Here is a 70,247-nt window from a genome sequence, read left to right as displayed (position 1 = left end):
CTGAAGACGGAGTTCGATGCTGAGCGGAAGGTGTGGGCCGAAGAAAAGGCCGCGTTGGTGACCCGGGCTGAACAGGCGGAAAAGACTCTCTCCGAGAAGACCGCCGAGCTCTCCGGCCTAAAGCGCCAAGTGTCCCAAATGGTGGCCGCAATCTTCGGTAAGTCATCTCTCCGTCTTTCATCAAGCTTAGAATGTTTACATCTCATGATTTCATCCTTGTCGGCGGCTTATCTGACTTTGTTAAAACAGGTCCCAGAAGCGCCAATCTGAACCAGAGTGTGGTGACCAAGCTGAAGGCCGTATACACCCTGGTGGAGCAACTCTACACCGGGTCTCAACGTGCCTTGGCTGTGGTGGACCTCTCCAACGAGGTGCCGACTCACCTGGCAGAAGTCCTTCGCCGGCTCGCCGCTCTGCCTCAACGTATCCAAGAGCTGCGACGGGCCTCGGCGAGATCCGGAGCCATATCAGCCTTAAGCCGGGCCAAGGCCTTCCTGCCGGAGCTAGACCCGGCAGACATCGCCCTCGGCTACCCAAGTCTGAAGGAAGATGGCACGGATTTCGACCAAAAAGACTTCGCCGCCTGCGTGAAGATCGTGCGCCCGGTAGCAACTCTTATCGGCGACGACATGGATCTGACCAAGTACCAACCGGGTTACAACGCAGAAAATCAGAGGATTCCAACCCCTCGCTATGAAGCTCTGAGTTTGATTCCGCCGGCTCGTCAGCACACCTTTGCCCCAGAGATTGACCCGGCCGGGCTAATTGACGAGGAAGCCCAATTCGAGGCGCTGAGAGGCATCGACTGGAAGTCATCAACTTTCCAAGTCTTGGGATCAGCCGGAGGAGAGGATAGGAACGAGCCGGAGACTTCAACTCAACAGGCATCGTAAATCGGCTGGCGGTTCACCAAACAATGCTCCATCTTTTTAGACTTGATGAGCTTTGTAATAGAGTAGGTGCAACAGTTTATCTCTGCCGTGCCATCGTGCACGTAATGAATGCTGGAATCCTTTGAAGTTATCTCTTTGATGTTTCTCCGGGTCATAATCAATCCTTTATTTTTCTTAACCTCAAAAGAGGTGCCTTTAATTATTCTGCATAGAAAGGCAAATCACAAGTCTCGAGGCGGCTGACCGCCCTAAGAATCATAAGTTTTAGATAACCCGAAATATGAATCAACAAGGACTTGTCTTCAATGATATCCTGAATACAGCCGTAAGAACATACTTAACGGCCTGCAAGCATACTTCTGGTTTATATAACTCGGATAAAAAGGGTTGGTACCGCAACTCCGGTGTACCTGTCTTATAGCACCCATTGTGTTCAACAATACTGTCAACCCAAGTTAAGCCGGCAAAGTGAGACCCGCTGTACACACTTGAAAGAATCAGACAAAGCTGACTATAAACTGGGAGAACTTAGGGGCTTCCGGTTCGAATACGACCAGAGACCCGGCCCAAAGGGGTTATGCTAAGATTCGAATACGATCACGTAGCCCCCAGTGGGTGTGGCGATGCCAATCAAGAGGGTACCGACAGCTATGTTCTCTTTGGTTCGAATACGACCCATGTTTGAACAGGAAGCCCCCAAGTGATTTTAAGAATTGTTTAACGACGCTGATTCGAATACGATCCACGTCGGTTCTCAAAGGGGTTAAACTATGATTCAAATATGACCAAAGGTAACCTCCCAATGAGCTCGGCACTTTGCCAATCAAATGGGTATCGATAGCTATGTTCTCTTTGGTTTGAATACGACCTATGTTTGAACAGGAAGCCCCCAAGTGACCTTACTGCTTACGGCTAGATTCGAATACGATCATGAGCCGGATCCTCCTTCAAGTTATCATGTAATCTTGCAATGAAAACAACACGTGCACATTTGGAGGGGAAAAAAGGGACAGAGGCCCTGCTTTATTGCTTATCATAATATATACATGGCTGAGAGAAATATGTACATCACGAGAGCTAGCGGCTCAAGTGTAGTAAGGCCGAAGCTGAGCTATGTTCCACGGCCGACGGGTCTCCTCCTCCGACTTACGTGAATCTTTATGCTCCCGAATGTCAATGAGGTAATATGACCCGTTGTGCAAGTTCTTGCTGACCACAAAAGGTCCTTCCCAAGGCGGGGAGAGCTTGTGTGCATCTGTTTGATCCTGGATGAGCCGGAGCACGAGATCGCCTTCCTGGAAGACCCGGGTTTTAACCCGGCGACTATGATAACGGCGCAGGTCTTGTTGGTAAATCGCGGAGCGAGCTGCGGCCACGTCACGCTGTTCGTCCAACAAGTCAAGAGTATCTTGGCGCGCCTGTTCATTGTCCGCCTCAACATAAGCTGCCACTCGAGGTGAGTCGTGACGGATGTCGCTGGGGAGGACAGCCTCCGCCCCATAAACCATGAAGAAAGGCGTGAAGCCTGTAGACCTGTTAGGAGTAGTGTTGATGCTCCATAACACGGAGGGAAATTCCTCCACCCAACAACCCGGCGTCCGTTGCAAAGGGACCAAAAGCCGGGGCTTGATGCCCTTCAGAATCTCCTGATTAGCTCGCTCAGCTTGACCATTAGATTGAGGATGAGCCACTGAGGAAACATCAAGTCGGATATGCTCTCGTTGACAAAACTCTTCCATGGCGCCTTTGGAGAGATTGGTGCCATTGTCAGTTATAATGCTGTGTGGAAAACCAAAGCGAAAGATCACCTTTTTCATAAACTGAACCGCCGTGGCTGCATCACACTTGCTAACTGGCTCCGCTTCAACCCACTTGGTAAACTTGTCAACTGCCACCAAGAGGTGGGTCTTCTTATCCTTGGACCTTTTAAAAGGCCCAACCATATCAAGCCCCCAGACTGCAAAGGGCCAAGTAATTGGAATCATCCTCAGCTCCTGAGCCGGTACATGAGCCCGTCGCGAGAACCTTTGGCAACCATCACATTTATTGACCAAGCCCTCCACATCAGCATGAGCCGTCAGCCAATAGAAACCATGACGAAAAGCCTTGGCCACAAGAGATTTTGAGCCGGCGTGATGACCACAATCCCCTTCATGAATCTCACGCAAGATCTCTTGACCTTCCTCAGGGGAGACACAACGCTGAAACGCCCTTGTAACACTGCGGTGATGCAACTCTCCATCGATAACAATCATTGACTTAGCGCGCCGGGTTATCTGCCTAGCCAAAGTTTCATCCTCAGGCAACTGACCCCGGGTCATGTAAGCCAAATAGGGCATTGTCCAGTCCGGTATGATGTGGAGAGCCGCCACCAGCCGTGCCTCCGGGTCAGGGACAGCCAAGTCTTCCTCTGTAGGCAACCTAACAGAAGGGTTATACAGGACATCCAGGAAAGTATTGGGTGGCACCGGCTTTCGCTGAGAGCCTAGCCGGCTTAGAGCATCAGCCGCCTCGTTCCTCCTGCGATCGATGTGCTCTACTTGGAAACCCTGAAAGTGCCCAGCAATGGCCTCAACCTCACGGCGATAAGCCGCCATGAGAGGGTCTTTGGAGTCCCACCTTCCTGATACTTGTTGAGCCACCAAGTCTGAGTCGCCAAAGCACCCTACTCGACTCAAATTCATCTCCTTAGCCATCCGAAGACCATGGAGCAAAGCTTCATACTCCGCCACATTGTTAGTACAAGGAAACATCAGTTGTATCACATAATGGAACTTGTCACCTTTGGGGGAAGCCAACACAACTCCAGCCCCCGAGCCCTCCAACTGCCTGGACCCGTCAAAGTGGATAGTCCAATACGTGTTATCCGGCTTCTGCTCGGGTACTTGTGACTCTGTCCAATCATTGATGAAATCCACCAAGGCCTGAGATTTAACAGCAGTGTGTGGCACGTACTTGAGACCATGAGGTCCGAGCTCGATAGCCCACTTAGCCACTCTCCCTGTGGCTTCTCTGTTTTGAATGATATCACCAAGAGGGGCAGAGCTGACCACGGTTATGGGATGACCCTGGAAATAATGCTTAAGTTTCCGGCTTGCCATGAACACACCATAAACAAGCTTCTGCCAATGCGGATACCGCTGCTTGGAATCAATGAGCACTTCGCTGACATAATAAACCGGCCTCTGAACCGGATGCTCCTTACCCTCCTCCTTGCGCTCCACCACCATAGCCACACTGACGGCTAGTGCATTCGCCGCCACATATAATAATAAGGGCTCCTTATCAACCGGAGCAGCAAGGACTGGAGGCTCTGCCAGCTGCTTCTTCAAATCCTCAAAGGCAGTATTAGCTGCATCATTCCAGACAAAGTTATCAGTTTTCTTCATCAACTGGTATAATGGTATGGCCTTCTCACCCAAACGGCTTATAAACCAGCTCAAAGCAGCAATGCGACCCGCCAAGCGCTGAACGTCATTTATACACACCGGCTTAGCCAGGGAGGTGATGGCCTTGATCTTCTCCGGGTTAGCTTCAATGCCTCTGTCTGAAACCAAAAAACCCAAGAGTTTGCCTGCAGGAACACCAAAGACGCACTTGGCCGGGTTAAGCATCATCTTGTAGACCCGGAGATTATCAAAGGTTTCTCTCAAATCATCTATCAAAGTTTCCTCCTTTATGGATTTTACCACAATGTCGTCTACATAAGCATGAACATTGCGCCCAATCTGTTTATGAAGACAGTTCTGCACGCAATGCTGATAAGTCGCCTGTGCACACTTGAGTCCAAAGGGCATGGAGACATAGCAGAAGGCTCCAAAGGGAGTGATGAATGTTGTCTTCTCCTGGTCCTTAACTGCCATTTTAATCTGATGATATCCAGAATAGGCGTCCAAGAAACTTAAGCGCGCACAACCTGCCGTAGCATCAATAATTTGATCAATACGGGGAAGGGCAAAGGGATCAGCCGGACACGCCTTGTTTAAGTCCGTGTAGTCCACACACATCCGCCAAGTGCCGTTCTTCTTGAGTACGAGCACCAGGTTAGCTAACCACTCTGGGTGAAAGACTTCAACAATAAACCCGGCCGCCAAGAGCCGGGCCACTTCTTCACCAATAGCCTTCCGCCTCTCTTCATTAAACCCCCAAAGGAACTGCCTGACCGGATTAAATTTTGGATCAACATTGAGAGTGTGCTCAGCGAGTTCTCTAGGTACACCTGGCATGTCAGAAGGTTTCCATGCGAAGATGTCCCTATTCTCACGGATGAACTCGATGAGCGCGCTTTCCTATTTTGGGTCCAGATTGGCACTGATGCTGAACTATTGAGATGAATCTCCTGGGACGAAATCAACAAGTTTAGTCTCATCAGCCGACTTAAATTTCATCGCCGGCTCATGCTCCGTAGTTGGCTTTTTCAGAGAGGTCATATCTGTTGGGTCAACATTGTCTTTGTAAAACTTCAACTCCTCTGCCGCACAAACAGACTCTGCATAAGCTGCATCGCCTTCCTCGCATTCGAAGGCGACCTTCCGGCTGCCGTGAACCGTAATGGTCCCATTATGACCCGGCATCTTGAGCTGTAAATACACATAACACAGCCGCGCCATGAACTTGGCGTAAGCCGGCCGCCCAAATATAGCATGGTACGGGCTTCTTATCTTAACCACCTCAAAGGTCAATTTCTCCACCCTGTAGTTGTTCTCATCTCCAAAGGCCACTTCCAACTCGATCTTGCCGACCGGGTAAGCCGACTTACCAGGTACCACACCGTGGAAAACAGTGTTTGACTGGCGGAGGTCCTTATCAACTAGCCCCATACGGCGGAAAGTCTCATAATAGAGGATGTTAATACTGCTGCCTCCGTCCATAAGCACCTTAGTAAACTTATATCCTCCTACCTGAGGAGCCACCACCAATGCCAAGTGACCTGGATTATCCACCCGGGGAGGGTGATCTTCCCTACTCCACACTACAGGCTGCTCAGACCACCGTAAGTAACGCGGAACTGCCGGCTCGACGGCATTCACAGCCCTCTTATGAAGCTTCTGATCTCGCTTACACAGACTGGTGGTAAAAACATGATATTGTCCCCCGCTAAGCTGCTTTGGGTTGGTCTGATAACCCCCCTGCTGCTGTTGATGACCCTGGCCAGACTGTTGATTGAAGCCCCCTTGGCCGTTCGAATGACCGGAATTTGAGCCGCCGCCCGGGCCATGAAAGCCGCCGGCGCCTGAGCCGCCGCCCGGGCCATTGTAATTCTTAAAGGCCTTCATCATTGCACAATCCTTCCATAGATGAGTCGCTGGCTTCTCTCTAGAGCCATGCCTTGGACAAGGCTCATTCAACAGTTGCTCCAGCGTCGGGCCTGACCCGCCGCCTCGGGGAGGTGGCCTCCCCTTGCGCTGCTGGTTATTACCTTGTGAGCTGGCATTGGCTACAAACTCTAGGCTGCCGTCGGCCTTGCGCTTGCCTCCTTGGTTCCCCGGGTTATACTGAGGACCCTTGCCATTGCCATTCTTCTTTCCCTTCCCTGCCCTTTCATCATCTGAAGGGGGATCCTTGGTACCATCAGAATCGGCGTACTTGACAAGAGCCGCCATTAATGTACCCATATCACTGCAGTCGCGCTTAAGCCGCCCGAGTTTCATCTTCAGGGGCACGAAACGATAATTCTGTTCCAACATTAAGACTGCAGAATCGGCATCCATCTTATCAGACGAATGTATGATCTCCTTGACCCGGCGAACCCAATGCGTCGTGGATTCACCCTCCTGCTGCTTACAGTTAGTCAAATCCACAATTGACATAGACTGCCTGCAGGTATCCTTAAAGTTTTGCATGAACCGGGCCTTCAGCTTAGCCCAAGACCCGATGGAGTTCGGTGGTAGCCCTTTCAACCAAGTGCGGGCAGTCCCATCCAACATCATGGTGAAGTACTTGGCCATTGCCGCCTCACTGACCTCCAATAGCTCCATGGACATCTCGTAACTCTCGATCCAGGCTGCAGGTTGTAAGTCAGCCATGTAGTTGGGCACCTTCCTAGGGCCCTTGAAGTCCTTGGGTAAACGTTCATTGCGGATAGCTGGTACTAAGCAAGGGACACCCCCCGTTCTGGTAGGGATACCCACGTCGCGGAAGTCGTCGGATAAGCCGGGGGGGTCTGGTAAGCCGTCAATTGAGGCACCTGCTCCGCCTCTTGCCATGCTCTGTCTTGGTCCACTGCGTGATAGGCTCCGTCATAAACCGGGCCATGGCCAGGGGGCGGGTCATGGCGTCGAACGTTGCTTGAGCCGGTCGCTGAGACCATGTGCTTGCTGTAACTCGGGCTCTGACCTGGACGGGGGGTTGAGTGGATCCTATCCCGGCTGTAGGAGTACGCCTCTTGCTGCGCCAGTGCCGTCTGAAGGAGTTCCCTGATCCGCCGGGTTTCAATAGCCGTCGGAGAGTCGCCGTCGACTGGGAGAGCCGCCAGCCGCGCTGCCGCAGCGACCATGTTCTCCAGCGGGTTATTATAATGACCCGGGGGTGTTGGCACATACTGAGGTGGGGCAGGGGGCACCTGAGGAGGCCCCATCACTCGTGGCTGAATAGGGAGCCCAGCCCCGGGCGTTATGACCCCTGACGGGTTACTAGACCCTGCACCTGGCGTGCTGAAGAGGTTGCGTGGATCGTAGACCGGCGGGAGCCGAGATTGGGTCTTTTGGTGCCTCCTACGCATGACCTCATTGGACGCGTTCTGATCCATCGTGAGTTGGAAGGATTGCGCCTGGATCAACTGAGTTTGGGCATCTAGAGCCGCCCTCTCCGCAGCCAGCCTGATCCCTTCCGCTGCAAGATCCTCCTTAGCTTTCACGAGATCCAATTTTAACTGTGCCACCTCCGCATCATGCTGGGCTTGATCCGCCGGGTCAACCGTGGCAGTTAACAGGGCCGTCATTTTGTCCGTGAGATCCATCAGCACCTGAGCCGGAGAAGGCACCGGGTTTCCTGCTCCAGGAGCGGGGTTCTGGACAGGCTGTGCACCGGCCATAAGGATCCCGACCCGGCTTGGCGGCTCAAATAGGTCCGGAATACTGTCACCATCGGAATAACCCATGAGCCTGCCATCTTGAAGTTGGTACAACGAGTTTGAATCACCGGTGGCCGACTCGCCGTCAGAGCCGGCGGCCGTCTCATCACCAGATCCAGATCGATCAGAGAGTCCTCCGTGAATACACCCCACAAAAGCGTTCCTTACAGCAGGCCGGGCCCGAGCGGGTCGTGCGCACTGAGCCACCTCGATGAGATCGGCACAGATATCCAACTCAGGGCCCGGCTCACCAATCTTGCCGATGAAAACACGAATACCACCGAAGGGGACCCGGTACCCGTACTCAATTGAGCCGGCGTCGGGGCCCCAGTCCGCATCGTCGATGTAAAGCTTGCCGCGATGACTCTTGGTCATCCGGCCGACAGCGTATCCCTTGAGCCCTTCGAAGCTGCCCTTCAAGAACTCAAATCCACCGGGCGCGAGCCCCACGGTGGGCGCCAACTGTCGTGGAATTGTCACGGCAGATGTCCTCGAGCTAGGACTTAGTCGTGAAGCCATCGCAGCTAGGAAGCTTGAAGGGGTTAATGCGGGACAAGGAACACGAGGGTTTATACTGGTTCGGCCCCTTACGGTGAAGGTAAAAGCCTACGTCCAGTTTGAGGTGGTATTGATTCGGGTCTCGTTAACCAGGGAGCTAAACCGCTATGCCTGGCTCTCGATCAGATTGTTGTCGCCCCTAAACCACTGCCGGGTCGTCCCTTTATATAAGGAGGCTGATGCCCTGCAGCTCTCAGAGTCCCGACCGGCTCATAAGAGTGTCCGGCTCGGACTCTCAACTATTCTTCCCTTACACTACAAGTTCTACCATAACAATGATTGTAACTACGGGCCTTAAGCCTCCGCCGGGTCTTAAGCCCATCTTTGGCCCACCGTCTTTAATCTTGGCGTCGGGCTTCTGGCAGTGACCATATGAGTAACCCGGCCCTACCTGGCGGGTGACTCTAAGGTCTATATCCTCAACACTTAGTGTGCTATCAAACATCACAACGTAGCTGGGTGATTATAAAGATGCTCTATAGGTGTCTCCGATGGTGTTTGTTGAGTTGGCATAGATCAAGATTAGGATTTGTCACTCCAAGTATCGGAGAGGTATCTCTAGGCCCTCTCGGTAATGCACCTTCACTACAAGCCTTGCAAGCAATGTGACTAATGAGTTAGTTGCAGGATGATGCATTATGGAACAAGTAAAGATACATGCCGGTAACGAGATCGAACTAGGTATTGAGATACCGATGATCGAATCTTGGGCAAGTAACATACCGATGACAAAGGGAACAACGTATGTTGTTATGCGGTTTGACTGATAAAGATCTTCGTAGAATATGTAGGAACCAATATGAGCATCCAGGTTCCTCTATTGGTTATTGACCTGAGATGAGTCTCGGTCATGTCTACATAGTTCTCGAACCCGTAGGGTCCGCACGCTTAACGTTCGGTGACGATCGGTATTATGAGTTTATGTGTTTTTATGTACCGAAGGTAGTTCGGAGTCCCGGATGTGATCACGGACACGACGAGGAGTCTCAAAATGGTCGAGCCATAGAGATTGATATATTGGACGGCAATGTTCGGATACCGGAAGTGTTCCGGGAGGTTTCGGATAAAACCGGAGTGCCGGAGGGTTATCGGAACCCCCACGGGGGAAGTTATTGGGCCCTTAGTGGGCTTTAGGGGAGAGAGAGGGCAGCAGCGAGGAGGTGGCGCCCATCCCCCCAAGGGAGTCCGAATTGGACTAGGGGAGGGGGCGCGGCCCCTCTTTCCATCTCCCTCCCCCTCTCCTTCCTTCCCCCTCCTAGTAGGACTAGGAAAGGAGGAATCCTACTCCTACTAGGAGGAGGATTCCTCCTGCATTGGCGCGCCCCCTAGGGCCGGCCGGCCTCATCCTCCCCTCCTTTATATACGGGGGAAGGGGGCACCCCATAGACACACAAGTTGATTGTTTAGCCGTGTGCGGTGCCCCCCTCCACAGATTTCCACCTTGGTCATATCGTTGTAGTGCTTAGGCGAAGCCCTGCGTCGGTAACTTCATCATCACCGTCATCACGCCGTCATGCTGACGAAGCTCTCCCTCGTCACTCAGCTGGATCTAGAGTTCGTGGGACGTCACCGAGCTGAACGCGTGAAGATCATGGAGGTGCCGTACTTTCGGTACTAGGATCGGTCGGATCGTGAAGACGTATGACTTCATCAACCGCGTTGTCATAACGCTTCCGCTTTCGGTCTACAATGGTACATAGACAACACTCTCCTCTCTCATTGCTATGCATCACCTAGATGGATCTTGTGTGTGCATAGGAAATTTGTTGAACTTACTGCGTTCCCCAACAGTGACTAGATGAAATTCCCGTGTACCCTCAAGAACGCTTTGCTTATTATAAGGAACCGTTTTGGCATGTTCTTTGCCTCAAAAGGATTGGGCTACCTTGCTGCATACTTATTGCTACTATTGTTACTTGCTCGTTACAAATTATCTTGCTATCAAACTACTCGCTACTTAAAGTTTCAGCACTTGCAGACATTACCTTACTGAAAACTACTTGGTATTTCCTTCTGCTCCTCGTTGGGTTCGACACTCTTACTTATCGAAAAGAGCTACAATTGATCCCCTATACTTGTGGGTCATCATCCGTTGAGCGTCATCAGAGTCTTTGCAGCAAAAAATAACGTTAGAGAGGGTCAGAAGACAGCCACCCCAGCATGTGGCCCAAATATATATATGAGTTAAAAGGGTGGTCTGTGATGTTGAAAATTCCAATGCACAACTTTGACCGCGCGGGCCCACGGTTAGGCGCGTCGTCGAAGATCGATGAGAGGGGCCAGAAATCAAGAACCACCAGGAAGTGGCCAAATATATGTAGGAATATTGGGGATGTTTAAAACTTTCAATATACAATGCATAAATTTGGTGGCACCTGCCTCACAAACCCGAAAGCACCATTGGATATATTGTCGTACCTAGCTAGTGCTTGGCCCACCACCTCCCACTTCGTGTCAACGGGGCGGATGCACATAATGATCAATACTTTGGTCGTACATGCATGTCGCCATGACCTACCATAAGACGGACCGATGAATCTATCGTTTGGTCAAACGACAGTTGTTGTTGTCGATAAACCGCTTGGGCCAATAGATTGAACCATCATAAAAATTGCACGAGAGGGACCACAAAACCAGCACCTCTTGCATGCGGCCCAAAATGATGTACGTTGGGAAGGGGTGATGTGTGTTTTCAATATAGAATAATGTACAATTTAGATGTGGTTCCTACCTCTCTATACAAACAACAACCATGAAGGCAAGGTAGTTAAGGACGAGATATGCAGGGTTTGATGTACGTCGAACCCAGCAATCTGAGCATGTGGGAGGGAATCCTGACAACGAATGAGCTCGAGCTTTGGTTGAGCAACACGTGATGGTGACCGGCCCTACCACGAACTAGGAGGAATCCATTCATGGCCAACACATACCCCTCATTATCGGTCAAAGGGATGATATATATACACTCGGGGAGCCCACATATATGCATGTCGTCACAAAAAAACTGCACAAGGGAGAAGTGGTCGATCAGAAGACCCCATATACACTGCATGTGGCCCGAAAATATGTATGGGTACGGTGGTGTGTGATGTGTTTAAATCCCAAATGCACAACTTGGATGGGCCACCAACTACATTACACATTGAACATCGTACCCGACTCCAAGCCTGGTTCAATACGTACGATGTCAGTTCCCAACTTCCAGGCGGCGGGGGGGGGGGGGGGGGGGGGGGTCGTCCTGCGCATGCGCTCAAACTTTATTTGGTCTAGCATGGGACACATCAATATATATCTATACATCTATATCTATACACCTATATAGTGTGCGGATAACTTTGAAAGTTAGTCGTTGGATGAAGCCAATCCAACGGTACAGAGAAGGCACATCTGAGCACTACTGGTCGTTGGATATCATCTACATTCCACCAGATTCTGCCACATGTACAATCTAGAAGACTGCATGGTTGAACTTAAGCATAATGCACAAACCCCAAAACACTAGCACTTCTCCTTTGTTCTCTAGAATCTTCCATATCTTAATTGCCCAAACTTTTTTTTTAAATGAATTGTCACTTTTTGGTTTTACCTTTACAATGCACAATTCCATGAATCTTAAAATAGATTTTTTTATTAAAACTAATTGATTTTGGATGAGATGAACTATAAGATTTAAACGAACATCTACATCATGCATATATGACTCAAAGCTTACATGCTATAGTGTGGTATTTATTCATAACTTGGTTACCAAATCTCATGCATGCAATGCACGTGTACCTTACTAGTATCAATAGGAAACCATCATGGTCAAACCCTTCTCGTTGTTGGGTCAAAGGGATAGATTGTGTGGGGCCCCCTAATTGTCGGTAAAGGATAGTATATATACCTCGGGGAGTGCACATATATGTGTCGCGTCTATAAGCCGCACAAGAGAGCCATGCTCGAGAAGAACACCCTGCCCCCTATACCCTGCATGCAACCTGAAAAAGGTGTATATAATTGCCATGATAGGTCAAGTCAATCATTCTTTAATTTTTTAGAGGAAAAAATAACCCATAAAAACATAGCAGGTTTATATAATCGCCATGACAGGTCCAGTCAATCATTCTTTAATTTTTTAGTGCAAAAAATAACCCATAAAAAATATTTTACAAATTAGGAAAACAAGGATCCCAAGGTTTATATAATTGCCATGATAGGTCACTACAGAGATATAATATATCTCTATAATGACTGTGTCATGGCATTTAAATGAAGCTTGAGATATGCAACTTCCCACCGGGTCACCCATCCTTGGACTACTCTAGCCCGAGCACGCTTAACTTCTGCGTTCTATTCGACTAGGCTAGCAATGGGAAGCCGGCCCTTCCCGATAAGAATTGCCTCCTTGCCATTAAGGCGTTTCACACTGGTCACCCTATGGGACCTACTCCCTCCTATCACACACATTTGCTTTTAGAAACTGTGTGGGATATTTTACATGGCCGGTGTGTCTCCGCTAGCCTTCAATGAGCACTGACACTGGTAGCGGGAAAACGATGGGAGAAGAGGCGGGAAACCGATGAGAGGAGTGGCGAGAAACGGTAGCCTGTTTTAAAAACCTAGTAGAGAAAGAAGCATGAGCTAGCACGACGCATGCGCATAGTCTTACCCATTTACTGCATGTGCTGTCGAAAGGGCTCAGGGTTATCGTTCGATCTGGGAGCAACCAACGGTGCACACGTACGATCCGTGGGGTTTGGGTTCTGGCCAATCAGAACGCACGACTCAGATCGCGCGCGCAGCAGGGGGGTGAATATCATACGGAAACCAACATTCGGTGGAAACCTGTGAAAACTATGAGAAAAATATGTTTTGAAGTTTCAAAACAATTTGAAAAAAATGCGGGATGTTAAGAGGATGTTGTTTTATTGCCAAAATTTCAAGTTGAAACACATTACGATATGTGAGCTTTGAAAAAGACAAAATCAGCGTTGAATAGTGTCGTAGTAATGTCACTATTCAGGGCTGAATTTGTCTTTTTCGTAGCTCACATCTCGTAATGTTTTTCAACTTGAAATATTGTGTCGCAATAAAACATCACCTTCTTAACATCCCACATATTTTTTCAGATTTTTATGAAACTGTAAAACATGGTTTCCACGAAGTTTTCATTGAATATCGGCTTTCGTGAGTGAACCGTGTGCTATTTGAAAACATTTCGTGAGAAGAATCTCGTTTTCTAAATCCCCGTAAATTCAAAACTAAGCTGAAAATCGTGAAACCTAGCATGGTGTCATGACATGGCACTTATATGTCCAGGAATTTTTTCTTCCACTGTGGCGCAAGTTTTATTACATGCCTCTTACAAACCGGAGCTTCTCTAAAAGAAGCCTCGTGGTTCCGATAGGGAAATGTGTCCCCCTTGTGGGCAAAACATAATCATTGCCTCTTTTTGCCTTGTATTTTGTTCTACGGGCAACATGGAACGACAGGATATCCGTGCTGAAATTTAAACTTATTCAGGGTTCGTTTGGCCTTTTTATACACTAATTGAGTTTCCTAGGCATTTAATGTCCATAATTCAAATCTGAACTTCAAATATATGCTCCAGTTCACCAAAATGGCTAGAAAATTTATACATGTGTCCTTGGGTGCATGTTTAGGTCCCATGCCAGGAATGGGAATGAATTACAACCGTGCCCGTGTCCTGGCTCGTCCTCAAACATTTGGAATCACGGTTTTTAAATCCCCATCAATCCTAAACTCACCAGAAAGTCATCAAAGGTGGCATGGTGTCACGTCATGGCACATATATGTCGTGGTAAAAACATTGTCCTATTTGGGCCAAGCTTTATTACAAACCTCTTACAAAAACCGGAGCTTCTCTCAAAGAAGCCTCGTGGTTCCAATAGGGAAACGTGTTCCCCTTGTGGGCTAAACTTAATCACTGCCCCTTTTTGCCTTGTATTTTCTTCCACGGGCAACATGGAACGACATGATATCTGTGCTGAAATTTAAACTTATTCAGGGTTTGTTTGGCCTTTTTATATGCTAATTGAGTTTCCTAGGCATTTAATGTCCATAATTCAAATCTAAACTACAAATACATGCTCCAGTTCACCAAACTGGCTAGAAAAATTATACATGTGTCCTTGGGTGCATGTTTAGGTCCCATGCCAGGAATGGGAACAAATTACAACCGTACAGGTGTCTTGGCTCGTCCTCAAACATTTCGAATCTCGGTTTTTAAGTCCCCATCAATCCAAAACACACCAGAAAGTCATCAAAGGTGGCATGGTGTCACGTCATGGCACATATATGTCGTGGTAAAAACAATGCCAATTTGGGCCAAGCTTTATTACAAACCGGAGCCTATCGCATGAACCCTCGTGGTTTCGATAGGGAAATGGTGCGTCTCCAACGTATCTATAATTTTTTATTGTTTCCAGCTATTATATTATCTGTTTTGGATGTTTAATGGGTTTCAATATGCTCTTTTATATTATTTTTCGGACTAACCTATTAACCGGAGGCCCAATACCAGTTTTTGTTTTTTTTCCTATTTTAGTCTTTTGCAGAAAAGGAATACCAAACGGAATGAAACCTTCGCGATGATCTTTCTTGGACTGAAAGAAAACCAGAAGACTTGGAGTTAAAGTATGGAACTCCGCGAGGCGGCCACGAGGCAGGAGGGCGCGCCCAGTGGGGTAGGTGCGCCCCCACCCTCGTGGGCCCCACGGAGCTCCACTGACGTACTTCTTGCACCTATATATACTCTTATACCCTAAAAACATCAGGGGGAGCCACGAAACCACTTTTCCACCGCCGCAACCTTCTGTACCGGTGAGATCCCATCTTGGGGCCTTTTCCGGGGCTCTGCCGGAGGGGGAATCAATCATGGAGGGCTTCTACATCAATATCATAGCCTCTTCGATGATGCGTGAGTAGTTTAACACAGGCCTTCGGGTCCGTAATTATTAGCTAGATGGATTCTTCTCTCTCTTTGATTCTCAATAAAAGTTCTCCCCGATGTTCTTGGAGATCTATTCGATGTAATACTCTTTTGCGGTGTGTTTGCCCAGATCCGATGAATTGTGGATTTATGAACATGTTTATCTATGAATATTATTTGGTTCTTCTTTGAATTCTTATATGCATGATTTGATATCTTTGTAAGTCTCTTCGAATTATCGGTTTAGTTTGGCCTACTAGATTGATCTTTCTTGCAATGAGAGAAGTGCTTAGCTTTGGGTTCAATCTTGCGGTGTCCTTTCCCAGTGACAGTAAGGGCAGAAAGGCACGTATTGTATTGTTGCCATCGAGGATAAAAAGATGGGGTTTATATCATATTGCTTGAGTTTATCCCTCTACATCATGTCATCTTGCTTAAAGCGTTACTCTGTTCTTATGAACTTAATTCTCTAGATGCATGCTAGATAGCGGTCGATGTGTGGAGTAATAGTAGTAGATGCATAATCATTTCGGTCTACTTGACACGGACGTGATGCCTATATCATGATCATTGCCTTAGATAACTTCATAACTATGCACTTTTCTATCAATCGCTCGACAGTAATTTGTTCACCCACCGTAATACATGCTATCTTGAGAGAAGCCACTAGAGAAACCTATGGCCCCCGGGTCTATTTTCTATCATATAATCTTCTATTTTACATCATATAAGTTTCCGATCTACAATTCTAGTTTCCTATTTACTTTATTTTGCAATCTTTACTTTCCAATCTATACAACAAAAATACCAAAAATATTTACTTTACTATCTCTATTAGATCTCACTTTTGCGAGTGACCGTGAAGGGATTGACAACCCCTTTATCGCGTTGGTTGCAAGGTTCTTGATTGTTTGTGCAGGTAGTAGGTGACTTGTGCGTTGTCTCCTACTGGATTGATACCTTGGTTCTCAAAAACTGAGGGAAATTCTTACGCTACTTTGCTGCATCACCCTTTCCTCTTCAAGGGAAAACCAACGCATGCTCAAGAGGTAGCAGGAAACATGCCCCCTTGTGGGCCAAACGATAATCACTCCCTCTTCTAGCCTCGTATTTTCTTCTACACGCGACACGGAACAACGTGAGATTCGCGCTGAACTTTGAAATTATTCAGGGTTCGTTTGACCTTTTTTATTCATTAATTGAGTTTTGTAGGCATTTAATGTCCATAATTGAAATTCGAACTACAAATACATGCTCCAATGCACCAAAATGGCTAGAAAAACCGTACATGTTTCCTTGGGGTGCATGTTTTGGTCCCATGGAACGAATGGGAACGAATTCAACCGTCTCGCAGTCCTACATATTCCGGATAATTTAAAATGCCACATGCGGCAAAGCCCGGAAGACACGAGGGCAAGAGAAGAAGGAAATTGCAGACAACGATCTGGGTCGCTACTGTGTCTACTCGTCGATGGATCGCCGGGCGACGAAATCCTCCAGCTCCTTCTTCAATTCCTCATGACTTTCCTTGAAAGCAGCCACGTATTCCTCCACCTCCTGCTCATGCTCGATCCGAAGCTTCCTCAAGCCACCCATCAGTTCCTCGACGACCGCTTTCAGCGTCATCTCCGAGGCACTGCTCTGCTCATGCAGCATCTTCCAGCTGACGGCCTCCACCTCCTTCTCGGCGACCAACTTGAGGAGCATCGCATTGTCACCGATGAGTTGCTCGACGAGGCCGGTCGCCTTGTCAACCAAGGCATCGCTGATCTTGATCAGCTTCATCAAGCCGTCGACCAGCTCCTGCTGCGTAGTGATGCCAGCGAGAATGTCGTCGTCGCCGGCGAAGGACCTCAGGAATGCCGGCTCGTCGCGATGGCCGAGGCCAAGAATGCGCTTGTGAGAGCCCTCGCGTGCCCGTGAGAGCTCGTTCGAGGGCTCCATGGCGCGCCGGGACATCTCTGTTGCGGCTGCGACTTCGCGGCGGGACCTCTCTAGTGCTTCTGCGGCCTTCGTCTTTGCTGCCTGGTTATATGTCCACCCTAAACTCCTCCTACCGGTCATGGTGCAACGACTTGACATGAAATACCAGTTTTGGGGTGATGAGGAGAGGAACTGTGAAGTAATTTTCGAATGGGTAGTTTTTATAGCCCGGTGCTAAGTGTGAAAACATATTAGTTTGATAGGTGTGAACAGATTTGCAATTACTTATTGCGTTGTAATCTGCAATGTGACGAGAAACAAGGTCAAAATTTATTGATGGCAGAAGGTTGACCACGTGGTTGCTCGTCGTTGAGTCGGCTGTTTGCCACATATCACACACATCTTGTTAAGTTGAACCGTTCCTGTTGTGTTCGCTAATCGAAAACAGTTCGTCCGAGTGAACCGTATGCCTTATATCACACACACCTTGATCTGGCTAACCGGTTCTGTTGCACTCCCTAATAGCAAACAGTTCATCGGAGCGAACTGTATGCCATATATCGCACACACATTGATATGGCTGCCCGTTTCTGTTGTTCTGCCTCATCGCAAATAGTTCGAACGGGTTAACCGTGTGCCCTGAATCGCACACGCAACTAAAATCTAAACTGTGTTTGATGGCTCCGCCATCGCAAACGTTTTGCACCTTTTTGACAGTTTTTTTACATCCCCTTTGTGATTAATGCATCACACACAATTTCGTCAAAGGGTCTCTGATCATAGTGTCGGGTCAGCAGCATCCTGCAGTAGTGTCGGTTCCACCGACAGACATGCAACTTGTTTTGCATAAAGGTGGCTGGCGGGTGTCTATTTCTCTAACTTTAGTTGAATCAAATTTGACTACGGTCGGTTCTTCTTGAAGGTTAAAACAGCAAACTCGACGAAACATCATTGTGGTTTTGATGCATAGGTAAGAATGGTTCTTGCTAGAAGCCCGTTGCAGCCACGTAAAACTTGCAGCAACAAAGTAGAGGACGTCTAACTTGTTTTTGTAGGGCATGTTGTGATGTGATATGGTCAAGGCATGATGTGATATACGTTGTTGTATGTGATGATTATATTTTGTAAGTTATCGGCAATCGGCAGGAGCCATATGGTTGTCTTTTTATTGTATGAATTACGATCACCATGTAATTGCTTTACTCTATCACTGTGCGTTAGCGATAGTAGTAGAAGCAATAGTTGGCGAGACGACCACGACGCTAAGATGGAGATCAAGGAGTCAAGCCGGTGACGATGGAGATCATGACGGTGCTTTAGAGATGGAGATCAAAGGCACAAGATGATGATGGCCATATCATGTCACATATTTTGATTGCATGTGATGTTTATCTTTTATGCATCCAATTTTGCTTAGTACGACGGTAGCATTATAAGATGATCCCTGACTAAAATTTCAAGGTATAAGTGTTCTCCCTGAGTATGCACCGTTGCGATAGTTCGTCGTGCCGAGACACCAAGTGATGATCGGGTGTGATGGGCTCTATGTTCACATACAACGGGTGCAAGACAGTTTTGCACCTGCAGAATACTCGGGTTAAACTTGACGAGCCTAGCATATACAGACATGGCCTCGGAACACTAGAGACCGAAAGGTCGAACGTGAATCATATAGTAGATATGATCAACATAGAGATGTTCACCATGGAAAACTACTCCATCTCACGTGATGATCGGACATGGTTTAGTTGATATGGATCACGTGATCATTTAGATGACTTGAGGGATGTCTATCTAAGTGGGAGTTCTTTAGTAATATGATTAACTGAACTTAATTTATCATGAACTTAGTCCTGATAGTTTTTGCATATCTATGTTGTACATCAATGGCCCGTGCTACCGTTCCCTTGAATTTTAATGTGTTCCTAGAGAAAGCTAAGTTGAAAGATGATGGTAGCAACTACATGGACTGGGTCCGTAACTTGAGGATTATCCTCATTGCTGCACACAAGAATTATGTCCTTGATGCACCGCTAGGTGAAAAGCCCCCTCCCGCTAATGTAGACGCTTTAAACGTCTAATAGACGCGGTCTGATGACTACTTTATAGTTCAGTGTGCCATGCTCTACGGCTTAGAATCTGGACTTCAAAGACGTTTTCAACGTCATGGAGCATATGAGATGTTCCAGGAATTGAAGTTAATATTTCAAGCAAATGCCCGAGTTGAGAGATATGAAGTCTCCAACAGGTTCTATAGCTGCAAAATGGAGGAGAACAGTTCTGTCAGTAAACACATACTCAGAATGTCTGGGTACCATAACCAGTTGACTCAGCTGGCAGTTAATCTTCTGGATGATTGTGTTATTGACAGAGTTCTTCAATCACTGCCACAAAGCTACAAAGGCTTCGTGATGAACTATAATATGCAAGGGATGAATAAGACAATTCCCGAGCTCTTTGCTATGCTCAAAGATGCGGAGGTAGAAATCAAGAAAGAGCATCAAGTGTTGATGGTTAACAAGACCACTAGTTTCAAGAAAAAGGGAAAGGGAAAGATGGGGAACTTCAAGAAGAATGGCAAGCAAGTTGTCACTCCCGGGAAGAAGCCCATGTCTGGACCCAAGCCTGAAACTGAGTGCTTCTACTGCAAAGGGTCTGGTCACTGGAAGCGGAACTGCCCCAAGTATTTGGCGGATAAGAAGGGTGGCAAAGTGAACGAAGGTATATTTGATGTGTACCTTACTAGTGCTCGTAGTAGCGCCTGGGTATTTGATACTGGTTCTGTTGCTCTTATTTGCAACTCGAAACAGGGGCTACGGATTAAACGAAGATTGGCTAAGGACGAGGTGACGATGCGCGTCGGGAATGGTTCCAAGGTCGATGTGATCGTGTAATGCCCATGATGCGGCTATATCTCCCACGTGTCGAGGCACGACTTAGAGGCATAACCGCATAGTGGTTTTGTCGCAAGAAGGTTCATCTTCACACAATCCCATGTAATGAACAAGAATGGGATAAAGAGTTGGCTTACAATCGCCACTTCACACAATACATAAATATAAATCATACATCATCCAAATACAAACATTATAGACCGACTACGGTCAAGATCCAGATGAAAATAAGACAACCCCAAATGCTAGATCCCCGATCGTCCCAACTGGGCTCCACTACTGATCATCAGGAAAAGACACATAGTAACGACCACGTTCCTCGTCGAACTCACACTTGAGATCGACCCCATCATCTGCACTGGCATCGTCGGCACCTGCAACTGTTTTGGTAGAATCTGTGAGTCACGAGGACTCAGCAATCTCACACCCGCGAGATCAAGACTATTTAAGCTTATAGGAAAAGATGGTGTAATGAGGTGGAGCTGCAGCGGCAATAAGCATATATGGTGGCTAACTTGCGCAAAAGAGAGCGAGAAGAGAAGCAACGGAGCGGTCGTCATCTAGCAATGACCAAGAAGTGATCCTGAACTCCTACTTACGTCATACATAACTCAAGCCGTGTTCACTTCCCGGACTCCGCCGAGAAGAGACCATCACGGCTACACACGCAGTTGATGTATTTTAATTGGGTCAAGTGACAAGTTATCTACAACCGGACATTAACAAATTCCCATCTGCCTCATAACCGCGGGCACGGCTTTCGAAAGATAATACCCTGCAGGGGGGGTCCCAACTTAGCCCATCATAAGCTCTCACGGTCAACGAAGGATAAACCTTCTCCCGGAAAGACCCGATCAGTCTCGGAATCCCGGTTTACAAGACATTTCGACAATGGTAAAACAAGACCAGCAAAGCCACCCGAATGTGCCGACAAATCCCGATAGGAGCTGCACATATCTCGTTCTCAGGGCACACCGGATTGTCCAAGCTTCCGATAGGCCAGACCAGAGTTGCCCCTGGTGGCCACCGGCGACTGACAGGTTGGACCAATACTCAGAGGAGCACTGGCCCGGGGGTTTAAATAAAGATGACCCTCGGGCTCTAGAAAACCCGGGGGAAAAAGGCTTAGGCGGCAAATGGTAAAACCAAGGTTGGGCCTTGCTGGAGGAGTTTTATTCAAGGCGAACTGTCAAGGGGGTCCCATAAATCACCCGACCGCGTAAGGAACGCAAACTCAAGGAACATAATCCCGGTATGACAGTAACTAGGGCGGCAAGAGTGGAACAAAACACCAGGCATAAGGCCGAGCCTTCCACCCTTTACCAAATATATATAGATGCATTAATTAAATAAGAGATATTGTGATATCCCAACATATCCATGTTCCGACATGGAACAAACATCAACATCACCTGCAACTAGCAACGCTATAAGAAGGGCTGAGCAAAAGCGGTAACTTAGCCAAACAACGTTTGCTAGGAAAGGATGGTTAGAGGCTGACGGCAAAATGGGAGACATGATATAGCAAGTGATAGGTAGCGCAGCATGGCAATAGAGCGAACAACTAGCAAAGCAAAGATAGAAGTGATTTCGAGGGGTGGTCATCTTGCCTGCAAGGTTCTCAGAGTTGTCGAAAGCTTGATCCTCGTAAGCGTACTCAACAGGTTCCTCGTTCATGAACTCGTCTCCCGGCTCTACCCAAGACAAGAACACAAGCAACGGAACCACAATCAATCCCGAGAAATGCACAAGCAACATGATGCAAAACATGTATGATATGCGGGATATGATATGCGATGCATATGCGTGCTCCGGAAGGAAAATGATGAACATGCCAGTAACTTGGCAAACCAAGCATGCCACTGGAAAGATGAGATGATTTCGGTCGAAATCGATATAAAGATCACCGGAAACGGATGCACGGTTTGCAAATGGCAAGCAAAACAAGAATGATACGAATCTGCGATTAACAGCATGACAGCACTTAAAATGCAACAAGTAACAATGCTACAGCACTCCAACATAGCAACAAAGCATATGACAGTAATCTACAGGAGATGCTTGACAAAATATGAACACTGAGCTACGGCTAGTTCACAACATATCAAGCTCAAACAAGCATGGCAAAAGTGCAAAAGATAACAGGTTCACAGACTTAGTGAAATTACTGGACATGGCAGAAAACAGCATCAGGTAGCAATGTTCAGAGCACGAACTCAACATGCTACAGGAACTTAACATAGCAAAACAAGGCATTGAAGTGTTCTACTAGATGCATATGACAAAAGTCCATTAGTGACCATAAGCCAAAAAGGACCGGAAGATATGATGGCAAGCATGTAAACATAGCAAGTTTCATTATCAGGTTTCAGACTTAGCAGAAAACAGAGCATGGCAGAAACAATAATATGTAGGCCTCTTTGTGAGCTTGATGCACTCACTACAGAGCAATGAATGACAAAACAAGCATACCTCCAGCAAGATGGCATGTTATGAAGTTATCCATGGCAAGAACAAAAGCATAGCTTGTATGTATCAACTATAACAAGCTTGGCAAAAATGAATATCATGTTAAGAATCTGCCAGTAATATTTTATAGCAAAAGTTATGCAACAAGGAACATGAGCACTTGAGCACTTGCTGTAAGAAATCAATGACTTGGAAAAAACGGGGGACGGGGAAAGTCAACGTCGCCTACAGTAGATCTGGATCCGATCGGGACGAGGCCGGTGGAGCTCGCCGGAGCTGCGGGGAAGGCGCGGCGGCCGGGGAAGAAGAAGGAGAGGCGCGGGGCGGCGTTGGGGGGGCGGAGGACGGCGGGGAGGCGCCGGAGGAGCGGCGGCCGGCGGGGCTCGGGCCCCCGGTGGACGGCGAGGCGGCGGAGCAGTGCGCGGTCACCGGGGGCGGCGATGGAGGCGAGATCCGGCCGCGGTGACGGGACCCGGCGGCGGGCGGCGGAGACGGCAGGGAGGCGCGGGGCCCGGGTCGGGGCGCGGGCGAGCCGGCCTCGGGCCCGGCGGGCCGGCGGCGCGGGCGGTGATGTGGGGCGCCCGAGGGATGACGTGTCAGCTCCGGATTGGTCGGTGGCGGCGGTGGACGCGTCCGGCTCCGCCCGGACGTGTCCGGCGGCGGCGAGGGAGCGGGTCTAGGGTTGGACTGCGCGCGTTTTTCGGGGGGAGATGCATATATATAGGTAGAGGGAGTTAGGAGAGTTCAAATGAGGTGCGGTTTTCGCCCACACAATCGTGATCGAACGACCTAGAGCATGGAAGAGAGTTTGGTGGGTTTTGGGCTGGTTTTGAGGGGGGTTTTGCTGCAGCACACAATTGGACTTTGCGGATGCCCGGTTAACTGTTGGAGTACCAAACGACCTCCAAATGTAACGAAACTTGACCGGTGGTCTCCGGGTGGTATATTAAGGCCACTTGACAAGTCTCGGTCCATTCCGAGAAAGTTTGACACCTGCACACGAAAGAAAACAAGAGGGGTGCACCGGAGGAGATAGGAGCGCCGGATTGCAAAACGGACAACGGGGAAAATGCTCGGATGCATGAGACGAACACGTATGCAAATGCAATGCACAAGATGACATGATATGAAATGCATGACATGAAAAAAATGCAAAACAAAAAAACAAAACCCGACCACGAAGGGAATATCATAACGCATAGCCGAAAATGGCAAGAGTCGGAATTACAAATATGGAAAGTTACATCCGGGGTGTTACAGATCGTCATCGGCACGCTACCTCTACATCTACCTTCGGGTTTAGTTTTAGACCTGAATAATTGTTATTTGGTGCCAGCATTGAGCATCATCATTATATCTGGATCTTGTTTGATATGAGACGGTTATTCATTTAAATCAGAGAATAATGGTTGTTCTATTTATATGAGTAATATCTTTTATGGTCATGCACCCTTGTTGAGTGGTCTATTTTTGTTGAATCTCGATCATAGTAATACACATATTCATAATATTGATGCCAAAAGATGCAAAGTTGATAATGATAGTGCAACATATTTGTGGCACTGCCGTTTAGGTCATATTGGTGTAAAGCGCATGAAGAAACTCCATGTAGATGGACTTTTGGAATCACTTGATTATGAATCATTTGATGCTTGCGAACCATGCCTCATGGGAAAGATGACTAAGACTCCGTTCTCCGGAACAGTGGAGCGAGCTACTGACTTATTGGAAATAATACATACCAATGTATGCGGTCCGATGAGTGTTGAGGCTCGCGGCGGGTATCGTTATTTTCTGACCTTCACAGATGATTTGAGCACATATGGGTATATCTACTTAATGGAACACAAGTCTGGAACATTTGAAAAGTTCAAAGAATTTCAGAGTGAAGTAGAGAATCATTGTAGCAAGAAAATAAAGTTTATACGATCTGATCGCGGAGGTGAATATTTGAGTTACAAGTTTGACCTTCATTTCACATAATGTGGAATAGTTTCACAACTCATGCCACCTGGAACACCATAGTGTAATGGTGTGTCTGAACATCGTAACCGTACTTTATTAGATATGGTGCGATCTATGATGTCTCTTACCGATTTACCACTATCATTTTGGGGTTATGCATTAGAGACAGTTGCATTCACTTTAAATAGGGCACCATCTAAATCCGTTGAGACGACACCGTATGAACTATGGTTTGGCAAGAAACCTAAGCTGTCGTTTCTTAAAGTTTGGGGTTGCGATGCTTATGTGAAAAAGCTTCAACCTGATAAGCTCGAACCCAAATCGGAGAAGTGTGTCTTCATAGGATACCCAAAAGAAACTGTTGGGTACATCTTCTATCACAGATTTGAAGGTAAGGTCTTTGTTGCTAAGAATGGATCCTTTCTAGAGAAGGGGTTTCTCTCGAAAGAAGTGAGTGGGAGGAAAGTAGAACTTGATGAGATAATTGTACCTTCTCTTGAATTGGAAAGTAGTTCATCATAGAATTCAGTTCCAGTGATGCCTACACCAATTAGTGAGGAAGCTAATGATAATGATCATGAGACTTCAGATCAAGTTACTGCCGAACCTCGTAGGGCAACCAGAGTACGTTCCGCACCAGAGTGGTACAGTAATCGTGTTTTGGAAGTCATGTTACTAGACCATCATGGACCTACGAACTATGAGGAAGCGATGATGAGCCCAGATTCTGTGAAATGGCTTGAGGCCATGAAATCTGAGATGGGATCCATGTATGAGAACAAAGTATGGACTTTGGTTGACTTGCCCGTTGATCGGCAAGCCATAGAGAATAAATGGATCTTCAAGAAGAAGACTCATGTTGATGGTAATGTTACTGTCTACAAAGCTCGACTTGTTGCGAAAGGTTTTCGACAAGTTCAAGGAGTTGACTACGATGAGACCTTCTCACCCGTAGCGATGCTTAAGTTTGTCCGAATCATGTTAGCAATTGCCACATTTTATGATTATAAAATCTGGCAAATGGACGTCAAAACTGCATTCCTTAATGGATGTCTTAAAGAAGAGTTGTATATGATGCAAACAGAAGGTTTTGTCGATCCTAAAGGTGCTAACAAAGTGTGCAAGCTCCAGCGATCCATTTATGGACTGGTGCAAGCATCTCGGAGTTGGAATATACGCTTTGATAATGTGATCAAAGCATATGATTTTATACAGACTTTTGGAGAAGCCTGTATTTACAAGAAAGTGAGTGGGAGCTCTATAGCATTTCTAATATTATATGTGGATGACATATTGTTGATTGGAAATGATATAGAATTTCTGGATAGCATAAAAGTATACATGAATAAGAGTTTTTCAATGAAAGACCTCGGTGAAGCTGCTTATATATTGGGCATCAAGATCTATAGAGATAGATCAAGACGCTTGATTGGACTTTCACAAAGCACATACCTTGATAAAGTTTTGAAGAAGTTCAAAATGGATTAGTCAAAGAAAGGATTCTTGCCTGTGTTACAAGGTGTGAAGTTGAGTCAGACTCAATGCTAGACCACTTCAGAAGATAAAGAGAAAATGAAAGTCATTCCCTATGCCTCAGCCATAGGTTCTATCATTTATGCTATGCTGTGTACCACACCTGATGTGTGCCGCTATAAGTCTAGCAGGGAGGTACCAAAGTAATCCAGGAGTGGATCACTGGACAGTGGTCAAGAACATCCTGAAATACCTGAAAAGGACTAAGGATATGTTTCTTATTTATGGAGGTGACAAAGAGCTCTTCGTAAATGGTTACGTTGATGCTAGCTTTGACACTCATCCGGATGACTCTAAGTCATAGACCGGATACGTATTTATATTGAATGGTGGAGCTGTCAGTTGGTGCAATTCCAAGCAAAGCGTCGTGGCGAGATCTACGTGTGAAGCGCAGTACATAGCTGCTTCGGAAGCAGCGAATGAAGGAGTCTGGATGAAGGAGTTCATATCCGATCTAGGTGTAATACCTAGTGCATCGGGTCCAATGAAAATCTTTTGTGACAATACTAGAGCAATTGCCTTGGCGAAGGAATCCAGATTTCACAAAAGAACCAAACACATCAAGAGACGCTTCAACTCTATCCGCGATAAAGTCAAGGAGGGAGAAATAGAGATTTGCAAAATACATACGGATCTGAATGTGGAAGACCCGTTAACTAAGCCTCTTCCACGAGCAAAACATGATCAGCACCAAGACTCCATGGGTGTTAAAATCATGACAATGTAATCTAGATTATTAACTCTAGTGCAAGTGAGAGACTGAAGGAAATATGCCCAAGAGGCAATAATAAAGTTGTTATTTATATTTCCTTATATCATGATAAATGTTTATTATTCATTCTAGAATTGTGTTAACCGAAAACTTGATACATGTGTGGATACATAGACAAAACACAGTGTCCCTAGTAAGTCTCCACTAGACTAGCTCGTAAATCGAAGATGGTTAAGTTTCCTAACCATAGACATGTGTTGTCATTTGATGAACGGGATCACATCATTAGGAGAATGATGTGATGAAAAAGACCCATCCGTTAGCTTAGAATAATGATCGTTAAGTTTTATTGCTACTGCTTTCTTCATGTCAAATACATGTTCCTCCGACTATGAGATTATGCAACTCCCGGACACAGGAGGAATGCCTTGTGTGCTATCAAACATCACAACATAACTGGGTGACTATAAAGATGCTCTACAGGTATCTCTGAAGGTGTCTGTTGGGTTGGCATAGATCGAGATTAGGATTTGTCACTCCGAGTATCGGAGAGGTATCTTTGGGCCCTTTCGGTAATGCACATCATATGAAGCCTTGCAAGCAAAGTAACTAATGAGTTAGTTGCGGGACGTTGTATTACGGAACGAGTAAAGAGACTTGCCGGTAACGAGATTGAACTAGGTACGAAGATACCGACGATCGAATCTCAGGCAAGTAACATACCGATGACAAAGGGAACAACGTATGTTGTCATTACGGTTTTGTAACGCCCACGATGCGGCTATATCTCCCACGTGTCGAGGCACGACTTAGAGGCATAACCGCATTGTGGTTTTGTTGCAAGAAGGGTCATCTTCACACAATCCCATGTAATGAACAAGAATGGGATAAAGAGTTGGCCTACAATCGCCACTTGACACAATACTTAAATAAATCATACATCAATCAGAGTACACACATAGGTCCGACTACGGAACCAAAAGAAAAGAAGACAACCCCAAATGCTAGATCCCCGATCGTCCTAACTGGGCTCCACTATTGATCATCAGGAAACGAAACATAGTAACGACCAAGTTCCTCGTCGAACTCCCACTTGAGTTCGGTAGCATCGCCTGCACTGGTATCGTCGGCACCTGCAACTGTTTTGGTAGAATCTGTGAGTCACGAGGACTCAGCAATCTCACACCCGCGAGATCAAGACTATTTAAGCTTATGGGTACGAAAGGTAGTGAGGTGGAGCTGCAGCAAGCACTAAGCATATATGGTGGCTAACATACGCAAATAAGAGCGAGAAGAGGAGCAACGGAACGGTCGTCAACTAGTAATGATCAAGAAGTGATCCTAAACTCCTACTTACGTCAAACATAACCCAAAAGCAATGTTCTCTTCCCGGACTCCGCCGAAAAGAGACCATCACGGCTACACACGAGGTTGATGCGTTTTAATTAAGTCGAGTGTCAAGTTCTCTACAACTGGACGTTAACAAATTCCCATCTGCCACATAACCGCGGGCACGGCTTTCGAAAGATAATACCCTGCAGGGGTGTCCCAACTTAGCCCATTATAAGCTCTCACGGCCAACGAAGGATATTCCTTCTCCCGGAAGACCCGATCAGTCTCGGAATCCCGGTTTACAAGACATTTCGACAATGGTAAAACAAGACCAGCAAAGCCTCCCGAATGTGCCGAGAAATCCCGATAGGAGCTGCGCATATCTCGTTCTCAGGGCACACCGGATGAGCAGTCCGTACAACTAAAACCAGGCCTCAAGTTTCCCCGAGGTGGCGCTGCAAAGGGCTCTAGTTTGGACCAACACTCGGAGGAGCACTGGCCCGGGGGGGTTAGAATAAAGATGACCCTTGAGTCTGCAGAACCCAAGGGAAAAAGGCTTAGGTGGCAAATGTTAAAATCAAGGTTGGGCCTTGATGGAGGAGTTTTATTCAAAGCGAACTGTCAAGGGGGTCCCATAAATCACCCAACCGCGTAAGGAACGCAAAATCAAGGAACATAACATCGGTATGACGGAAACTAGGGTGGCAAGAGTGGAACGAAACACCAGGCATAAGGCCGAGCCTTCCACCCTTTACCAAGTATATAGATGCATTAATTAAATAAGAGATATTGTGATATCCCAACATAATTATGTTCCAACAAGTAGCAATCTTCAACTTCACCTGCAACTAACAACGCTATAAGAGGGGCTGAGCAAAAGCGGTAACATAGCCAAACAACGGTTTGCTAAGAAGGGTGACAAAGGTTAGAGGTTCATGGCAATTTGGGAGGCTTGATAAGCAAGTGGTAGGTAGCGCGGCATAGCAATAGAGCAAACAACTAGCAAGCAAAGATAGAAGTGATTTCGAGGGTATGGTCATCTTGCCTGAAATCCCGCAAGGAAGAAGAATGAGTCCATGAAGAAGACAAACGGATGTAGTCGAATGAATCCTCACAACTCCGGAACGAAACCGAAGCTAACGAGAGAAGCAACCCGGAAAGAAACAAACAACATAGTAAAACAACCACCACATACACATGGCATGATGCACAAACAAGTATGGTGCATGTCCGGTTTAAAGAGGCATGGCATGGCAAAGTGCAAAAACAATACTACAAATTAAGTGGAGCTCAATATGTAACAAGTTGCATATTGACGGAACACCACATCAATTATTTAGTTCTCTCTCGGTTATGTACCCAACAATATTAAATGTTGATTAACATGGCAAGAGGTGAAGCATAAGTAAACTAACTATTAACGCAAGTTTAAATGAGGACGGAACAAAAAATAACAATTCCGGAAAATCCCCACATCAATTATTTACATTTGGTACTGTTCTGCCTAAAACCATATTTTATTGTTGTTAAACAGGAAAATAAAGTGCACCAAGTTAATCTATGCATTTATCCACCCCGTTTACATATAAAGTTTATTTAAATCCGAGCTACGGTTATTTAGTTATGAAATAAATCATTTTAACATGGCATTTAAGCAAAATTAAAAAAACAGCATTTTAAACATTTTAAACAAGGATGAAAATGGCATAATGTGAAACTAGACAGAATTCTAAGCATTTTACATATTAAAATCATTTTAATCCGATGCACGGTTAATTAGTTATTAGATGCATGAACATTAGGGGTTTTTCTGTAAAACAGACGTTCCTGGGATAATTGCTAAAATCGCAGATCTGGAAAAAAACCTACACGGGCCGAAACTGAATGGCCCAATAGCACATGGTGAGGGCGCTGGAACTGAAGCTCACCAGGCCTCATGGGCCGGCTCGGTGGTGAGGCGCTGGGCCGCGGGGCTTGCGGCTGGGCCTGGCTGCCGATGCACTGGAGGCGCGGTCAACGCTCGGGACGAGCGAGCCGCTGCTGTTCATTACCAACAAAGGCAACAGCAGGAAACAGCAGGCCATGGCGATGCAGAAGACGGGTGTCGCGGCAACGGGGCTCCGGCGAGCTGGGTGTCGGCGAGGCAGGGGCGCGGACGAGGATGGCCTGCTGGTTCCGGCGACTAGCGACGGCGGGGACGAGGACAGGGTCAACGCGGGCGAGGCGCTCATTCCCCTCACGTACAGAGACGAGCGGGCGAGGCAGAAGCAGGGCACGACGGCGGCAGCGGGGACTTGCTGGTCTCCGGTGGGGCGGCGCGGCGACCTGGAGCCAGGGACGAGGCCGGGGTGCAGGGACCCGCCGGATCTGACGGAGACAACGACGAATGGAGCAGGGCCGCGGCGGGAACTGCAAAGCCATGACGGGGGAAAATTCAGAGAAGATACAGAGGGGGGAAGAATAGAAGGAGAGGAGAAGGGGGTGCACGCGGCGGAGGAGCTCACCGGCGGCTTGGCTGCTCTGGGCAGGGCTCGAGTAGCTCCACGGGGAGAGGAGATCCAGGGGCGGCGGAGCTCGACGTGGAGCCTGCGGTGGCTTCCATGGCGCGGGGAGCACCTGTACAGAGAAGAGAAAGGATGGATGAGAGGCAGAGGAAGCCACGGGAGGGAGGAGGAACAAGGGAGAGAGCGACGGCGCTCATCTGTTGGTTCAGCGGCGGCCGGCGGGGCGCTGAGCTGCTTCCTCGGGGACGAGCACGGGGAAAGAGAGGGGCGGCGCTCATCTGCTCTTGGGCCAGGTGGCTGGCAGCACAGCAGCAGGTCTGGAGCGAGACGAGGCGGCGATGGTCTGGACGAGGAGGAGGCCGCGGACGAAGGACGACGACGGCGTGAGGCGCGTGGGACGCCCGTGCAGAGGAGCTCGAGCATCGGGCTCGCGAGAGGCCCGGCGAGGACATGGTGGCGGGGTCGAGGTTGGAGGCGCGCGACGACGGGCGAGCTAGGGCGCATGGGCGGAGGAGGAGCATGGCACAGGGGCTCGGGTGGGCGCACCGCGATCGCGCGGGGATGGTGGCGGAGCCGTTGCCCTGTTCAAAGAGAGACAGAGGAGAACAAGGTGAGGTTTGGGGGAGAAGAAATGGAACGGGGAAGGAAGAAAAGGCAGAGGCGAGGTTCCTCCGGCGACGGGGAGCTGCTGCTCCGGCTGCTTGCAGGTGAGGAGGCCCGCAGTAGGTGCGAGGCAGGGGCTCCTGCTCGTGGCCGGAAAACACGGGAGGAGGTCGGAGATGGATGGTGGTTGGCTCGGCGCTGAAACCAAGGGAGAGAGTGGCGGCGGCGTGGGGATTTGGTGGAGATTGGACAGGCTAGGGCTAGGGTTGGACGGTTTAAATAGCAAGAGGGTTTTGGTTAGGGGTAATCGGACCCTTCGATTAAAATCGGACGATCGAGAAAATAATAGGTAGGGAGTCCAAATAAGAAAACGGAGATGTTTTATAGATGTTAGGAGATGATCTGAACCCAACGGTAACGATAGCCCGGTTCGGGTTCGGGGAAGTTTTTGGACACAGGCGAGGGGTTTGAGTATTGTGTAGAGAGGGTCAAACGGTCGGACATCAAACGAATGGTCGGTCTTGAGAAAGGTCAACAGAGACGAGGAAGAAGCGGCAACTACGAACGGACCACGAGTTTTATGAAAACATGCGGATGATGCGATGATGAATGCAACAAACAAATAAAATACACGACAACAACGAAATAACTGGAAGGCTTCTGGAGCGTCGGTCTCGGGGCGTTACAGGTTTGACCGATAACGAACTTCGTAGAATATGTAAGAACCAACATGAGCATCCAGGTTCCACTATTGGTTATTGACCGGATATGTGTCTCAGTCATGTCTACATAGTTCTCGAACCCGTAGGGTCCGCACGCTTAACGTTCAATGACGATTTGTATTATGAGTTATGGGTTTTTGGTGACCGAAGACTGTTCGGAGTCTCGGATGAGATCACGGACATGACGAGGAGTCTCTAAATGGTCGAGAGGTAAAGATTGATATAGGACGATAGTATTCAGACACCGGAATGGTTTCGGAGTGTTTCGGGTATTTTTCGGAGTACCGGGAGGTTACCGGAACCCCCCAGGGGAAGTATTGGGCCACATGGGCCATAGGGGAGAGGCAAGGCGGCCCACAAGGGGGTGGCGCCCCCCCCCCCCTTGGGGAGTCCGAATTGGACAAGGGGAGGGGGCGCGGCCCCCCTTTCCTTCTCCCTCTTCCTCTCCTTCCTCCTTTCCCCCTCCGAAAAAAGGAAGGGGGGCGAATAGGACTAGAAGTCCTAGTAGGACTCCCCCACTTGGGGCACGCCCTAGGCCAGCCTCCTCCCATCTCCTCCTTTATATACGGGGATGGGTGGCACCCCAAAGCACATCAATTGTTCCTTAACCATGTGTGATGCCCCCCTCCACCGTTTACTCCTCCGGTCCTATTGTCGTAGTGCTTAGGTGAAGCCCTACGCGGATCATTTCACCATCACCATCATCATGTTGTCGTGCTGACGAAACTCTCCCTCGACACGTTGCTGGATCAAGAGTTCGAGGGACGTCATGGAGCTGAACGTGTGCTGAACTCGGAGGTGTCGTACGTTCGGTACTTGATCGGTTGAATCGCGAAGACGTTCGACTACATCAACCATGTTAAACTAACGCTTCCGCTTTCATTCTACGAGGGTACGTGGACATACTCTCCCCTTTCATTGCTATGCATCTCCTAGATAGATGTTGCATGAACGTAGGAATTTTTTTTAAATTGCATTCTACGTTCCCCAACAGATTGTGGCCACCTCCACCGTGTGGTCTTCCGGGTGGCCCTCCTGGCGGTGGGTCATCACCTCGGTGTCTGTTATGAGCCGAAGGGCGGCAACTTTGCCGGGATGTAGATCTGCGCCTATTTTATTAGGCTGCTAGCTGATTCTTCGGCCAATCTTCGTCATACTGCCTTCGGCGTGCTGAGCTGGCTTGGGATTTGCCTTCGCCATGTCGATGTGGGGTGCGGAAATTGAGAGATCATGATGCCAATCTCACGAATGAGGTGCATTGTTCTGCAGATGGATGCTAAGCTCCACATGTCACCTGATCTGACTTAGGACGACATCAACGTTTGGATCGACGAGGCCCTCTGGCAATCCTGACATGAGCCGATGTGCAGCCAGCATATTGTCGATGGGCGTCCACATGTCCACCTCATCATATGGATTTGGAGCAGGTTCCTGGTCACGTGAGCGCCTCCTGCGCCTAGACGACGGGAATTTGAGCCACTTGACAAGCTTCGGGTGATGTTGAACTGGATGGTGACTGCGGTTGTCCTGTTGTTCCTGCTGGATTAGCTCCGTCTGATAATCCAGGATTGCCTGTTGTCTGATTAACTGTTTCTCCCTATCAGCAAGAATTTTGTATCGCTGTGCCATCCCAAGGGAGACATTATTGAAATCTTACGGTGCCAAACCGATTGTAGATCCGACATTGCCCTGTGTCGGGTTTTTCCTTCTCTCCATGTTGGTTGGCTGAGGTTCACTAGGCACCGTCTGGTATTGCGTGTTCGCCGGCTGACGTTGTGTTGTGTCAATCCTATTTATGCCATTGGTCACTGTTGCCCTTGCCATCACACGAGGGGGTTGAACTATCGCCGTTGCTCCCTGGGGCGTTGCAGTGACGGTTGTTGCTACTCGAGGAGGAGCTGTTGTAGTGGCAGATGCCCTCACCGCCATTTGAGGGGCCAAATTACGTGGTATGCCTAGTGTTGGTCCGCCTAGAGGGGGAGGAATCGGATTCCGCATTGCGCCCATCGCACTTTATTCTGCACCATCTGTGTTGGTGTGTGTGTCGGTAGTAGTGGCGACTTGGGTGATCGTAGCGTAGGTTGCCGCCAGGCTCCCTCAGAAAGGAGATCCGTTTGCTTCTTTGTTGGAGAAGGATGTGAAGTTTTTGTCTCCAGCATTATTGGGCTGAGATCCGCCCTCAGATTCATCATCAGACCCGGGGAAAATCGAGTGAATCGTCTCCCCGTCATCAGCCATAGGTGAGCCGGAGCCCATTTTGGTGAATTCAACAAAGTGAAAATGACCAGAGTCTAAACTCTCATAGGAGACATCGTGATCTGACTCATTAAAACTTCGTCCTTCGCATCAAGGGTTGGCGTGGTGGTAGATCTTGGACCCGTGAATCCGTCGGTTGATCTGATGAAGAGGTTGATGCCACCAATTGGGATGATCGTGGCAAAGATGATGTTGTTTGTGGTCGGAACCGGTGTCAAGTCATCAAGGACGTAGCTGTAGGTGCCGTAGTTGATGACCTGGCCAACGGCGATAGTGTCGCCGACGCCGGCTCTAGATCCCACCAAGATGTGAACTCCAGATCGAATCGTCCCCATGATGAGCGCCAACTATCATAGGGGTTTCTCTGACAGATCCATAAGGGGGTCCCTACGGATGATCGTGGGGGTGATGGCTGGAAATCCGGGAGCGAGTTTGCACACAAGTTTACCCAGGATCGGTCCTCCTCGATTACAGGGTCCTAGTCCTGCTATAAATCACTATATTGTCGTGAGGCAGAACACAAGTGTACAAGGGTTCCGCCGGTGCTCAAGAGCAAAGAGGCAAGAGATTGTAAGGTTAGATTGTGCCCTTAGGCGTCCCATACTCCTGCTTATATAGGATACCGGGGGTAGGGTTAAAAGGAAAGATACCAAGGTGGTTCCTATTACTTGACATGGACTACACGTCGAGGTTGAATTTGGCTCACTTCAGGCTTCCATCCGTGTGATCTTCTGGAAGGCATCATCCTAGAGCCATCAGGAATCCAGGTGATTCTCTATCACCCAGTAGGATATTTGGGCTATCATACCTGGGCCTTTTCGGAGGGCTCCTGCTTAACAGGGCCGTCCGGTAGGCCAAAAGACCTAGCCAACAAATTCGGCAACCCAATTGGCTCCTCTTTAGTCCCACCTCGTTTACGGGAGGAGGCCACGACGAACTTATAAGGGAGAGATTCCCTCCTCCCTTCAGTCTAGGCTTTTGGGATGGAGTGGGCTCTCTGCTGAATGTTGGGCCGTGTTCATATAAACATCCAGAACATGGGCTGAGTGGAGGGGTTGTTGATGACGCGAGGCCATGGCTTGACGCAGCGGCACCGGGCGATGTCCCTCGTCGGCAGCTTCAGCGGGATCTCATGCAAAATCTCATCTGCAACTAATTCCATCGTATCGTCGGTGGCGGCTAAGTTACCAACCGGGATGGATCACTAACGATCTGGCTGGTTAACTATATCATTACTAGTTATCGTGCAAGTGCAATGCATGTGTTGACAAATAGAGCAAAATTGAAAGTATTAAAAGCATAAGAACTTTAGAGCATAAAATGTGTCGACTCATTGGAGAATAAATACATACATGACATCAAGGACATCTAAGGCTAAGTACAAATTCTAGAAAGTCCAGTACTTACAAGTGGTAATCTCATCTCGTCTTGCTTTTGGAGAAAGTTAATTTCCGAACCCCCTTTTCAAACCAGATAGCATGCTGTGTGTTGTCACTAAATGATCACAAACAACATCATCTGCAATACTCTAGTACAACTTGAATTGGCTTATTATTTTTGTCTTGAATCTCAAGTGTTTTGTCATTGTGGTTACAAAAGGATTGGTGCAAAGAAAGGACCAAGGGGACTTTTTCTTTCGACAGCCAAAAGGGCATGGTCTTGCTTATTATCTTTCAAAATTGACTATTGATATACAAATGTATCCTTGATAATCCAAATATAAAACAAACAACTTTTTGATTGAATTGTTCATCACACGACCTAGGATTAACCCTAGAGCCTCATACAATGAAACAAATACAAGTTGGATAGTTGACCTAGCCAATAAATGACTATTACACCATCGACTAACAAAAACAAATAAATACACCAAAAGCTAGCCACCATTGAACTATTTCTTGGATTTGGTCCTAGAAGAGAAATGGCCATGCATGATGACCAGAGTTTTGCACCAAGTTAAGATACTCTGATGATATGATCGCCTTCTTGTACTGATCTTAATTCAAGACTACTCCTTGTATATCTATCCATTTACTAATGCCTAGTCTGGAATCTCAGACATGAAACCTGTCAAATGCCTAAATATCATAGTTTTAAATAGCCGGCTATAGCCCCGCTATAGCTCCACTATAGTTGTTTGAGGGTGTTGCTGCTAAATGATTTCATGTACAATTTGCCGCTATAGCCCCGCTATAGCCCGTTACAGCCCAGCTATAGCTGTTTTTAAGGGTTGCCGGTAAATGCCATAGCCCGCTATTTAAAACATTGCTAAATATACATTTCTTTGTTCAATCAGATATCCAATCAAGAACAAGTGAACTTAATTTTGTGTTGTCATGGTAGCAAATCATTCAACGAAATGTTTACGAGCACACAGATGAGAGATAAACAATAATAAAAGAATAAAGTACCAAAGTAGTACTCCCTCCGATTCATGCATAATTCTTGTGAGCAGTTCAAAATTTAAACTAAAACCATGACAAGAATTATGGAGAGGACACAGTCGAGATGTATTGTCCTCCCATCTATAGCAACAAGAGCCAAAATCAACGATGTTATACCCCCCCCCCCCCTCTTCAATGTTTGGAAGTTGACATATTCCCCTTGTGTTTGGCATTCGTTTTGGAAACATCACACTTTAATATACAACTTCACATTGTGTAAGCTATATATATGTGAACCAAGATCAAGATTCAAAAAGCTTTATGCTAGATTTGTAATAAACCATTCACCTTTTATTATAATTCGGAAAATATTTAGTTCATATGATTACCTTGCTTGAAGAAAAGCTTGCAAATTTAAGACCTGCTACTGCTATCCACTCTTTCTTCACTTCACATAGTCAAAATTCATTTCAGAAACATGAAATACCTTTATAAGGATGTAGTCATTAGTATCAAAAGCCCTTGTATGCTTTGCAGGCAAAGGCTAAATTAAAGATATTGTCGATGTGCAAGAAACATAAATTAAACATGTGATTGTCGTGCATGCCTTGCAGGGAAAGGCTACACAATATCAAGTTCGACATATTAGATCGGTTCAAGATAATTTTAAGCCCTTGTATCGATGGTCATAGAGTTTCATGTTACATCGAGATAATTATTTGCAAAATTGATATCCCATGCAACAAAAATCACGAATATTAGTCCAGTACTAATGTTATCCCCTGATTTTCTAGAGTCCAGAGTATTATTAATACATGTTGTCGATGTGGAAGAAACATAAATTTAACATGTGATTGTCGTGCATGCTTTACAAGGCAAATATTGCACAATATCAAATTAGACATATTAGATCAGTTCAAGAGAATTTTAAGCCCTTGTATCGACGGTCATAAGTTTCATGTTACCACTCATTTTGAACCCATTTCGATCATTTGGATCGTGCCGCCATCAAGGTTTTGGTTATCGAATTGGGCTAAGTATCACTTTATTGACCAAGTTTGCAAATGTTGACTCAGGTAGTCACTCCCCCAGCTCATCACTTCCAGCACTTAGAGCATCTCCAACAGAGGCGCAAAAATATTGAGCGCAAAAATAGTTTTACAGCACCACTGTAGCACTTTTAGCGCGCCGCAGCCAACATTGTTTTTTCACATGCCCAAAAACGCGTGCCCAAAAAAACACGCAATGCAAATTATAAAGCGCGCGTGGTCCGGCGCCCAACATTTGCAGCGTGTGATAGAGCTTTTAAGCGCGTGCGTTAAATTCTTTTGCGCGCGCACTAGGTTGCAGCATCTACTGGAGCGTCTCCAACACCCAAAAAAGACGGTTTTTAGCGCGTGGAGGAGTTTTTGGGTGCCTGTTGGAGATGCTCTTAGCCAAATTTTCAGACCGGTTCCCACACTTGTGTCTCTCTGAACTCGAAAATTTCCTCACTAGTTCCAGCACTTGTCACTCTCACACTCTTGCTCTAGCCTCCTCTCCTCTCTCGCGCCGCCGCATTCGTCGTCGCATCGCCCCTCTTCGACCGCCGCCATCAGCACGCCAGCTCCCCGCCGCATTCGCTGGTACATCTCAACCCCATGGTTCCAGCTCCTTTCATATAGATCTATCGGTAAAATAGCCTTATTTAGGACTGGTTACATATATTCAGTCAAGGGTGTACATAGATCCGTTGGTTTTTTCAAGAACCCCATTGATCCAATTTCTCCAGCAGCGGTTGAGCTTAGTCGTAAAGCAAGAATTTGTAGGAACAATAAAGTGATTACTGATATGGGATTTGCGAACCGTTTCCTCATTAGAACGGACGGTCCTTTACAGATGAACAATGCAGAGGTCATTTTCTGCATAGTGTTTCACTTAAGTGTTGTTTATGTTAGCTGATTTGTTGCATTGCTTAAAGTTTTCTGCATTTCATTTAGCAGCCTGCTCAGGTCCTTTCTGACGAGGGGTCCAATTCGCTGAAGTCGCCTTTCCCTTATGTACACAGCTGAATTTACATTTGTTCTAGATGTGTTACGTGCTAAAATATGATGTGTTATTTGGGCGTGAAAGATGACTGGCATGGATACTGATTTAATTTGATGCATTGCATTTTGCAGTATCCATGTCAGTCATCTCTCACCACACTTAAGAAATATGTGAGTGCTCGCAAGGAGGCATCCCATTTGATGAACTCTTGCTCTGATGTACGCAACTGAATTTACATTGAACTTAGATGTGTTATTTTCTGAAATATGCTTGCTAATTTAAGTTGTTGCATTGCAATTTGCAGTATCCAGGTCTTTCCTATCTCTCAGGACGTATTGTTCAAGATCATTCTAGTACATGCCTCGAAGACAAAGAGAGAGAGAGAGAGTTGAATAAGACTACACACTAATCTCATGCTGAAGAGATTAGCCAACTCAAAGAGAAAGTGGCCACATCGACTCGGTGTATCACTCAGTTGACCGCAGGATGGAATACAAAAATTTCAATAGCCTTTGATGCTGCTTCTGAACTCCAGAAGTTTGTGCCTGATAACTTTATCCCTGAGGCACCTGATGTAGTTGGCTGGGATATCCACAGGATGTTGGTCAAACTGGACACACAAGCCGAAGAACTTCTGCACTTGGCTTAGTTGGCTATACAAGAAGATGGAACTTTAACTGGAATTCAAGATCCTCAGAAATGGTCAGACAAGATTGATCCCGCAGAAGATGACTCTGACCTTGATCCATACGACTATGAAGACAAGGACAGCCCTTACAAGCGTGATCGTGCTAGTTTCCTGTGGGAAGAGTTTGGGATCTCTTTTGAGGATGGCATTTGTTGAATCATCGGCTAAAACTGGTGTTTTATTCTGTGTTGCTAGTTTATGTAGTACTAGTATGTGGAACTGACAGCAAGCTATGCATTGCTGTGTACTGTTTTATCCTGTGTTGCTGGTTTATGTAGTAGTAGTATGTGGAACTGACAGCAAGCTATGCATTGCTGTGTACTGTTTTATTCTGTGTTGCTGGGTGTGTGGAACTAAGAGCTAGCTATATATGAGTTGGCGAAATCTGTGTTTTATATTGTGATTTTCTGGGATTTTTAGTAAGTCATTAGAAGAACGTAATTAAATATAGAAACGACATTGGTAGAACGTACCGCCGAAAAAGATTATAGGGGGCACTAATTATAGTGCCGTGCACGAAAGTAGTTAGGCCGTTATCAAATAGTGCCGTCAGACACACACTTGCCACGTCACCTCTGGTACTGGCGCTCCCGAAATGTGCCGCGCCATTTAGGCCGCGGCGGAACCGAAGTGCCGAGTGTACACAATCCACGATGCAGTTTTCCCTGACGGCTGCTACCATAGTGCTAGCACGGCTTTTAGGCGTTTGCTTTGGCGTTTAAAAATGCTAGCGCCCACTTACGGTGTTGTAGTGCGTCATCTATTGCACAAGAGTGACAATAGATGCCTTTGTTTTAAAAAATCATATTTTTATAACACGGTGGAACTCAAAAAAGAGTTCATTAATCTATTTCATATTTAATGCAGTTCACATGTTCTTTTCAAGCGAATCATCAATCACATATGTCACGTCCGATGTATGAAATCAGATGTCACAGTTTAGAGACTCGAACATGGGAAATTAAGCTTGTGCATTGCATTCATTCATGTGAACAAAGAGAAAATTAGAATCTATTTGTTAAAGATGTCAAAGTTTCGCTTAATTGAACAAATTAGCATTTACATCGTTGTTTTGAATGTTATAAATTTTGACATGACCATTATTGAATATTGGATATTTGAAACACAATTTAAATGTATAGAATATATATAATAATTAAAATATTGAATCAACCACAATATCATAAGAATATTACATGAATAAAAGATGTGTTACAAAAGGGAAAAAGCCTAAACTAAATGAATCTTCCTTACCATAAATATAAGAAATTAAACAAAACACAAAGAAAGAGATTGCCATTGTTAAAATATTGGCCATCACCATTGGTGAGGCCAGGTTATTGTTGAAACTTAACTTAGTGCAATTTGAGGCTAGAGGGTTTAACTATTTGTTCAAAGGCAACAATTAGGCAACCAATGCAGAAAGGGACATTTAATCGAGGCATTTATCATTTGGTCAATCTTACGTAACATGTTTGACAATAGTAGCAATTCCTCTAGTCTAGCTAAGTTCCTATTTAAGCTCACTTTGATTATTGAGTAAGGATTCAATTTTCACATTGATTAGTGAGAATGAATCAGTTAAGTTTAACCTTAACTATGCATCACAGCCCCCCTCAGTTGGCCACCAAATATATTTGCAAAGCCTGCATAATATAATCTGCGAACAAAGCCCACTAGTGAAAAATGCATTTGGCTAATCATTTTGAAGCCCACATGAGGATAATATCATTGAAGTAGCATGGCTATCCAAACCTAGCAAATATCTACCTACCAAGTGATGCTAAAAAATATCTACCAGCCAAGCTATAGAAAACTGAAAAGGAGCCAACACAAGTTATGAGACAGCTTAGAGCATCTACAACCGGACCTCTCAAACCCGCCTCATACGCGCCCGTGCGGGCCGGCCGGCGTCCCGCAACCCTAACCCAACCCCCTCCCCCCTCTCCGCGCCACCAGTCCGAGCCCATCCACCTCCTCCCTCTCCCGCTCTGGCGCTATGTCCACGCTCGGGCACTCCACCATGATCCGGAGCAAGATCACGTACTATGCCATGCTGACGCCGGAGCGGCGCTACGAGATCCAGCAGCAGATCCGGGTGAGGGAAGCCGCGCGTGCCGCCCGCATCGCTGCCGGGCTGCCTACGGACTCGCCGGAGCTGGCTTCGATGGAGGCGGAGGAGGCGGAGGAGCCAGACCAGTAGGTGCCGGCCTTCAACATTGAGCAGGCGGAGGCAGAGTTCGCCGTCGCCCAGTCCGACAAGATGGCCGAGCAGCAGGCCATCCTGGAGTCCATCTGGGATGAGGCCTATGTGGAGGCCAACCGGGCGTTCCTCCGGCGGCAGCAGGAGAAGACCGACGCGCTCTTCGCCGAGATCGACGCGGAGATAGAGGCGGAGGAGGCCGGAGTGGAGCAGCCAGAGGTGCCGGAGGAGCCGGGGCTGCAGCTACCGCCCATGCTGCCGAAGCCGGGCATGGAGATCGTGGTGATCTCCGACGAGGAGTAGCTATGATTGATATAGTACGTAGGTTCTATTTCCTTTTGCATGCCTTTGTATGAATATAAGAATCCACTATGAGATGTTCGGATGTAACAAATGAAATTTGAGGTGTGCCCTCACACTGCCCGTGGACGCGCACATCCGCGGGCGTTTGAGGGGCCGGATTTGCCATATGTGGCTGTAGATGCTCTTACTAGCCTAGTGGCATCAGGAGTCACTGCCTAAGGTGGCAGCACAAGGAGCATCTAAACACTGCTTAAAAGGATCAATCAGCCGATGCTCAAGCATGACACCAAGAACATTGTTACGAGAACAGCTAGGAGGAGGAGAGACTATCCACAAGAAGAAAGTTCACCAAAATCCACAAGAACAAGCTTCGGGGGATACTATATATGTAAGAAGTACAAGAGGAGAAGCTAGAAAGCAAGAATATCATATGTTCTTATTAGAAGTTAAAGGGTAGAGAGAAAGAGGAGATAAATATAATAGGAACGAGAAAATAGAACTTCAGACCAAAAGCCACTTGAGTTGCAACACATATTAGGAGGAAATACATGAAGGAGAATTTATGGCTCAGTAAATAGGCTGATCTTCGGGACCATCGCTCATTCGAACGGTGGGCGTCATACCAAAACCCTTTCCGGAGGCCGGCTTTGATGGGGCACCGAGAGACACCATGTCGCTTCCAAGCATCATGCCCACCTCCGACATCACCGGCCGGTCCACCGGGTTCTCCTGGACGCACAGGAGCCCAACCTGGATGCACCTCATCACATCGCTCTCTGAGAAGCTGTTGTCCATGCTTTGGTCCATCCTCTCCAACACCGTTCCGGACGTCCAATGCTCCCATATCTGGACGTATGCACGATGAATTTGCAGTTAAACCATGAGCCAAGCTGCACTGTGGTACTACTTCTTGAGATATCGCTTAGCAATGGAGCATACCATGGTCAAGAGATCGTCAGATTGCGTGGTGTCATTGTTCTTCCTCCCCGTCACGATCTCTAGAACCATGACCCCGAAGCTGAACACATCCGATTTCACAGAGTAGTTCCCGCGCATAATGTACTCCGGTGCCATGTATCCGCTGAAACAACGTCAGTAGTCATGAATTGATAATTACCCTCAATTTTCCGACATGAGTCGCCCTTCAGCTATAAAAGAAATGAACACTTGTAGTACTGTACTTACTATGTGCCGATGACACGGTTGGTGATGCCCTGCGTCTGGCCTCGCTCAAAGAGCCTGGCGAGGCCAAAGTCCGATATCTTGGGGTTCATGTCGACATCGAGAAGGACGTTGCTGGCTTTGAGATCACGATGGACTACTTTGAGCTGGGAGTCCTCATGGAGGTATTGCAGGCCTCGGGCGATCCCGCGTATGATCCTTAGCCTCTGTCCCCAGTCAAGCTTCTCTCGTTTCTTCTCAATGTCTGATGTTCACTCATAGTGTTTAGAAAGTGTGTATCTGGGTTGCAATTCTGGGTTTCTGATCGATCAAAACATTACCTATGAATAGGATCTGGTCGAGGCTCCTGTTGGGGACGAACTCGTACACGAGCAGCCGCTCCTGCTGCTCCAGGCAGACGCCAAGAAGCCTGACAAGATTCTTATGCTTGAGCTTTGCGACCAGGGCCAGCTCGTTCTTCAGCTCATCCACTCCTTGCGTGGAGCCCTTGGACAGCCTCTTCACCGCGATCTCTTCGCCGTCTGGAAGAGTACCCTACGCGCACCAAATTGGGCCAAACGTAAGTTGTACTGTTCTGCTGCATGTAAAACATATTTTTTGACAACTGTACCGTAGGGGAAGCCCCTACGGTGTGATTATGCTTTGCAGTTTCTTCAACCTTGTACACTGCGCCAAACCCGCCTTCGCCGAGCTTGTTGTTCTCCGCAAAGTCTCCGGTCGCGGCTCGCAGAGTTGAAACGTCCATCAGCATCGAGTCTACACTCTCGTTGTCCTCGGCTTCCCTGGAGTAACGGTTGGGGTCTGCTGAACGAAAACACTATCAGTTTGCATATTTAAGTGAAAAATTTATCGCGTAAATTGGAGAGGATATGACATATATACATGGTTGCTTCACTTGTACCGCTGACCGTTGCCTCCTCCTCCAGATGAAGAAGATAGCGATAAGGTTTGCGGCTGCTAGAGCAGCCAGCCCAATTATAAGAACCATGCCAGGAACGCTGTATTTTCTCCCTGTGAATGTAACCAATCCAATGCATGTGAAAATAAATAAATGTGACCTCAGCTGATTGCAATAAAATTGAACAATGTAATACAGGGTATTTCGACCACAGGGCAACAAAATTTAGAATATCCGAACTGATTCATGGCTTATCGAATCTCCTTGCCCGTTTTTCAAATTGTCTAAGTTACACCCTCATTATATTAGGTAGGTATCAAACTGTCCAAGCTCGGTTTTGAGATAGGCTTGGGCTTGGCTGCTGGGCACGGGTTTTCTAAAGTTGGGCCTAAAGGCCATTCCGACTGGAGAAATCGATGCCGTTTCTACTCTTCGCTCGATTGCCTAAAAAAAAACTGTTCGCTCGATCTATACGATTGCGAACGTGTCACACTCACCGCACAAAGGTTTATAAAAGACGCTTTGACTCACCTTCTCCGACCGCCGGGAGCGGCGTCACAGCACTGGGCACCAGAGCCGGCGCGGGCGCCGGTGCTGGCGTGGGCGACGGTGCCGGTGCCGGCGACGGATCTCCAGAACCGGCCGCTACGCGCACCATCACCGGGCCATCAAGGAAGGGTCTGCTCTCGTACCGGATGCCGCACCTGATCCCAAGAACCCTCGCCCCGACGCTGTACAGCGGCCTCCCCATCGCCTGGATCGTGCTGGCGAGGCAATCCCCGCACCGCGCCCGCGTGAGGTCCGGCGTGCACTGCGCCCAGCTGTACATCTCGGGGAACTCCTGGTCCAAGGAGACCACTCCGGACGCGTACAGCCGCGACCCGGAGGAGTTGTACGCGGCGTAGTCCGCCGTGGCGTTCAGCAGCGCCGCCACGACGCGGTCGAACCGGGCCGGCTCATCCGTGGCGTTAGCGCTGTAGGGTAGTTTGAACGCTGAGCTGAACGCGGTGTCGTCGGAGGCGCTCAGCTGGAGGTTGGAGTAGTGGAGGAAGCAGGTGTCGTAGTACATGGTGGCCTCCTTGCTGTAGGCGCACGCGCTGGGAAGGTCCTGGAACCCTTGCGAGAGGCAGCCGGAGCAGGAGGTGGCGTTGGCGTCCCCGCGGCAGAGCGCGAGGGCCCACACCTGGCCGGCGTGCGCCGTGGCGTAGAGGCCCGGGGACGTGGAGGCGTTCCTGGGCAGAGTGGCAGCCATGGAGTTGATGCTCGCGAGGTACGTGCTGTCGTTGGCCGCGAAGCTGCCCGTGCTGCCGCAGACCGGCCACGGGTATCCAGCGGCTCGGGGCGCAACAACGAGTAGGGCGACGATGGCCACGAACATGACGGCCATGCCCGCCTCTGTGTGTGTGGGTCGATATGATGGTATGGGTGGAATGAAGACGAAGGTGCATGGGAGGCAGATTTTGTAGATTGGACTAACTAAGCTAGCTAGCTAACGTTTGACCCGTCTGACACGGCAAGTGCCTGTATATGACTGACGACACGACTCATTCTTTTGTCACTCGGAACTAAGACTCGTTTGTTAATTTCATTTCCTCCAGTGGGCAACTGTGAACCCAGCCAATAGAAAAACAAATATTTTCTCTATTTCGCTAGAAAATAGTATTTTCAAGTTTCAAAACTTTTCTAAAAAAATCCGTTTGTTAATTTCATTTCCTCCAGTGGGTACGCGGCACCGGCCCGGGGCGGCATGGCGGGTGGTGCGCGCCGGCGGCCTTCCTGGCCGGCGGGTGGCTCTGCCTGGCTGCCTCGGCTTGGTCTTCGTGGGCGGGGTGGTTGGTGTTTGGGGATCTGCCCTGCCGGGCCGCTGGTGTCTCGGTTGGGGCAGGAAGGCAGGGTACACCTTGTTGTGTTGCAACGACGTGGCTGCTGCGGTTCTGCAGGCGGTGAGGAGTGGCGGTGGCAACCTCCTTCTCCTGGATGTGTGCCGACGGCAGGTGCGGATCTAGGGTTCATATGCTCGGGCGGGCCAGGTATGGGCCTGGGGTGGATCGAAGCTTGTGCTTCGTGTAGAAGAGGTTGGGCTTGGCCCGGTATGTGCTCGTGTTCTCCTCGCGGGTATGGTGCTCTGTAGTGGTGGTCATGTTATCGTTGCGTCGATACGCGGATCGGCGCCGGTGACCACGGACATGGCGTCGTGTGAGCTCGCCTGACCAATGGATCAAGGTTGGCTCGCAGGCGGCCGTCGGCGGTCTCGGAGTTGTGTATTTTTTGTAAACACAGTACAAACACAAGCACTCATATATACGCTATAACTAATTTGTACTACGGTAGTTCTCCCTTGGCCCGAAGAGAAACGGGACGGAGGGAGTAACTATGTGGGCCTGTCGTGGTGGACGAGTGAAAGTTGATCGGTCATCTACGAAACAGACTAGTGAGCGTGAGGGTAACGACTAACGAGTAACAGACTTAAATTCGGACGTACGTGGAAAAAAATGGCCGGGCTGCTATCACCAGTCACCGGTCTCCAAATGCTGCTATCGCGGTAGTGCGTGCACCACGGGCAACGACCAACGACTTACATTTTAGATTTCAATGGCGACCGATCGTCCATTGGTATCTACTAGCAAAGTAGTAGCAAGCTAAGGATGGCATACTAAAGCTACTAGTACAAATTAAAGCTACGTACCACTCCAACCTCGCCTTCCACGTTCCACACCATGGCTGGCCGTCTCCTCCTGTTCGTGGTGGTTGTCGCCCTGGCGCTGCTTGCCTCGCCGCGCGGCGCCGTGGGAGTATACCCGTGGATAAATTGCCGCGACAACGGCATCCTGGCGGACAGCGGTTACAAGGCGAGCCTCAAGCTCCTGGCCGCCACCATGCCGAAGAACGCCTCCATGTCCCCGGGTCTCTTCGCCACCACGCAGGCCGGCGTCACCCCGGAGCAGGTCTGGGCTCTCGCGCTCTGCCGCGGCGATGCCACCGCCTCCTACTGCTCCAGCTGCCTCACCCAGGCATTCCAGGACCTCAACACCTCGTGCGACAAAAAGGCCGCCACCATCTACTTCGACTCCTGCTTGCTTACCTACACCAACATCCACTTCCGTGCCGCCGACGACATCAAGTACAGCCCGTATTTCACAATCCGCAACAATGCTAACGCCACGGCGGAGCCGGCGCGGTTCCAGCGCGTCGTGGCGGCGCTCATGAACGCCACCGCCAGCAGCGCCGCCTTCAACTCCTCCACGCGCCTCTACGCGTCTGGGCAGGCCTACTTTGACAAGGAGCTTCCCGAGGTGTACAGCTGGGCGCAGTGCACGCCGGACTTGTCGCCGGACCGCTGCTGGAGCTGCCTCGTCCGAGTCATGAGGGAGTTACCCACCTTATTCACAGACGCCATCGGAGCCAGGGTTCTCGGGATCAGGTGTAGCATCAGGTATGAAACCCAGCCCTTCTTCAATGGCTCTGCCACGGTACGGCTGTCGTCGGCAACATCAGCCACAGGGCCGGCGCCGAACGTGCTGCTTAATAATTTGGCGGCGACTGCACAAGGTGAGTATAAGCTAGCGTACTACTAACATCAATTAATTTGAAGCCTTATGTTTTACAACATGCATGGAACAATTGGAAATGAAGTTGATTCACTAATTACAGTGTTAACTCACAATAGTATCTTTGATTCTTGTTAGTATTGTTTACATTCTTTAATTATACTTCCTCCGTCTAAGTGTGTAAGTCATTTTACGTTGTGCACCGTGACCAAGACAGAGAGAAAAACGAGAAAACTTAATGTATTTTTGCTAATTAATAGCATTGCATGCAATGAACTAACCACTGCATGTCATGTTTGCTAGTCTCAAGTCATTAAAAGCATGCACAACCCACATTTCTTATTGTTGATATGTCACAAAACAAAAAACAAGGAGGGAATTAATGTACCATTTCTTACACACCTAGACGGAGGGAGTACCGGCATCCGCATAACCTAACAGTTCTCACGTCTAAATATAGCCGAAGTATACGTACACAGAAATATGTCATGCATGCGAAATGTATGAAACTAAATGTAGACCAACTTATTTTGTTTTTCAAACCAAATGTCATATCTATTACTATTATTATTATTATTATTATTATTATTATTATTATTATTATTATTATTATTATTATTCCCTCCATCTTAAATTAGTTAACTCAGATGTTTCTAGATACACATGTATCTAGACATTAAAACACATCTAGATACATGCGTATACCTAAAAAAAACCGAGTCAACTAATTTGGAATGGAGGTATTACTAACTGGAGGCTCCATGCGAGGCTGCATGTTCTTCCACGTCGTCACAATTGTTTGGACGGTTATATTTTAATTTTAAAACTATGATTAGATAAGAGGAATTAAAGTTCACACACCTAGTAAATCCTAGGCTGTATTGTATATTATCCATCTAAGAAATGTTGCGTTTTGTTTTCTTCTGAGTTCTTTTACTCAACATGATCTATGTTTTGTTTACTTCAAGCTTGTCGACTAATCTGAGACATTGACATTTTTGTTTCTGTTGCACTGGTAAATTCACAGGAAGAAAGTACAGAGTTCCTATCATGGTTCCTATAATTCTATTGCCTCTCATAGCAGCCATAAGCCTGGTCGCATACTTCATTTTCTTGAGGAGGCAAGGGCCACTGACAGCAGAAAAGCAGCCATGTATGTCACGCCGATTCTCCAGTTTAGAGCGTGAAAAACTTGCTGAAAGCGATCCCTACAATTAATTCCGTATATGCTTATTGTCATAGTGACATATTGGTATATACACAGACCGCGGCTATTCCGCTGAAGCCCATGACATTGAGAGTGTAGACTCGATGATGATCGACATTTCAACACTACGAGCTGCGACCGGTGATTTTGCCGAGAGCAACAAGCTTGGGGAAGGCGGATTTGGTGCGGTGTACAAGGTACCGATGGAGCAACCAACGGATAAGCAGTTCTGCGTTAGAAAAATTGGACCTTATGCATAGATGTTCTGGTTCGGTTTGCAGGGCACGCTCCCAGACGGCGAGGAAATAGCAGTGAAGAGGATGTCCAATAGCTCAACACAAGGAGTGGAGGAGCTGAAGAATGAGCTGGCTTTGGTTGCGAAGCTCAGTCACAAGAACCTTGTCAGGCTCATTGGTGTTTGTCTGGAGCAGCAGGAGAGGCTGCTAGTGTACGAGTTTGTTCCTAACCGGAGCCTCGACCTCATCCTCTTTGGTACGTACTAGTAGCTGAACTCGATTTTTCCTTGAATTAATTAATTCTCCTGCAAATTAAGGCAGATATATTTGATCTGATGATCTCTCTGCTAAAATAGCCCAAGATGCCGCGAAGCGCGAGCAGCTTGATTGGACGAAGAGGTACAAGATCATAGACGGAATCGCTCGAGGCCTACAATACCTCCATGAAGACTCCCAGCTCAAAGTAGTCCATCGTGATCTGAAAGCGAGCAACATCCTGCTTGACATGAAAACGAGCCCCAAGATCTCAGACTTCGGCCTCGCCAAGATCTTCGGGCGTGACCAGACACAAGGCGTCACCAACCGCGTCGTCGGCACACAGTCAGTGCAATACGGTTTGGTATCGTACTCAGCTATTGCAACCATGATCATAATTAGTTGCGCTGATTCATGTTTCAGTGGATACATGGCGCCAGAGTATATGATGCGCGGGAACTACTCGGTGAAATCGGACGCATTCAGCTTTGGGGTTATGGTCCTCGAGATCGTGACAGGGAGGAAGAACACTGACGATGGCTCCCGGCAATCTGAAGATCTCTTGACCAAGGTATGCAACATTCGCTTGTCGTATTTTTTCCAAGAGGAGAGCAATGCTCTCCGCCGTATGTGTATTCAAAGTAAACTGTGCATGCAGGTGTGGGAGCACTGGACGACCGGGACAGTGATGAAAGTGGTAGACCCGTGCATGAACGGCAGCTTCTCGGAGAAAGAGGTGCTCAAGTGTGTTCACATAGGGCTTCTCTGCGTGCAGGGCAATCCTGTGGACCGGCCGACGATGTCGGCGGTGGTCATCATGCTTGGCAGCGAGACATTCACTCTCCATGCGCTGTCCAAGCCAAGGAGGAACGGTGCAGGTGCAGACTAGTACAATGCATCGATCATCTCAGTTTTAGTATACAGTATATACAACAATTGGCCAGGACCGGCACCATCTTTTCTGGTCAGGAGTTTGCCAGTATCTCCTTTCAATATTGCCCGCGTGTAGAAAATTATGAACTTGCAAAAAGCTAGCCCGTATGTCTCCTTCCTCGGTTTGGATGGATGATTCCAGGTTACCATTGTACCTCTTTTATGTAATGATGATGCTACTGTTATTGAAATTTTATAAAGAGATGCTTTGTGAATTGTGATAATGTGGTATATATATACTCATACAGCAACACAACAACGGGTGAAATGAGGTCTGACATAGTAGCTCTATCTCGAAGGTTTGTTCCTAACAGTATGCCCTCTGTTATTTTTTACCGGAATGACGCAAATCGTTCCTCATAGACTTAGAAAATGCCAGTGAAAAACTGGTTCGATATCTTTACAAAACCATATTCCCACAAAATTGGTTTTTTGCAAAAGCCTGGAATGCTAATACTTCTTTCAAAGAATCCCATTCGTACTCCACATGTCCATCAGTGCCCCACCATGAGATCCCCTCCCCTACGCTCATCGTCACAGTTATTGTTGACAAGCTTCAGTAGGGCCTTTCATTGCATGGGCACCGACAGAGTGACATGGTTTGTTCAATGTGCACCCGCTATATCTCGCAACCGACCTAGCTTTGGCAAGCATCTTCGGATAGGTCGCTCTTGAGGCCCGAGCCGTAGTTGGAATACAATCATGGTGCCATCAAAGCCTAGCTTTCTTCGCGAGCATTATGTCTTTACCGCTTGGTAAAATCAAAAAGCGACAAGAAATAAAGAAGAAGAAGAACAACAAATCCAACCAATATCACAGGGCAACAAATCAAAGTAGTGGTACCACATGGCTCACAAATTCCCTACCTCTTATCCGATGAAGGAATCACGGTGCGTGAGCTTAGAGCTTGGGAAAGAAAAGGAGAATAGCATTAGTCACTAGTATAGAATAAGATGTCATTGACATGCGCTTAAACCTCTGTTGTGACCGGTTATGCGCCCATCAGAGCGTGCTAGTCTGAAATGATGTTGTCTTTACGGAAAACGCCTAAACCCCAGTTGTGACTGTTTATGCGCTTGTCAGAGCATATTAGTCAGAAATGATGTTTTCATCGCAGACGGGCTCGAAACTGGTCAGAGGTAGCGTCCACCTCCGACGGGATTTTAGGAGGCACGGGTGAGCACAATGGCCTGGTAGGGGCTGTTTTGGACAGACCGGAGAGGACATCCCTGACACACTTATTATGTATGACAGTATGGTCAAATAGTCCCGTCAGAAGGAGTTTGGTTATTCAAGGGTGACTCTCCTACCAAACACTCAACATAAAGGGAAGCGTTGCACAAAGGCACATCCACTACCAGCATGAACTAAATCTCTCTGCGTCTAACTTCTCGATTGCAGGAAACACCTTCCAATTTGTTATTTTCTATGTTAACCGCCGTTATTGAACTAAATCTCTTTTAATTAAGATCCATTATTTAGAAACAAAATTATTCTTCTATCTTAACCGCTGTAATTCTTGCAGATACCGAAATATCTAATTCACTCGTGCCTTGTGCCACCTTGAGTGCGACAGAAACACTCAGAATAATGCTGTCCTACCTCCACGAAAGGAGTAAATTGCTGAAAGCCACCACATTTGTGGCACGGATACTGCAAAACCACCACTTTTACCAAAAATTTCAGAAAACCACCACTTCCTCGGCAAGTGAGTAACAAAAAGCACTAAACGTGCTGTGAGCCGCGACTAACTGAGAATCTGACTTATCGGGCCCACCTGTCGGAGTCACGTGGCAAAGGGCAAACGGCATAGCGGAAATGACCGTTAGGACCCCGCTAGTTAAGCCCAGCGCGCCGGCCCTGGTGCTCTCATTCCCCTCCCTTTCTTCTCTGTTGCGCGGGCAACCATGGCAACTACTCCCTCCGGCGATGTCCAGGGTGGTGACGACGGCGGCTCCAGATCCGGACGGAGTTGTGGGCGGGACCTTCTTGGGGTCGACTATGAGTCGTCCTCCTCAGAGGACAGCCCGCTATCGCCGTGGCGCGGGCAGAGGGCGGGTGCGGTAGCTGCGGGGGCGGTGGCGCCGCCTGCTGCTCCATTTGGATCCAGATCCATTCAAGCTGAAGGCGCGGGAGACCAACCCGATGAGGATGAGCCGCCATCTTCTTGTCGTGCAGGCAAGGCTTCCGCTGCAGCGCGGTCGCCGTCGGCTGTAGCAGTCGTCCCTACTAACGCCGGCGACGACACGTACGACCTCTATCTCCTTCTCCTTTTGTTTTATGATTTGATTTTCGTTCTTGAGGTTTAGGTCGATCTTGTGTTTTGTATTGCCTCTGAATTTAGTTATGATTAGGGTTTGAGTACAGATTATAACCTACAATTATTTTGTTCTACAAATTTTGTGTATATTTACATTGTTAGGATTGCAGTGTACTTGTGTTGTACAAATTTAGGACTATGTGTTGTTCAAATTTATGTTATAGTAACTTGTACATTTTAATTGGTATTGTAGGTCGAGCTATGAGCAGTGGGACGTGCATATTGATTTTGAAGGGATTAAATACATCAGGACAAAGTTCTTTAAGAAAGACATAAGATATTACAATCTTATGTATGTGCTGCTTGACAATGGGTATAGTTTTTCAGACTGCCTCTATTACATGAGCTGTGGTGGAATAGGATTGGATGGTTTTAAATTGCTTGACAGTCAGATTAAGGTGGATGAAATGCTTAGGCAATACCAGGACATCAGGAGGATCACATTGTTAGTTACTAAGGGCAAGAGGCAGCAGGCAATTGTTGTGTCTCCAGCAAAGAAGGGAAAGAGAAAGGCAGCAGAACCAGTTTAGATATCTGATGAAGAATATAGCAGTGATCCTGATATAGTGTTTGCAGTCAGTGAAGATGGTGTGGCCCATAAGGAATTTGGTGATTATGTTGGTTCAAGTTCAGGCAGAGGCACAGATGAGTTTTTGTTCCTGGGCACACAATAGAGTGTAAATTACCAGCCCATCCAAACTATGCCACCTCCCCAGACAGAAGCTTATGATGAATACCATAACTCTCAGATAGAAGATAGTGCCAATTTTGCAGACATGGATCTGGATTCAGAAAGTGAGGAGGAAAATAGCTCTAATGAAGATAGTGCTGACCTGCAGTCAACTGTAGCAGATATGAAGAAGGCAGCACTGCACTTTGAGGGTGACACAGAACCAGAGGACATTTATGATGTTCCCGAGGAGCAGGAAGAGGAAGAGCACACTGAACAAGCTCCAAATGTAGCTCAAGAAGAACATTTCAGTGAAAATGGAGTACTGCAGTAGCCTGTGCTTAAGATTGGAAAGAGAGTGGGGCCAACAACAAGAACACACTCATCAACCAATGATCTAATTGAGCCTGAGTGGCTTCCCTCAGGTGATGAGGATGAAAATCTTGGGTTTTTGGACTCAGAGGATGATGATGGCAATGAGCCTATGTCTTTTATTATTCCCTCAGGAAGGAAAATAAGAGCAGAGAAGGCAAAGCCAAGAAAATGGTATGATGAATGCAGACTCAATCCAGAGCAACAATTTTGTTTGAAGCTATGTTTCAAAGATGTGTACCAATTTAGGAGTGCTCTACTTAACTTCCACATCAAGCGGCTGAGGTCTTTCACATATCACAGGAACTGCAAAGCCAGGGTCATTGCTTGGTGTGACCACAAGGACAAAGGATGTCCTTTTTATATTGTTGCTTCTCAGATCAAGAATGAGCAAACATTTTGTGTAAAGAAGTTTAGAGCAGAACATACTTGTCCAACTAGTGATAAACATTGTAAAGTGAGCTCAAAGTGGTTAGGAAGCACTATCTTAGAGACAATTAGATCAGACCCAAACACAACCTTGCCAGCATTGGTAGACAAGGCAAAGAGGAAATTTGGAATTGAAGTTCCAAAGATGATGGCATGGAGAGCTAAAAAGGCAGCAAAGGAAATTGTCCTAGGAGATAATAAGAAGCAGTACCATAGGTTGTCTGATTACACTGAAACAGTTAAATTATGCAATCCAGGATCTAGATGCATTGTCACAACTGTCACTCCAAAAAGCACAAATGAAAACCCACATCGAGGTCCCAGATTCCATGGTCTTTTCTTTTGTCTCAATGCACCTAGAGAGGGTTTTCTAAATGGATGTAGGCCTTTCATTGGTTTGGATGGATGCTTCATAAAGCTTACAACTGGAGCACAAATCCTAGCAACTACTGGTAGGGATGCCAACACTTTTGGAATTATAGGAGTGGAGGACACACCCAGTTGGAGCTGGTTTCTCACCCAACTTAAGTATGCTCTGGGAGGCACAGAAGAGGGAAAGTTTGGCAAATACACCATCATGTCAGATAGGCAGAATGTCAGTGATCTATGTTCTCTTTCAAACCTAGATACTTTCTTTTGTGCCTTAAGTAAGCTCTAATTGTTTATCAGTGATTTTTTGAACTTAAGATTGAAACCTAGTTACTTTCTTTTGTACCTTAAGTATGCTCAAATTGTTTATTAGTTAGTGATTGTTTGGACTTAAGATTGAAACCTAGTTACTTTCTTTTTTGTTGAAATCAAGGCCTACTTAATGCTGTCAATGCTGTATTTCCAAACTGCCCACAAAGATTTTGTTTAAGGCACATTTATGCAAATTTTCAAAGAGCTGGATTTAGAGGTGAAGATCTGAAAAAATGCATGGACAGTGCTAGCTATTCTTACACAAAGCATGGTTTTGATGTAGCCATTGCCAATTTGAAGAATGAGTGTGAGGATGCATGGAGGTGGTTATCTGGTATTCCAGTACACACATGGGCTAGGCATGAAATGGACACAAATTGCAAAACAGACCTGGTGGTTAATAACATAAGTGAGGTCTTAAATAAATATATCTTGGATGTTAGAAACAAACCAATAGTGACAATGATTAATGGAATCAAAGACAAGTTCCTAGTCAGGTTTGATGGAAAAAGAGAAAGTGCAGCAACTTCTAGATGGGAAATAGCTCCAGCATATGCAGAGAAGCTGGAGATGAGCAAGAAATATCAAAGGGATTGCAAAGCAATTAGGGCAGGGCCTAACTTGTGGCAAGTAAGCAGTGGGCCAAAGACCTATGTTGTGAACCTTGAGGAGCACACTTGTGGATGCAGGAAGTGGGACATGTCAGGGTTGCCATGCAACCATGGTTGCAGTGCAATTTACAAGGCCAAGATGCAACCTGAGGATTTTGTAAGTCCTTTCTTGAGGAAAGCATTGTATTTGGAGGCATACAAACCAATAGTGTATCTAGTTCCTGGAGAAGATGCTTGGCTCAAGTCAGGAAAACCTGATATTGAGCCTCTTGTATTCCACAAAGAGGACCAGAGTGGAAGAAAAGAAGAAAAGAGGAAGAAGGGAAGGTTTGAAGTGCCTAAACCAAAAGATACCTCTAGGATGGCTACAATCAGATGTTGGAAGTGTAGGTTAATGGGCCACAGGTTTACTAATTGTGGACAACCTTTGAGGCCTGATCTCCAGCTGAGGAAAAATAGAAGCATGGTACATATTTTTTCATCATTGTATCTGATTTTGCTTATGTAGATTTTAATCTTTGTTTGTTTTAAAAACTGCAGGAAAAGAGAAGGCAAAAGGCAGAATCCTACACTCCACCTGATGCTACTGCTGCTCCTATGGCACCAAGAGCTGCTGCTAGGGCACCAAGAGCTGCTCCTAGGGCAACAAGGGCTGCTTTCACAGCACCAAGGCCAGCACCTAGGCCTCCATGTGGAGAAGGGACTTCTTCTGCTGCTGGTACTTCTACATCTACATCAACTGTTGTTGCTGCTGCTAAAAAACAGAGGTCAGTGAGAGGTGGAAGAGTTGGTGGAGCATCAAATGCTGCAATAGGTTCAAGGAAGAAACCTCAGAAATATGGAAGACTGAAGAGCTACTTCACAGCAAGTGGAAATGTGTGATCTTTGATATCTGCCAGTGCTTGAAACTTTTGGGGCTAGAACCCATGTATCTGTCCAGAGAACCTTGGATGTGTGATGATTTGAGTCCTTTGAACATGTGTTTGAATTGGAGTCATGTGAACCTGTGTAATTTGAGTCCTTTGAACCTATGTGGTAATTTCAGTCATGTGAACCTATGTTTCAATTTGAGTCCTCTGAACCTATCTGGTATTTATGTTATGTGAACCTATGTTATGTGTGATCAAGCCTTCATGCTGTTGTGGAGTTATGTTGATCTAGCAGAATTATTGTGGGTTTTTGGTGAAGCCTAAATGCTGTTATTGTAGCAGAATTATTGTGGGTTTTGGGTGCAGCCTAAATGCTGTTATTGTAGCTGAATTATTGTGGGTTTTGCGTCACGGCTAAATGACATTATTGTAGGGTCATCGAAGCCTCGACAACAACCTAAACTACCTTACCCTAGAATAGGGGTCATTGAAGCCTCGACGACAACGTAAACTACCCTACCCTAGAATAGGGGTCATCGAAGCCTCGACGACAACCTAAACTACCCTACCCTGGAATAGGGGTCATCGAACCCTCGACGACAACCTAAACCACCTACTCCCTAAACAAAAACAACCAAAACCACCTACTCCCTAAACAAAACTGGTACTTCTACTTATACATCTATATCTACATCAGCTGCTGATGATACTAAAATACCTCAGAAATATGGAAGACCTGGAGTACATCTACATCAACAGGTTCAACACAAATGTGGTAGAAATAGCATTATCAAGCAACACAAATTAATCCAGCAACACAAATTAATAACATTATCTAGCAACACAAATTAATCCAGCTTAAATTCAGTACAAATGTCTTGCACTTTTAGTGCCACAAATAGCAGATAGAGTATTCTAGTAGATACAACTACAATAACATTGAATCATTCATCAACTATCTCTTTGATCTTCCTGATGTTCCCCTTGGTGGCCTCCTTCTCTTTGAACAGATCACCTATAGTGTACTCCAGGTGCCTTTTCTCTTGCTTCCACTTCTCCTTCTCCTCCAACAACATGGCACTCTTCTGCTTGATCTTGTCCATCTCCTGCACAAGCTTCACCTTCTCTTCCTTCTCTTGGTCTCTCTCTTTCTCTGCTTTGGCCCTCAACACTTGATGAATGTTAGTGTCTGATTTGTCAGCCAAGTTCTTTTTCTCAATCTGTTCCTTCGGGTCACTAATAACCAACCTTGCATTGCCTAACTGGGTAATTGCATCCTCCTTGTCAGCCACCATTTTGGCAAAGTCAACTTTAAAAAACCTCAGGTCATTTTCCATCTTCCTCTTCTCTTCCATTACCTTCACTACTTCTTCAGCATTAAGTACATTCTGCCTCAACCTATTGGTCGACTCCTCCTCATACATAGTCCAGATGGTATTTAAAGCTTGCTTCAATTGGACTGGCCACTCAGGGTAAATCCAGTCCACAAAGTTGCACTTGGGTACATCCTATCAATGTGTGAAGAAAGGAAATATAATTAAACCAATTTCTAAAAACATTACTAATAAAAATAAGAAACAACAATCCATTAATTAGTCATGTTTCTACTACTGCATTGCCTACTACTGGATAGAAAATATAGAGCTAAAATGATTTAAAAAAAGAATGGCCACAACATATAAGAAATTGGAAACTGCCTAATTTCAGACTTATTGTATAGAACTATTCCACTGCCTACTCATGCATTTTGTACTGCTGTTGTATCAAGATTTATGGCTACAGATATATACTTTAAACTGCATAATTTCAGACTTATTGTTTCAGTCAACTGAGCAGTTCAGTGGATTCACATATTTCAGACCAATTCTATCAGTAATGAATTCACATGTTTCACAAAATCACTTCAACACTTTAAGAGCTAATTGAACTGGTAAGAAAATCACCTTTTTCCCACACCCCAGGAACCTCCTGCCGCTATCAGTCCATTCAAAGGCAACAAACTTCTCACAGGGGGCACGATGCTCACAACGTGCAGGATGATTCAAAGCAATGCCGCTCCATTCCGTGCACTCCATTTTGGCAGGTACCTAACCAGAGGGAAAATGAATTCAATTGTTATCAGGAAGAAATTCCCCTTTCTCCCTAACCCTAACCCTAGATGCACATGAGCAGAATCTTACCCGGCTCACATCGTCAGAGGAAGAGTCGGAACAGTCGGAAGGCTCAGACCAAGAAACCATGTCTCCCCTCCCGTCAGCGGTGCGAAGCTGCTCGCGACGGCAGCAGCGGCAGCGGCGGGAGGTGCGGCGCGAGAAAGGAATGAGCAGAGTAGAGAAGAGAGCTGTTGGGGTGGAATGCCCGAACGGGCACGCGCCCTGGGCTTAACTAGCGGGGTCCTAACGGCCGTTTCCGCTATGCCGTTTGCCCTTTGCCACGTGGCTCCGACAGGTGGGCCCGATAAGTCAGATTCTCAGTTAGTCGCGGCTCACAGCGCGTTTAGTGCTTTTTGTTACTCACTGGCCGAGGAAGTGGTGGTTTTCTGAAATTTTTGGCAAAAGTGGTGGTTTTGCAGTATTGTGCCACAAATGTGGTGGCTTTCAGCAATATACTCCCACGAAAGTATGGTTCAACCCATCCTGTGCACTTGCAAGCCATACTTATCTTTGGCCGATGTTGATGTAATTAATTTAACATTGGGCTACTGCCTTTTATCTAAAAATATATCAGCAATAATATTCAACAGTAAGAGATAGAATTGATCCCTTGCAAGTGTACAGTCCAATCACACATTCATGAATATTTTCTATCTCCGGGTCATAGAGCATCTCTAGCAGGCCCCTTATAACGCGTTTACGGTTCACGGAAAACATGTTTTACAGGCTGGCATGGGCTGCGGCTAAACAGAACCCTTAAACTTAAACTGTAAAATCGAATATTCACTTATTTTTTTCCCACATCGGCTTCTTCCTCTCGCCCGTGTTCATAGTCAGCTAGATCGCTCCTACGAAGCCGACAGACAACGCATAAAACGGCCAAATACAAAGCCGCCGGCGTCCAGGACGACTCGCATGAAGCTAGCTAGCTCAAATCAATGCATTAAATATTGTGCTTTTGCAGATCTGGAGGAGTTTTTTACCGCGCCCCATAAAAAAATTTACAGGTCGGAGTCGTTTATGGGGTCTATTCTGGTCGTTTTTTTCGCCTAAAACTGTAAAACGGCAGTTATTTTATAGGTTCGTGGGTTTTAAGGGGTCTGTTAGAGATGCTCTTAGTGTGCTCCTTCCCATTTTGAAAATTCCACCGTATATTACAAAAAAAAAAGCATGTACTACAAGGTGTGGTCTTGTGTACCCAAAAATCAAAGGTACTTGGCTTGTCTACCGTTCCCCGCCACCCGCCAAATTTCAGATTTTGTCAGGTCGTGTGGAAAAAAGAAGACTTGGACAGGACAAGTAGCTAGTAATGCCACAGAGCTAGACAAAGTGATGTGCCTATACGAGTGGTACATCCCAAACACCAGCAAAATAATATCGGAAACGTTCCCTCAGTCAGTCAACCAAGTCAACCATCCGCCCTGGATAATTAATGCCCACTTGTATGTCACTTCGACCGGGTCGGAATCAGCCCCAGATTTTGTCAGCTGGTGTGGAAAAAAAGAAGAAAACCTAGACAAATTGATGTACCTGCCGCTTGGCGCCGCTCTGCGCTCCCCGACGTCCAGCCACAGCCAACAAGGAGACCAGTCGCTGCGGAAGTTCACCGCACCATGCGCTAGACAGGTCAACGTCATGGAAAGCCTAGCGAGCAGTCTCCTGGCCCAAGCACCACGCCACAGACAACAAGGAGACCACGACCAAAGACGGTGGAGGGGGGCAGCGGGTGGGAGGGACTTGCTGTGGCACTAAGAGCATCTCCAGCCGTTCGCCCCTCAAGGTCGTTTTAAAACGGAAAATAGCGCCTCTTGGGGCTTGTCGGCGTTATTTTCGACGTGGGGGCTTCGGTTCCCAGTCGCCACCCAAGTTTGCCCCCCCCCCCACCCCACCTGTTAGAATAAGCCACGGCGTGTGTGGTCGGGCTCGTCGGGCGCGTCGGGTGCGCGCGGGACGGGCAGGACACATTGGTGCCGTCGGGCTCGTCAGGCTTGTCGGGCGCGTCGGTGACGCGCGGGACGCAGCAGCGGGCGTATGTGTGTGTGTCGTGCGTGTAAGTGCTCGTAGCCGTCGTAGTTAGGCTGGCAGTAGTAGCAAAACGGCCGCAGCGTTCCGTTCGTAGCCAGCCGGGTCGTACGCGTAGAGCGCGTCATGGAGGCCGGGATGAGCGGATGGATAATGTGTAGATCGGGGAGGTGGGCAGCGATGTGCATGCATGCATCGGCCAAGTATAAAATCCCTCCTGGTTGAGTTTGTTACGAGAGCGCGTGCGTTGTGCGTCCAAGGTTGTAGCCCGTGGTGGTTAGTCCAGCTATAAAGAAAAATGGCGTTGTGAGCGCCGGGGCGTTCGTCGCCGGAAATCAGTGTTGTCTTCTTCCTGTGTATGTGCCAGAGAGAGGGTGAGCTGAGGGTGAGCTAGGGCTAGCCGGTTCCAACAATTGGTATACAGAGCTTCGGTTCGGGCGATTACCGGCGACCATGGCGCTCGTCCCACATGGCGGAGGCGCGGGCGGATCGGCGTCGATGGCGATGCCGATGCTCACGGTGGACAACTACACCGTCTGGGCGATCAAGGCGCAGGCCATCCTCGACGTGCACACCGTGTGGGAGGCGGTGGCGCCGGGCGATGCGGCGGTGAACGCGCGGAAGGACAAGACGGCGCGCGCGTTGCTGCTCGGAGCGCTACCGGAGGACGTGTTGCTGCAGGTGTCAACGTAGCTCACCGCCAAGGAGGTATGGGACTCCTTGAAGGTGAGGTTCGTCGGCGCCGATCGGGTCCGCGCGGCAAGGCTGGCGACGCTGCGCGGCGAATTCGACCGCCTGAAGATGGCGGATGGCGAGGAGCTCGACGTGTACGGCGGGAGGCTCGCGGCGATGGCGGCGAGGTACGCCAACCTCGGGGAGACGCTGGGCGACGCAGCACTTGTCAAGAAGTTGCTGGATACGGTGCCGGATCGCCTCTTCCCCGTCGTCGCCGGCATCGAGCAGTTCCACGACGTGACGACGATGGCGTTCGACGAAGCGCTCGGGCGGCTGCGTGCGTTCGACGAGCGGGTTCGGCGCCGTGGACAAGACGGCGGCGAGCGCGGGGGTGAGCAGCTGCTCATGACGGCGGCGCAGTGGGCAGCACGGGAGCGTCGACACGGCGGTGCTCGGGACGACGACGACGGGCGCAGCGTGGCGTCGGGGAGCGGCGGCAACAAGCGCAGGCGCTGCTACAAGTGCGGGGAGCACGGGCACTTCCGGCGCGAGTGCCCGCAGCTGTGGAAAGGACCGGCGGCGGAGCATGCACTCTTGGCCGGCGCCAACGTCGACGACGACGGACTCCTCTAGGCCGTGGCTTAGGGGGTGTGTGTTGGAATAAGCCACGGCGTGTGTGGTCGGGCTCGTCGGGCGCGTCGGGTGCGCGCGGGACGGGCGGGACACATTGGTGCCGTCGGGCTCGTCGGGCTCGTCGGGCGCGTCGGTGATGCGCGGGACGCAGCAGCGGGCGTATGTGTGTGTGGCGTGCGTGTAAGTGCTCGTAGCCGTCGTAGTTAGGCTGGCAGTAGTAGCAAAACGGCCGCAGCGTTCCGTTCGCAGCCAGCCGGGTCGTACGCGTAGAGCGCGTCATGGAGGCCGGGATGAGCGGATGGATAATGTGTAGATCGGGGAGGTGGGCAGCGATGTGCATGCATGCATCGGCCAAGTATAAAATCCCTCCTGGTTGAGTTTGTTACGAGAGCGCGTGCGTTGTGCGTCCAAGGTTGTAGCCCGTGGTGGTTAGTCCAGCTATAAAGAAAAATGGCGTTGTGAGCGCCGGGGCGTTCGTCGCCGGAAATCAGGGTTGTCTTCTTCCTGTGTATGTGCCAGAGAGAGGGTGAGCTGAGGGTGAGCTAGGGCTAGCCGGTTCCAACACCACCACCCCCCCCCCCCCCACCCCCCGCCCGCGCCGTCGAGTTCCAACTCAGATTCGACACAAATTCAACAAAAAAATAATTTTTATCACATAGTTCATCACAAAAATCAAGGCAAATCAAATAGTTCAACGAATCAAGCTCATAATTAGAATACAAATTAAAACACATCGAACTAGGCGTTGGCCTTGAGCCTCCATAGGTGCTTCACCAGATCGTGCTGCAGTTCTTAATGCACCTGTGGGTCTCGAATCTCCTGACGCATATTGAGGCGCCGAAATACATTCTCGCCGTGTAGTTGAGCGTCGGCGAAGTAGTCGGTATAGAGCAAGCAATAGCACTCCATTCGATGCCTCTACTTGCTCTTGCGACGGTCCAGCGCTGAGCCACCTCGCTGCGGCTTTGTCCCGGTTGGTTTCTACAACTGGGACTAAAGGCCTACCCTTTAGTCCCGGTTCCAGACACCAACCGGGACTAAAGTGCAACAACCCCTTTAGTCCCGGTTGGTGTCTGGAACCGGGACTAAAGGTCCCAATTGAATCGGGACTGATGCCTGCCGAGGCCTGGCTGGTTTCCTAGCCGCTCGAACCGAGACTGATGCTGACATTAGTCCCGGTTCATAACAAAATCGAGACTAATGGTCTGATCTGGCCGGGACCAAAACCATGTTTTCTACGAGTGAACACCACCACCGAGCCCTTTGTCGACCAGGGGGGGCCTCCTCAATTCCTTCCAAATGGTGCGTGGGGAGATGGCGCGCAAAGACATCCACGGGGTGAGCGACGTCTTCGAAAGCAGCGTCATTCGGCTGTCCCTTCAGAGCACCGCGTAGGAGGCCCGCAATTGCGAGCTCATGGATGCCTTGACTCAGGCCTTGGTGGAATTGCGCGCCTCGTCGTCGGCCGAGAGGAGGAGCGAGGCGGAGGCAAACGCTGCGGAGTCCGGCAGGAAGGGCCGCGCCCGCAATGGCAGGACCCGAAGGCGCGCGACAAGACACACCGCCGGATGTCAGAAGCCACGCATGACTGGAGGACAAGGGAGGATCTCCCATGTAGGCTTTGTATCCGTAGAACTATGTAGGTTTAATTTTCGTGTCAAAAAAACATATGTTTAATTTTGGTCATTCTGGGAGGCGCCGGTGTGGTCAGCACCTCCGAACCAGCCAACAGTTTGAGTCGGCGCCCCCAAATGGCTTGCCCCACACTTTTGCCGGGCACCCTTTCGGGGTTCCCGGTGGAGATGTCCTAATGCCCTCGCCTTTAGAAACGATTCATGAATGTGTGATTTGATTTTACACTTGTAGGAGAACATTTCACTCTTACTGTTTAATAATGTTGTGGATATTTTTTAGATAAAGGGCAGTGGCCTGGCATTAAATTAATAACATCAACATCGATGAAACATACCAACGGCTTGCAAGTGCATAGGGCGGGTTGAAGCACACTTTCGTGGAAGTGTTATTGTGAGTGTTTCCGACGCACTCGGGGTTATAGTTATTTGGATATATGCTAGATATGCAGTGGTTAAGATAGAAGAATAATTATGTTTGTAAATAATGGATCTTAATTAAAAGTTGCAAACTAACATAAAAATAACTAACGCCAAGTGTGGAGAGATTCAGTTCATGTTGATAGTGAATGTGCCTTTTTGCAACAGTAATATAATGCTACCCTTTATGTTGAGTGTTCGGTAGGCAAGTCACACATGAATAACCAAATTCCGCTTGATGGAACTGTTTGACCATATTGTCATGCCTTCCGCAACCATAATCAATGGTCAGCTCATCAATTATGGTTGTTAGATCGGATCAACGCTCCAGACACTTGGCTACTCGTGCTCCTCTAATTGTTCTTCGCTCCTTGTTGAATCAACACATGTCACATGAAGGTCGTGGATTCACTGAGCAATAATTGCTAAGCATCATTCCAAAGTGGTGGTGGAGGAATGTTACCTCTAAAACCAAAAACAATTACGTGGAACTGCTCCAAGTAGAGGTGGCCTTTGATTTTTGTGTAGGCTGTGCGAGAACTATGGTCCTCTCCACAAAGTCAACATAGAATGTCGCCCGTTTATGGGTAGTTATCTCTAATCAGCTGCAGCCATAGTATCTGATCTAGCTGTTCCTTGAGAAGGCACACAATCTATTTAGTCAAGAGGACAATGTTCACAAGATTGGAGTTCATGATCCCCATATCATCCGTGTCTCTATGTTCGGAATCATTCGGCCAATTAACCTAATGTTACTAGTGTTTCTCTCAGGACCCTCCCAAAAGAAATGGCCTCTGTGCTTATTGAACCGCAGGTACATTATCATCAGCCTACAAAAAATGGCCCATCATAAACAAGGGAAGATGGAGATGCAAGGGTCTGCCAGCCCCAATCTGGCAGCTGATGTCCTGAATCTACCTTCTTAGGGTTCAACAGTTTTACCACCTTGGCCACCAATGGTTATACAGGTTTCTCTCATTAGGGATTGATTCAAATCTCTAGCAAGAGACTAGCAGGATCAGGGATATCTTCAATGATTTTAGCTGAAGCCCCGAGGAAAATCCCATCAGCTCCCTTGCACACCACCGCTACGGCTTCCCCTATGCGTGAAGTCGTATTAGTGCATGTGGACGTTTCATGTGGAATTGTTGCATTCCATGATGGGCTTTTTTTCACAAAATGTGACAAAATTTGGGTTCTAAGAGTAACACTAGGAATTTTTGGCAAATCGGACCACTTGCGCGAGTGAATTGACAGAAAGGACCACCTTCGAGAGGAATTGTCAAAACTGTTGTGGCGGCAGGCCCGGCAAGTGACACGTGTCACTTGCCGCCACCGTATGAGGCCACAGGCCCTGCCATCATCGGTAACTGCGACACGTCATTTGCGCAAAGTGGGGCCAAGAGCATCTCCAGCCGCGCCCCCAACAGCCCCCTCCCCCCCGGCGATTTTTTAGCGCCGGCGGGCGAAAATCGGCCCAGTCGCGCCCCCACGACCTCATTTAGCGCCGGTTTGGGCCGAAATAACAGCCGGCGCGCCCGAGCCGAACCCAAGCGCTCCGGGCCGCCTTGGTGCGCCGGCAGAAGCGAAAAGGGGCGTGGGGCCGCTCCGTCAGCGAGAGGAGGACCTTTTCCCGCCGTTTCCTCCCGCTTTCCCCCCTCGGCTTCCCTCTCATTCTCCATTCCTCCCGCCAATCTCCTCCTCCTCCCCTCCCAGCCGGCCGCCATGCCGCCGAGGAAGTACGTGGTCCCCCGCGCCGCGACGGGTGCCACCGCCGCCGTCGCCCAGCCGATGCAGAGGAAGCTGAGGGCACCGCCGTCCAAGCCCCCGGGCATATCTAACGCCGACTGGAGGGCGGAAGTTTAGCACCGGGAGGCTGTCACCGCCGACCGGCGGAACAGGGCCAACACCAAGAAGGCCCGAGACAGCGCGGCGCTCGCGGTTGTGGCAGTGGCGGAGCAGGCGGAGCGCTCGGCCGAACAAGCCGAGGCGGCTCGCGCGGGGATGATGAATCCACCCGGCGGCCACGCCCCGTACGTGCCCTCGAGCCAGCAAAGCGTCGGGTCTTCGGCCGGCTTCTCGTTGTCGCCACAACCCTGGGGCTGCACGCCGTCGCCGGGCTACGCCGACGGTGACGAGCACGGTGGGTTCAACCCCAACATGGTCACCCGGCCTAGCACACGCCCTCGCCCGCCTTCTCCGGCGTGCAGTAACCTCCGTACACCTACTCACCGCCAGCCTACGCATCCACCCCAACGCCACCTCTCTGTCGTGGCGGGCTGCCCTTCTCAGAAGCCTTCTCGTCGCATCTCGGCGACACCGACGCGACGGAGGACGACATGGACGACATCATCACGACCGGCTCAGCCGCCGCCGCCGCGTCCCCCAGGTTCATTGCCCTGGACGACACAATGGACCTCAATGGCGACATGGACGGCGAGCTCGACTACGGCGAGGAGGAGCCAGAGGAGGAGGAGGAGGAGTCGGCGCCTGCTCCGGCGAGGAAAGGCAAGAAGAAGAAGAGGGGGCAGCCAGGACCGGCGAGCCGCGCATCAAGTAGGCGTCCAAGGAGGATGAGTGCCTCGCCGAAGCGTGGAAAGTCATTTGCCTCGACCCGATCACCGGCACAAACCAGAGCATCGACACGTATTGGGACCGCATCAAGGCCGAGTTCGACGAGCGCAAGCTCATCGACCCCTTCTTCAAAGGCGTGCACATGCAGCGCGGGTCGGAGGCAATGGCGAACCATTGGGGGCTCATCCAAACGGCGTGCAACAAATGGCAAGGGATCGTCGAGGAGATCGCGGCTCGGCCGGAGAGCGGCGCCAGCATCGAGTATCAGGTATGCCACACCGCGCTCTCCCTTTTCGTTTCGGCTTGTGCGCGCCCGCCAACTGTTGTTTCCCGGCAAAGCTGGTGCGGATGTTCGCCATGTTTCGCCGGGACAGTAGCGACCAAGACTTCAAGTACCTCCACGTCTTCAAGCGGATCCAGAAGTGCGAGAAGTGGGCAGATGCCAGGCGCACCCTCTCCAAGGCCAAGGAGACGTACATGCCGGACGCGCCGATGCCGGGCGCGGCCGACGGGCGGCCAGACGGCAACAAAGGGGCCAAGAAGGGGAAACACGCCGAGTCGGCTCCGCACGTGTGCACGAGTCCATCGATCATTGCCTCGCCGACGCCAAGACCCGGGCCGCCCAGCGAGAAGAGAAGACCGAGGCGCGGTGGTCGACGTTGATGACGAGCAGCGCCATCAAGCTCGACCTGCTCCGGACCAACGTCGCCGCGAAGAAGAGGAACACCGATCTGGCTTTTCCTGATGGGCGGGGCGGACATGTCGGCAATGGACGAGCAGGTCAAGGCGTGGTACATGGCCTAGCGGCCTCATCCTGAACCAGATGTCGTCAACGGCGCCGCCAACTCCCACGCCGACGCCAACACCGCCGCCAAGCCCAAGCGATAATGCCTCCACGACGCCCAGCAGCACAGAAGCCGCGCCGACGCCGCCCTGCACAGAAGAAGCCACGCCGAGGCCGCCCAGCCCGTGCACGCCGACTCCTCCGACGTTGGAGGCCGACACCGCCGTTTGATCTGTTGAGTCCTTTCATTTTTTTTGCGCGCCGAACTGTGGCAATGTGATCGCCGAACTTGTGGCGTTTTATGGAGGACGAAAATAGACCACGTTTGAATTTTCGGCGCCTTGGGGGCGGCACCTGGGGACGTGGCTGGGACCTAAATCGGCCCCAAAGTCTAAAAATCGCCATGCGGAGGCCCAAAAGAGCGCCGGCCTTTCCCTTGAGAGGCCGAACGAGTGGAGATGCTCTAACGGAGGTAATCAGGAAACAGTGCGGTGGGAGCTGCCGCCGCCGCATGTGGCAGCACGCCTGCATGACTACGCTGGGTCTTCTTTAAAACGCACCCATCCCTCAACATACCAGAAAGTTGCAGTGCAAGTGGTGAGCTAAGCTTTTCTTAATTTACAGGCATGGCCCAGAGTACAACTCACCTCACACCGTACAAATCGAACTGACCTGCTACTGTTTGAATATTATTACGCAAGTTGATCCGAGTCACGGTCTTTTGGAGCGGCAGCAGGTGTACCGCCACTGCTGATGTGCCACCGTCACTGGTGGTGGCATGGTCTACCGCCTTCCACGGTGGCAGGAAGTGGCACGTGTCACTTGTCGGGCCTGCCGCCGCCTCAGTTTTGACCATTCCTCTCAAAGGTGGTCCTTTCTGGCAATAGTTGTCCGATTTGCCCAAAATTGTAACTCTAGCATATCCCGTAAAAAGCCTGAGAATTGTAAAATAATTGTCTTTTATTTTATTTTAAAAATTACACCGAATAGATCCCATAAAATGGTCTGTACAGTAAAATATTCAAGTTTCCCTGAAACCGACCCCATATACGCCATACAGCCAGGAAGGGGTGGATTTTACAGTGAACTCAACACCGAGAATTAGTTGGCAGGAGGCTGGAACTATCATGCCCAACTGCCACTGGACTGCCGAAAATTTCAGAGCAAGATGAACTAAGGCGACACCATGTCATTGATAGAGGACACCATTTTTATGCGCTGCATACACGTGTGCTCAGGAAGACGCAGTGCATCTCGTCAGCTAGGAGAAGGTCGTCGGCGACGCCAACATAGTTGTCGTACCGGTGGTTGAGCGGGAACGTCTCGGAGTAGGAGACGGTCATCGGCGACCCCAGCAGACCGTGCCCCCCCAGGCCACCGTCCACGCGTCTTCAAGGCGCTCGCGTTCAATTCCTGCATCTAATGGTCGATTTTGGAGCTCAAACCGCAAATTCCATGAAGATTGTTGTTGCCATGGTCGAGGAAGACGAGCTCCTATGTGCAGGCGTCCTTGGCCACGCTGCCGCCATGGAAGGGCCACCGGCCCCCCATCCAGCTGCAGCAGCCTGCACCGCATCACCGCGTTGCCTCACGAGATTGAGTCTTTTTCTTTTTGCGAGTCAACCCATGGATCAGCAGGGAGCGGCTGCCTCATCCTATACAAGTAGAGAGCGGTTGTGGGGATCTTGGGATTGCGAAAAGTTTGCCATGAGCGTTGCTGAGTGGCGGCCGACACGCATCAGGAGGAAGAAGACAGTATGGGAGATAAAGAAAAAAATGTGAAGATTCCTTTTTACCGTAGGATTTTTATGCATCTGTTCTATCCAAATTCTTGAAATATTGCAAAAATGTTTTACAGTGTACCTTAAAACTATTTTACGATATAATTTTTTACGGAATCTGCTAGAGTTGCTCTGAAGTTATCCATGTCACACAAAGCATACTGAACGTTGCAGTGGCCAGTTCTGGACCTAGTTGCCCTAGGTGAAGCGACATATACAACTGGACATTAATTGTCCAAGGCATGCAGCATTGAAGGTTGACTGGGTTGATTGGCGCTTAGCGGGCCATCGGGGGAAGACGACACATACATCAATTTGTGTAGATTTTTTCCACATGAGCTGACAAAATCCGGGGCTGATTCTTTTTTTTAAACCCCACCATATATTAATTAATTGACACAAATATTCGTACAATCATTCGTTACAGCTCTTGCCACGCAGGGCGGAACACTATTAATAAGAATACCATCAGATCTATTTATAAAACTAAATTTGCAATGTCATGTGCCACCATATTCGCCTTCCTGTTAATCCTGGTGATTTTTTAAGTACTCATCATCTTGGAGACACTCAACGCTTCCTTCTTCAAATCAACAAGGTTTGACCTGTCTAGGTTATCATTTGCAAAAACCGAGGCCACAAAAGAGCAGTCAGTTTCCAAAATAATGACCTTGTGAAGAGTGATACCAATGTAAAGGCCTGAGATGGCTGCTCGAAGTTCCGCTTCCTCAGCACTAAGACAGGTACCAATATAATCCCAAGAAGAAATAAGAACTTCTCCAGAATGATTTCTAACAACCACCCCAACGCTCGCTGCGCTAATGGCCTCCACAAAACTTGCATCGACATTAATCTTGAGGAATTCCGTAGTGGGAGGCAGCCATGGAACACAAATCCTCTCCACATTACTAATGGGTTGTAAACCATCAATCACACCCTTACCTTTGTTACTTACCTCTACCTTCCTTTTTGCACGACAAGATGAGAATGATGCCCAATAATTTTGAATAAAACTCACTGAGGCCGAGATAGATTCCTTTTCTTTACCAAAAATCAAGTCATTTCTCAAATGCCAAGCTCTCCAGAACATGAAAATTGTTTGCTCACGCATAGGCGAACTTAACTGACCCAATAAAATAAGTAACCAGTCCGGCCCCGAACATGCAGACAGACTGTCGAAGTGACCTAGTCGAAGTGACATTTATTGTCTACTAGGCATGTAGACAGACTGTCGACTGGGTGAGTGAACGAACGATTCCGAGACAAGTCATTTTGCTGGTATTTGGCATGTACTCTACTACTCGTATAGGCACATCATTTTGTCTAGCTCTTTGGCATTGCTCCCTACTTGCCATGTCCATGTCTTCGTTTTTTCCACACGAGCGGC

General features: G+C 48.2%; 5 protein-coding genes across 9 annotated transcripts; 2 read left to right on the top strand and 3 right to left on the bottom strand.

Moving 5' to 3' along the window:
• Positions 1 to 20,377: 20,377 nt before the first annotated feature.
• On the bottom strand, positions 20,378 to 31,679 carry LOC123494769 (uncharacterized). 4 transcript variants are annotated; one of them, XM_073505513.1, is made up of 5 exons: positions 30,790 to 31,669; positions 30,214 to 30,694; positions 29,331 to 29,421; positions 21,885 to 21,968; positions 20,378 to 20,654 (listed from the first exon to the last, which is right to left on the bottom strand). In XM_073505513.1, the coding sequence occupies exons 1-2, from the start codon at positions 31,308 to 31,310 to the stop codon at positions 30,220 to 30,222; spliced, it is 996 nt and encodes a 331-aa protein (XP_073361614.1). In that variant the 5' UTR covers positions 31,311 to 31,669; the 3' UTR covers positions 20,378 to 20,654; positions 21,885 to 21,968; positions 29,331 to 29,421; positions 30,214 to 30,219. The 4 variants fall into 4 exon arrangements, with proteins under 4 accessions (XP_073361614.1, XP_045087058.1, XP_073361615.1 ...); XM_045231123.2 differs by lacking the exon at positions 21,885 to 21,968; XM_073505514.1 differs by lacking the exons at positions 20,378 to 20,654; positions 21,885 to 21,968 and adding an exon at positions 27,808 to 28,092 and having other exon boundaries at positions 30,155 to 30,694; positions 30,790 to 31,679.
• Positions 31,680 to 42,316: 10,637 nt separating this feature from the next.
• LOC109772666 (cysteine-rich receptor-like protein kinase 6) lies at positions 42,317 to 45,585 on the bottom strand. Of its 2 annotated transcripts, none has more exons than XM_020331369.4 (7): positions 44,588 to 45,585; positions 44,041 to 44,169; positions 43,817 to 43,962; positions 43,479 to 43,692; positions 43,162 to 43,402; positions 42,916 to 43,057; positions 42,317 to 42,822 (listed from the first exon to the last, which is right to left on the bottom strand). In XM_020331369.4, exons 1-7 carry the CDS (start codon positions 45,441 to 45,443, stop codon positions 42,544 to 42,546), a joined length of 2,007 nt encoding a protein of 668 aa, XP_020186958.1. In that variant the 5' UTR covers positions 45,444 to 45,585; the 3' UTR covers positions 42,317 to 42,543. The 2 variants fall into 2 exon arrangements, with proteins under 2 accessions (XP_020186958.1, XP_020186959.1); XM_020331370.4 differs by having other exon boundaries at positions 43,817 to 43,959; positions 44,588 to 45,584.
• A 1,029-nt stretch (positions 45,586 to 46,614) lies between these two features.
• On the top strand, positions 46,615 to 50,450 carry LOC109772665 (cysteine-rich receptor-like protein kinase 6). Its single transcript, XM_020331368.4, has 7 exons — positions 46,615 to 47,605; positions 48,632 to 48,757; positions 48,869 to 49,008; positions 49,093 to 49,303; positions 49,404 to 49,647; positions 49,726 to 49,873; positions 49,961 to 50,450. The coding sequence occupies exons 1-7, from the start codon at positions 46,774 to 46,776 to the stop codon at positions 50,189 to 50,191; spliced, it is 1,932 nt and encodes a 643-aa protein (XP_020186957.1). The 5' UTR covers positions 46,615 to 46,773; the 3' UTR covers positions 50,192 to 50,450.
• A 6,544-nt stretch (positions 50,451 to 56,994) lies between these two features.
• Positions 56,995 to 58,268, bottom strand: LOC120969187 (uncharacterized). The gene is made up of 2 exons (XM_040396300.3): positions 58,131 to 58,268; positions 56,995 to 57,695 (listed from the first exon to the last, which is right to left on the bottom strand). Exons 1-2 carry the CDS (start codon positions 58,260 to 58,262, stop codon positions 57,132 to 57,134), a joined length of 696 nt encoding a protein of 231 aa, XP_040252234.2. The 5' UTR covers positions 58,263 to 58,268; the 3' UTR covers positions 56,995 to 57,131.
• A 1,794-nt stretch (positions 58,269 to 60,062) lies between these two features.
• Positions 60,063 to 62,157, top strand: LOC141027906 (uncharacterized). The gene has a single exon (XM_073505510.1). It carries the CDS (start codon positions 61,164 to 61,166, stop codon positions 61,668 to 61,670), a length of 507 nt encoding a protein of 168 aa, XP_073361611.1. The 5' UTR covers positions 60,063 to 61,163; the 3' UTR covers positions 61,671 to 62,157.
• The last annotated feature ends 8,090 nt before the right edge of the window (positions 62,158 to 70,247 follow it).

This window comes from Aegilops tauschii, chromosome 7 (assembly GCF_002575655.3).
Source record: "Aegilops tauschii subsp. strangulata cultivar AL8/78 chromosome 7, Aet v6.0, whole genome shotgun sequence".
In the NCBI taxonomy this organism is placed as follows: Eukaryota; Viridiplantae; Streptophyta; class Magnoliopsida; order Poales; family Poaceae; genus Aegilops; species Aegilops tauschii.
This window is presented reverse-complemented; position numbering and strand designations above follow the sequence as displayed.

What these genes read in the sequence shown, in the direction of transcription:
- LOC109772665 (XM_020331368.4), top strand. Translation starts at nt 46,774, where the DNA reads ATGGCTGGCCGTCTCCTCCTGTTCGTGGTGGTTGTCGCCCTGGCGCTG. An exon ending in CCTCGACCTCATCCTCTTTG is followed by an intron (nt 49,304 to 49,403) that starts GTACGTACTAGT and finishes CTGCTAAAATAG; the next exon opens with CCCAAGATGCCGCGAAGCGC. An exon ending in AACCGCGTCGTCGGCACACA is followed by an intron (nt 49,648 to 49,725) that starts GTCAGTGCAATA and finishes TTCATGTTTCAG; the next exon opens with TGGATACATGGCGCCAGAGT.
- LOC120969187 (XM_040396300.3), bottom strand. Translation starts at nt 58,262, where the DNA reads ATGGAGTGCACGGAATGGAGCGGCATTGCTTTGAATCATCCTGCACGT. An exon ending in TCCTGGGGTGTGGGAAAAAG is followed by an intron (nt 57,696 to 58,130) that starts GTGATTTTCTTA and finishes ACACATTGATAG; the next exon opens with GATGTACCCAAGTGCAACTT.
- LOC123494769 (XM_073505514.1), bottom strand. Translation starts at nt 31,310, where the DNA reads ATGCTCCTCCTCCGCCCATGCGCCCTAGCTCGCCCGTCGTCGCGCGCC. An exon ending in CCAGAGCAGCCAAGCCGCCG is followed by an intron (nt 30,695 to 30,789) that starts GTGAGCTCCTCC and finishes ATGGCTTTGCAG; the next exon opens with TTCCCGCCGCGGCCCTGCTC.
- LOC109772666 (XM_020331369.4), bottom strand. Translation starts at nt 45,443, where the DNA reads ATGGCCGTCATGTTCGTGGCCATCGTCGCCCTACTCGTTGTTGCGCCC. An exon ending in GCTCCCGGCGGTCGGAGAAG is followed by an intron (nt 44,170 to 44,587) that starts GTGAGTCAAAGC and finishes TTACATTCACAG; the next exon opens with GGAGAAAATACAGCGTTCCT. An exon ending in GGTTTGGCGCAGTGTACAAG is followed by an intron (nt 43,693 to 43,816) that starts GTTGAAGAAACT and finishes TGGTGCGCGTAG; the next exon opens with GGTACTCTTCCAGACGGCGA.
- LOC141027906 (XM_073505510.1), top strand. Translation starts at nt 61,164, where the DNA reads ATGGCGGATGGCGAGGAGCTCGACGTGTACGGCGGGAGGCTCGCGGCG.